Source organism: Cajanus cajan, chromosome 11, assembly GCF_000230855.2.
Source record: "Cajanus cajan strain Asha chromosome 11, NIPB_CcT2T_4, whole genome shotgun sequence".
Classification (NCBI taxonomy): domain Eukaryota; kingdom Viridiplantae; phylum Streptophyta; class Magnoliopsida; order Fabales; family Fabaceae; genus Cajanus; species Cajanus cajan.
The window spans coordinates 11,643,862-11,715,950 of NC_138527.1; the positions used below are offsets into that span (position 1 = coordinate 11,643,862).

The window sequence follows — 72,089 nt, forward strand, 5'->3', positions numbered from 1 at the left end:
AAGAAGGTTTACAAGCATACCACACATGCATATACTTCAACACTCAAGATAACCACTTTCTTGACCCCAAGAAAGCACCCCTTGTAGAAACCCATTACAAGAATCCTTACGACTTGAGAAACCCTCTCAAGATTTTACAAGTATTCACAAAGAATTAAGGAACGAATTCACCTGGAATTCAGAAGCAAATCTTAATCTTCCCCTTTCAAGAATGTGATGATGATGATGATCCTTTCTCAAAGTTTTTCACAAATATTTTTCTTCTTGGATTCACAAAGAAAACTCTCCAAGATTGTCACAAAGACTCCACAAAAATGCTTTTCTAAATTTGATTCTCAGTTCTAACTCTGTTCTGAAGTTTCAAAAAGTTCAAACTATTTATAAAAGTTTCAGACCCAGATAATCGATTATTTTAAAGAATAATCGATTATTTTGTTCTTCAGGTTTTCTGGAAACCAACCAAGAAAAATATAATCGATTATTTTGCGGGATAATCGATTATTCCAAAGAGTTATTTCTGGGATAATCGATTATTTTGCAAATAACCGATTATTGCAGCAAGGCATCCCATTTTTCCTGTTGCTGGAATAATCGATTATATTTAATGATAATCGATTATTTTGAGTTAGTTTTCAAAACTTCGTTTTAAGTCTCAAAATAACTTTTTAGTCCCTTTAACTCGTCATCATACACTCTCTAATCGGTTTAGATATAGATTTAGCTTATGCACACAGCACACACAACAAATAAACTCTTTCAAAACAATTTATATACTAATCCTTATTACATAGCACTTTCTTTGACTTTTTTTTTGTCTTCTAAGTTGTTGTTGTTTGTTGTTGTCCTTGACACACATTTTGTGATCATCAAAACTCTTTTAAGCTTCAGAGATAATCTTGATCTCATCAAGTTCAGGCTCCCCTAAGCTAAACAATCTCCCCTTTTTTGATGATGACAAACCATGACTCAAAACATGACAAACCAAGCTAGGCTTCAACCATTGTGCTTTCACTTTCAACATACAAAACCTGCAAAATCATACACACACAAGCACAATACCTACAAAACAACAACCATATACACACAACAACCTTTCTCCCCCTTTGGCATTATCAAAAACAAATCAAGCCATAACTGGTCACACCAGCCATATGCATAGTCCTTAAGTGCTTAGAATCATACGAAAGAAAATTTAACACATTATAGGTATTAGATCCAAACTTTGTGAACAACAACATCTCATCCAGAATTATTTGATTAGCAACAAGTATTTGATCAGTCAAAAAGTGCAAGTTACAAATCACAACTCAGAATTTTACACCCCAAAAACATCAACAAAAACAGGACATTATACCAGGAATCATCCATACTCAAAACAGAGCATTATAATCAGCAATCAACCATGACTTGGCTCATTAAAAACATCACAATATCAAAGTTAAAAACAGAGTATTAATACACATGCTCAAAACCAGAGCATTAGTACACCAGCCAACCAAATCAGCACTTGGTACCTCATTCAAATCAACATATCAGCAAAATAAACTTCAAATTTCATCAGAAACTTAATTGTTCAACAGATTAAAGCAAGTAAATTGTTCCAGAATTAAAGTAGTACAACCAAATTGAACTTAAAATCCAAAAACAGAATTTAAACATCCTAATTTAAACTAGTCAACAAAACAGAACAGAAATCATTCTTCATCTTCAGGTATCCCTAGGTGAGTCTTGAGTAGCTTCACCTCATGATCAAGATCATCAAACCTATCAAGAATACCAGAAAATAAAGACTCATGTCTTCTAAAAATTTCCATCATCGCATCAAGTTTATTTATCATGATTTGCTCAAAAGGTGAGAACGGCTTAGGCTCCGCTTCTGGCTCCCTGTCAGGTTCAGCTTCCACCTGTGGTGGCTGATCCTCATCATGTGACGAAACACCGTCTTCATCTGTCGCCGGCTCAGGGGTTGGTGGTACATCTCCTTTAAACACACATTTATCTTCCTGTTTAAGCATCCCCATGTGATGCAAGGAAGATTTTTCAATCTTATTCGAAGCATGGAGAACAATTTTCCTTTCCCCTGTTAAGTCCACCCTTGCATTCTCAAAGATTTTTGACAGAAACAAAGCATACGGAATCGGTCCATCTTCCTTTCGTCTTGCTTTCCACATACAATCATTAACGACTGATACCCAATCAATCTTGATTTTCTTTTTAATCACATGCATAAGTAAAATGTCATCTCTTAAAATTTGGGCATGGTTATGTAAACGAGGTTTCAACATCCAGGCAATGATAAGAGAAATTAAACGGGAATTCTTTTTCATACCTCCCGCTAGAAACTTGTCATAATTGGTATTCACCGGATTCCTCTGACAATCCCGGAAGGTCGTCAGTTCTTCAAAGTCCCCAAAATTGAAGGGTTAGGGTTTTTCACGTCCCGTGCCGCTCAGCCCCGTAGCTGCCTTCAATGTTGGCCCGTCCAGCTTAATCATTTTCCCCTTCACCACCGATTGCATGATACCCTCATTGCTTGTAGCAAAGCAGAGGAATAACCTGATCAGCTCAGGGTAATATGGTCCCTCCATTTCCTAAAACTTCCCGAGTTCTTGGTGCTCCAGTAGGGTTGGGAAACTAAAACCTTCATTTTTAAACCACTCCAGCTTAAGGGTCTTAGGAGGAATGATTCTCCGCCCCGCATACCACTCAAAATAATACTCTTGAGTCTTCTCATCCGGGAACCATTTTGAAATCAGTTGCCCTGAGGGTAGAGGGCGCTTGCTCCCCCTCACTTCAAGCTTCTTGGGTCTCTTTGATGAAGATGCCATGAGTGGGTCTTGGTGGAGAAGAAGAGAATGAGAGAGTTGAGAGGGTTAGGGTTTGTGGGTTTGAGAGAATGTGAGAAAATGAGAGAAAGAGAGGTTTTGAGAGGTTTTTCCCTAGCACCTTCTGAGTGGGAGAGGTTTTAAGAGTAATGGGTGGTTTTAAGGGATTGGGGCGTATATAACCGTTCAAATACTTCAGAAATATCAAAAGTCGCCCAGATAATTGATTATTTATACAAATAATCGATTATTTGTATCAGTAAAACCTTTTAAAAACTCTATCTGCTATAGATAATCGATTATTTTTAGAATAATCGATTATTCCAGAGAGTTGTTTTTCCTAACTTTGCCCAGATAATCGATTATTTCCCTAGATAATCGATTATTCCAGAGTCTCTTGAGATTCTTCATACTAGATAATCGATTATTGACCAAATAATCGATTATTACAGAGGCTCTTGGAATTCTTCATCTCCCAGATAATCGATTATTACCTAAATAATCGATTATTATAATGGGTTCACTTAAAATAATCAATTATATTTTAAGATAATCGATTATTCCAGAGAAGTTTTGCTTCTCAGAAATTTAACCTTTCAAATTACACCTTGTCTTATTGTTCCTTGAATACTCTCTTTTATGCTTCAATATCTCATACTCATTCCACACAGTCATCCAATCACTCTCAATTCAATCATGATTCATGGATTATTCCTAACTCAATTCTTAATTGGTTGAATCTTTCCCTTGGTAGAGGTTTCGTAAAAATGTCAGCTAATTGCTTGCTAGTCTCTACAAACTCTACAACACAGTCATTTCTTTGAACATGATCTCTCAAAAAGTGGTCTCTTATCTCAATATGTTTTTTCCTAGAGTGAAAAATTGGGTTTTTGGTCAAATTTATTGTACTTGTGTTGTCACACCTTAGAGGTATTTTATTTAGCTCAGTTCCATAGTCTCTTAATTGTTGCTTCATCCAAAGAATTTGAGCACAACAACTTCCAGCAGCTATATACTCAGCCTCAACTGTACTTAAAGCAACACAAGCTTGCTTTTTGCTATGCCATGAGACAAGTGCACTACCTAGTAGGTGACAAGTTCCACTTGTTCTTTTTCTATCTAGTCTACACCCAGCATAGTCTGAATCTGAGTAACCTATCAGACTTAGTGAGACTCCCTTTGGATACCACAAACCTACATTGGTTGTACCTTTCAAATATTTTAGAATTCTCTTTACACTCTTCATGTGAGATTCTTTTGGATTAGCCTGAAACCTTGCACAAAGGCACACAGCAAACATTATATCAGGCCTACTAGCTGTCAAATATAAGAGTGATCCAATGATACCTCTATATTTTGAACTATCAACTGCTATTCCTTTCTCATCTAAGTCAAGATTGCAATTGTTTGATATTGGTGTGGCAGCCTCCTTACACCCTTCCATACCAAATTTTTTCAGAAGTTCATTGCAATACTTGCTTTGACTTGTGAAAATTCCATCACTCATTTGTTTGATTTGCAACCCCAAAAAGAATGTAAGCTCCCCCATCATTGACATTTCAAATTCTCCTTGCATGGTTTTAGCAAATTCTTTGCATAGAGAGGTATTTGTAGATCCAAATACAATATCATCCACATAGATTTGTACATACATTGTATCATTTTTAAACTTCTTGACAAACAATGTATTATCCACCTTCCCTCTTACATAGTCATTTTCAATCAAAAATTTGCTCAACCTGTCATACTATGATCTTGGAGCTTGCTTCAAGCCATAGAGTGCCTTTTTGAGTTTGTACACATGATTAGTATTCTTAAAGTCCACAAAGCCTGGTGGTTGTTCAACATACACTTCCTCTTGTATCAACCCATTGAGGAAAGCACTTTTCACATCCATTTGATAAAGCTTGAAATTCATTATTGAAGAATAAGCAAGAAGTAATCTAATGGCCTCTATCCTTGCTACAGGGGGAAAAGTCTCATCATAATCAATTCCCTCTTCTTGATTATACCCCTTAGCCACTAGTCTTGCCTTATTTCTTATAATTATCCCAGATTCATCAAGCTTATTTCTAAAAACCCACTTGGTTCCTATAATTGGATAATCTTTTGGTAATGGCACTAAATCCCATACTTCATTTCTTTCAAACTGATTTAGTTCCTCTTGCATGGCCACTAACCAATGTTCATCTTTTAGTGCTTCATCAATGCTCTTAGGTTCAACTTGTGACACAAATGCCATAGTGTTGCAAATATTCTTAATGGCACTCCTAGTTGAAACTCCCTTACCAATATTTCCAATTATGTTATCCATTGATAAGTCCCTAGAAGTTTTCCATTCCTTAGGAAATTGTTCACTTGTTTCCTTTGTGTTTTCATGTGACTCACTCTCTTTAGGTTTATTATTAGTTTCACTTTCCAATAGAGGTTGATCAAGCAAATCAGTTAAGTCTTCAATTTCAGTTTGCCTTGTATCTTGTTTATTGATCTCATCAAATACAACATGGACAGATTCTTCAACAACTAGAGTTCTCTTGTTATAATTTCTATAAGCTTTGCTATTTGTAGAGTATCCTAGAAAGATTGCCTCATCAACCTTTGCATCAAGTTTTCCAAGTTGCTCTTTCCCATTGTTCAGCACAAAGCACTTACACCCAAACACTCTAAAATATGAAATGTTAGGCTTCCTTCCATTGTAAATTTCATAGGGTGTTTTCTTTAATATAGGCCGGATCAGAACTTTGATTAACACATGACATGTTGTGTTAATAGCATCAGCCCAAAAATATTTTGGCAATTTTGTTTCATTTAACATAGTTCTAGCTAGTTCTTCTAAATACCTATTTTTCCTCTCAACAACCCCATTTTGTTGAGGTGTCCTAGGTGCTGAGAAATTATGGCTTATACCATGTTCCTCACAGAATTTTTGAAACATTATGTTTTGAAACTCACCTCCATGGTCACTTCTTATGGAGGTAATGCTTGAACACTTTTCATTTTGAACAAGCTTGGAAAATTTTCTAAAGGCATTAAAAGCATCATTTTTGTTTGCAAGAAACATAACCCATGTGTATCTTGAGTAGTCATCAACAATCACTAAACCATAGTAGTTTCCACCTAAGCTCATGGTTCTTGAAGGACCAAACAAATCCATGTGAATTAATTGCAAAGGTCTAGTTGTGGAAATCTGATTTTTGCTTTTAAAGCTAGCCTTCACTTGCTTGCCCTTTTGACAAGCATCACATAGTTTGTCCTTACTAAACTTGAGTTTAGGTAAACCAACCAATAATTCCTTCCTACTCTGTTTATTCAAATGATCCATATGAATATGTGCAGCTCTCCTATGCCAAAGCCATATATTGTCTTCTTGGGTTATTAAGCACTTAGTGTTTGAAATTGCTATTGAGTGTTCTAAGTCAAGCATGTATATGTTTATCAATTCTTTTTCCTATGAAGCTGATTTCTTTAGTCTTTTTATCACATATCAAGCAACATGTATTATCAAATTCAATTTTAAAACCTTTGTCACTTAGTTGACTTATACTCAGCAAATTATGTTTCAATCCATCAACGAGCAATACATTCTCAATCAATGTTTGAGAGGAGGGATTACCAACATTTCCATGGCCAAGAATTCTCCCTTTGTTGTTGTCACCATAGGTAACATACCCTTCATTCTTCAATTTCAGACTTGAGAATTTTGAAGGATCCCCAGTCATATGCCTTGAGCAGCCACTATGAAGATACCATAGTAAGTTCTTGGCCCTCAAGCATTCCTACAACAAAGATTCAGAGAAAAAATTTAGGTACCCATGTGAAGGGTCCTTGTAGGTTAGTTCTCAGCCTTTGACATTTTTCAATCCAAACCATTTCTCCATTTGGAACTCCATACTTCCTAGAGTAGCAGTTCCTTATTGTGTGACCTCTTTTACAACAATAGAAACAAGTTGTTTGTTTAGAGAAGTTGCTTTTAAATTTTCTGAAATCTTGATTTTTCTTAAAAGCTTCTTTCTTTGACTTAAATGGCATGTTCATGCTTTGATTAAAACCAAGTCCACTCCTATCAAAAGTGTTTCTTTTTTTTCCCAAAAGAATGTTTAAATTTGCATTTCCATTTGTGAACTTTGCAAGAGTGGATTTTAAATCAGCATTCTCTTTTTCAAAAGTCTTGCAATTTTCACAAACATCTTTTGAGGAGGTGGAGTTTTCACAATGAGCTTCACTAAAGTTAAACATAGTTTGAAGATTTTCATGCTCATGTTTCAAATCCTCAAGCTCTTGTTCAGCTTTAATTAAAGCATTTTCATACCATTTCAACTTGTTTTTAAGCTTTGAATTCAAGGCATCTAATTTCACAGCCTCCTTATGAATTTGTATGAAAGCTTCTTGGAGTTGGTCATAGTCCGGATTAGATTCAAGGTCAGAGTCACTTACAATTGTGTCTTGGTCAGTTCCAGCCATCAAACACAAATTGTTCTCTTCACATTCGGATTCATCACTTGTTGTGCTTGAGTCATTATCTTCCCAAGCAATGTAGGCTCTCTTCCCTTTTCCATTTCTCTTGCTTTTCTTCTCCTCTTGTTGCTTCTTCAAGAGGTTTGGACACTCAGCTTTCATGTGTCCCGGTTTTCCACATTCAAAGCAATTGAAGGAGGATGAGCTTGCTTCCTCTTTCTTGTTTGTCTTTTTATTGAATTTGTAGGGGGAATTTTTCTTTCTCCTTATGAATTTTCTGAACTTCTTCACCAGCAAATTGAACTTCTCAGTTTCGGAATCATCAGAGCTTGATTCTTCACACACCTCTTTTCCTTTGGTAGATTTCAAAGCCTTCAATGACACTCCTTTGCCCTTCTTGTCCTGCTGTTCATTTTCTTCAAATATGTGCAGCTTTTGCTCATGCTCTTTTAGCTTCCCAAAGAGAGTAGCAAGTGTCAAGGAGGTCAAATCCTTTGATTCTTCTACGGCTGTCACCTTTGCTTGCCATGATCTGTCCAAGCATTGCAGCACTTTCAAATTCAGCTCTTCTTTCTCAAACTTCCTGCCAAGGTCAACAAGGTGATTTATCAAGTGTGTAAATCTCTTTTGAAAATCAGAAATAGATTCACCATTGTTCATTCTAAACAGCTCATATTCTCTAATGAGAGTGTGCTTTCTAGATCTCTTTACATCACTTGTTCCTTCATGAGTGACTTGCAAAGTATCCCACATTTCTTTAGCAGATTTGCATTGTGATATTCTAAAAAATTCATCAATAGACAATGCAGATGTAATGATGTTTTTGGCTCTTTTGTCATGTTGGGCTCTTTTCTTTTCCTCATCACACTACAAGAAAATGACGATTTTGCGACGGTTATATGACCTACATTGCGACGGTTATAACAGCCGCAAAGACAACATTGCGACGGTTTGGGAACCGTCGCAGAGTCGTCCGTCACCAGGCAATTTTGCGACGGTTATCAGAACCGTTGCACAAACCGTCGCAAAATTGGAATTGCGACCCTTTCATCAACTGTCGCACCAAATGCCTCTATATTAACATTGCGACCCTTTCATCAACTGTCGCACCAACTGCCTCTAAATTAATATTACAATCCTTTTTTTACCAGTCAAAAATTATAATTTTTTTTTATTTTAATAAATTTATTAATGTAACAATCCTCATATTTGGCCTTTCAAGGATTTTATTTCACGATATTTCACTGTTTAGCATGTTTTATCCTTACTTGTGCAATTTCTGGGAAACTTCCCAGAAGGTCACCCATCCTTGTACTACTCCAGGTCAAGCACGCTTAACTGTGAAGTTCTGATGAGTAAGCTACCGAAATGTATATGTATGTTGTCAGTATAACTTGTACAGATTAATTCATTTAAGTCATCCTCAAATATACAATCTCATATCTGTATTATAATAATAATATATAATAATTTTATATTACAAATAATAATAATAATAATAATAATAATATATTTAGTTATTCTTTATTTATATGTACTTACTTTTATAATTAACATCTACTTATTTCGATTTAAAATTATAATTTAAATTTTTTAAATTTTTTAATTTATAATGATAATATAATTTATAAAATTATAAATATTTATTTATTACATACTTATAAATTATTTTAATATTTTAAATAAATTATTAATTAATTTAATATATTTATTTACCTTAAATCAAACATATAAAATTCAAAAAAAAATGTATTTATCCTTGTTTTATTTTCTAATTATCAACTATTAATAAAATACTAACTTAAAATCTTATCTAATAATATATAATATTCTCATATCAAATTTAAAACCAAGTATTAGTTATACAAAAATATTAAGATCATATAGTAAATTGTCAATAAGATTTTAGTTAAATAATTTAAAATAATTAATGTTTTAATTATATTGTTAATTAGAAAATAATTTATTCCAAAACTAATTAATTTTTTTATATTAATTATTAGTAAAATTTAATAATTTTTAAATTAACAATTAATTGGATCAATGAAATTCAACACACACGATGAGTTATTGAGCGGAATAACTTTACCAAGAGTTATTTTGTAAATTATCTTAAATCAAACATATAAAATTCAAAAAATATATTTATCCTTGTTTTATTTTTTAATTATCAACCATTAATAAAATACTAACTTAAAATCTTATCTAATTATATCATAATATTTTCATATCAAATTTAAAACCAGTTCTTACATTTTCGACAAATATAAATTTTTCTAAAATATTTCATCAATAATATAGTTTTTCCTACAAAAATTTTCTCATCAAAAATATAAATTTTCTGACAGATTTAATTTTGTTTTTATAAGAAATCATCTTCGATTAATTTAAAATTTTGTATATATGATTTAACAGTAAAAGATTTTCAATTTAACGGTTAAATTTACAAAATTCACATTTAATATAAAGTTATTGAGTTGTGTAACACTTAGTAAAATTTACACTGATGTAATTATAAACCCCCTCATATATATATATATATATATATATATATTAAATGTGACTTTTACTAAGTATTACACCGCTCAATAACTTTATATTAAATGTGAATTTGGTAAATCCAACTGTTAGATTGAAAGTTCATATCTCTCAAAGATTATATATACAAAACTTTATATTAATCCAAGATGGTTTGATACTTCATTTTTATAAAACAAAATTGATGTCATATATTCATTTTAAAATACACTAAAATATAAACAATTTGATTACCTTCCAGTTGTTGTTCAATTTTAACAAAATTTGATATACACTTATAAAGTGATATGAACTTTCAATTTAACGGTTGGATTTACAAAATACACATTTAATATAAAGTTATTGAACAACATAATACTTAATAAAAGTTACATTGGTATAATTATAACCCTCTATATTATATATATATATATATATATATAGGGACGGATGTACATTTGGAATAGTGGGCACTTGCCCCACTACTATTTGACATATACATAATTTTTTATCTAAAAAAATAATATATTTTAAAAAATAAAAATTATATTCTAATAAAATAAAAATATAGATTCAGAAAAAATGTTTATTTATTTTATATCTATCAAATTTTTGAAAGAAATTAATTCTCATGTAATAAATTTTTTTTTCTTAATAATGAATTAATTTTTTAAAAAAGTTTAATTATAATATATATATATATGTCTTAATATTCACATATATAACGTAATATATTAAAATAAAAAGTTTTTTGATAAAATAAAATTTTTACTATGCATGTTTATCTTTTGTGTTTTTTCTTTATTGTATACGTTGATTGAAAAAATCAAAATAGTAAAATTATATATATTGATTAAAAAAATCAAACTAAGAAAAATCAGAAGATTTATGTTCCATTTAGAATTGTTATTATAAGATATATTTTAAAATAAATTATCATCTAAAAATATATATTAGATATTAAAAACATATTTATATCATAAATAAATTAAACTGGATTTTTATAAATTTTAACATATTTATTTTTATATTTTTAAAGAAAATATATATAAAATTGTTAATAAAATATAAGTTCGCTAAGATAATATACATAATACTTAAAAAAAACTTTTAAATTCTAATAAAAAAAATGCTGAAAATTTTGCGACGGTTTATGACTAACTGTCGCAATGTTACATTTGCGACGGTTATGATTAACTGTCGCAATGTTAAACTTGCGACGATTTATCATAAACCGTCGCAATGTTAAACAAATTTTGCGATAGTTTATGATAAACCGTCGCAATGTTAAACAAATTTTGCGACGGTTTACGATAAACCGTCGCAATGTTGAACAATTTTGCGACGGTTTTGAAAAACCGTCGTATGAAGGGTCGCAATATCAAAGCGACGACGGTTTCTAGATAACCGTCGCAATTTTTCCGTCGCAATTTATCATTTTTCTTGTAGTGTCACTCCACTCACTCCAATGTTTTTCTTTAATCTCATCACCATCTTTTTTCATAGGGACATAGGGTCCATTTTATATTGCATCCCATACAGCAATATCAATAGCTTCAATGAAAATTCTCGTCCTAATTTTCCAGTAGACATAGTTTCACCATTGAAAAAAGGAGGTCTATGAATAGACACACCCTCACCATAGGGTAGGTTGTTATTGGCCATTTTTGAAATCTTGAATAACTCTCAAGAACCTTACTCTAGATACCAATTGTTAGAAAAGAATGGCACAATCCAAGAGGGAGGTGAATTGGATTCTATGATAGTTAAAAAATTTCATAGTATTTAGGATCTTTATTTCACTTAAACTTTTCTAAGACTGAATTTTCAAATGAAGCTTCTTTAAAGACTTGTTATAGAAGAATGAATTCTATATGCTTTCTTGATTACAAAAATAATGAGGTTCAAATGTAATGCTTTAATTCAGTTTAAACCACCAATATTCACACACACATGCTAATCAAGAATCATCTTCTTTAATGTACAATCAAGATATTACTCAAAGTAAAAGATAAAGGTAGAAAAAGATTGCACAAGTCTTTTATCCTGGTTCAGCCACTCCACATGTGACGTACATCCAGTCCTCAATCAGAACCTGATCAAGATTTGTTACACTATCTTAATGAAGAAGGTTTACAAGCATACCACACATGCATATACTTCAACACTAAAGATAACCACTTTCTTGACCCCAAGAAAGAACCCCTTGTAGAAACCCACTACAAGAATCCTTACCACTTGAGAAACCCTCTCAAGATTTTACAAGTATTCACAAAGAATTAAGGAACGAATTCACCTGGAATTCAGAAGCAAATCTTAATCTTCCCCTTTCAAGAATATGATGATGATGATGATGATCCTTTCTCAAAGTTTTTCATAAACATTTTTCTTCTTGGATTCACAAAGAAAACTCTCCAAGATTGTCACAAAGACTCCACAAAAACGCTTTTCTAAATTTGATTCTCAATTCTAACTCTGTTCTGAAGTTTCAAAAAGTTCAAACTATTTATAAAAGTTTCAGACCCAGATAATTGATTATTTTAAAGAATAATCGATTATTTTGTTCTTCAGGTTTTCTGGAAACCAACCAAGAACAATATAATCAATTATTTTGCTGGATAATCGATTATTCCAAAGAGTTATTTCCGGGATAATCGATTATTTTGCAAATAATCGATTATTGCAGCAAGGCATCCCATTTTGCCTGTTGCTGGAATAATCGATTATATTTAATGATAATCGATTATTTTGAGTTAGTTTTCAAAACTTCGTTTTAAGTCTCAAAATAACTTTTTAGTCCCTTTAACTCATCATCATACACTCTCTAATCGATTTAGATATAGATTTAGCTTATGCACACAACACACACAACAAATAAACTCATTCAAAACAATTTATATACTAATCCTTATTACATAGCACTTTCTTTGACTTTGTTTTTGTCTTCTAAGTTGTTGTTGTTTGTTGTTGTCCTTGACACACATTTTGTGATCATCAAAACTCTTTTAAGCTTCAGAGATAATCTCGATCTCATCAAGTTCAGGCTCCCCTAAGCTCAACATCAAAGACATTGCAGTTCATATACCCTAAGGTTAGCAAATTAATTAATAGAGGCAATAATATTTAAATTTATCAACTTTGGAAATAATAGTTATTTGTTTCTCATTTTAGTGTAATAAGCAACAAGACTCGTTTGAATGTGGCTATTACATCATGTATTGGATGAGAGCCATAGTTTTTGCGGGTATTACTGATTCTTGGGTGCAGGTAATTCATATCAAAATTTATTTAAGTATATTTACCTTTACGATAATTAACATTGCATATTAATGACATTTAAATTAATGTTTCAAGTCTTTCAAGATCCATCTCCATTGCCCGAAGATGAGATCATCAAGATAAGAGAATAATGGGCAACTTTTTTTCTTCAAAGTATATAATAGTTAGATTTCTAAGTTTAGTTAGTTAGATATTATGTTTCTAGTTTGATAGCATTGACAAACATATGTTTTATAGCTTTTTTAGGATAATAGGATTTACATTGTCATAATTTATGCCTTTTAAGATTTATATATTATTTTCTTTTTGTCATTCAATTTTGAAATATAATTTGAATTTGTATTCTGGACTGCCTGGTTTAGGGTTAGGTTTTGTATTTTAGACTGTATGCAGGTTTTGGATATATCAAAAAATAATAAAAAAATTTAAAAAAAAATGCAAGAATTTATGTTGGACTACACCATAGCCGATGTAAATTTACGTCGGACCTAGCACTGGCCGACGTAAATTTACGTCGGACATGGTGTGTCCGACGTAAATTCTTGCGTGCATTTTTTAACATTTGAAACCCTATTTTACGTCGGTCATAGGACATGTCCGACGTAAATTTACATCGTCTGTCACAGCCGACGTAAATTTACGTCTCCCGCATTAACGTCGAAGTCGTTTTTGACGTAAAATCCTTAAAATATCTGACGTTAAAGACCCCTTTTGTACTAGTGAACATGTTTAGTTTCTAGAGAAGATGAAAGATGGATTTGGCATAAATAAATAAAAATAAATAAAAATAAAAATAAAAAAAAACTTGGACATGTCAATATGAAACATATTTCAAATTTAAGAATTTCTATGAGTTTTGGCTTTTAACTTAAAAAAAGTCTTTTTATGTTGACTATTTTTATAATCAACATAAATTGTTAAGAATTTTTATGTCACCAAGATCAATGAAGAGTCTATAACTGACATCAAATGTTTGTTTTTACTGCCATAAAAAGTATCTGTTACACGATTGTGAATTTGATGTCTTATAAACACAAATTAATAACCTCTTGTAAGGCTTTTTTCTCCCGTTGTTCTTTCTAAATCTGCCTATGGAAGAGAGTTAATTAATAGCCTTGGTTTTATTAGTTAAACATTAGCACCAATATCTCCTTGGCGAAAAATTATTGGTGTACTCAGACCAAAAAAGTTTGCACCATTTGTTGCATAGTGTGTCACTATAACAAACCAACAATGTTGGTTTGCGAATCTACTTGGTTACCACTTTGAAGTCTTGTATAAGTTGGATCTAGAAAACAAATTCACAAACACCTTATCACGATTACATGAGGATGGAGAATTCAAGACCTTTATCTTGTCTTTAGTTTGAGAACAAGGAAGGTAAATATAGGAGGAAGTCAAGTGGGATCAAGCCTTCGAGCTATCATAACTTACATGCATAAGCCTTTTTGTGTTTGTGACGTAGTCAATGTTACAAGGATTTAGTGTATTTACAGCCAAAGAAAAGTGGCTACAAGCATCTCTATTTGTAGAAATCCTATAATAACAATTGAATTATACAATTTTAACATGTGTACAATTAGTTATTATACTACATTATTATAATATATGTCACTCATCTTCAAAGATTCATTTTGATAACTACACGCTTTGCAATTGCTTTTTACATCACGTGTGTTTCTACATGCTTTTTCTCACAAAACCACTCCAATATTAAAAGCCCTTTCATAACATTTAATGTCTTACTCATCCAATAATTTAATAAAAAAGTAGTTCTAATTAACTTCTTTTACTTATCACTCTTGAAAATATCATTTACATTAAAATTAGGTTTTTCTTGTGTAGATGTTGTCCATCTTCACAATTAATAATGAACCACAATCTTAAAGAATTTATTCACTTAATGCACAAATCTCTCATTATATATCACGTTCCTTCCATTAGAGATTGAGATGACAAAATTAACAATTTTTTTTTTATCGTAAATGACTCCAAAATCACAAAGAGAGCAAGGTTATATTAAGATATGTCATAGAGAACTCTTTCAAAATCTTTGTGAAATATTATATTTACCGTAAAAAAATAATTTCTCAAATCTCTTATGATAAAGTTAATTGATCAAGAGGATATTGTAAAATCAACTCTTAAAAGAAAAAAAATATAAAGATTAAGACAAAAATTGGTCTAAAAGACCGAATCAACAAGTATAATTTTAAGTAAAATATCTTTTTAATAAAACTAAATTAATTTAAAAACAATTTTCTAAAATTTAATTAAATAAATGTCTTAACACCATTTGAAACATTCAGTCAAAATTTAAAACATTTTCACCTCAGCCGTCCTGTGTACGGGTTTTTGTTAAGTTGTTAGAATAGAAGATTGGCATGTAATAATCATGAAATTACATAGTGCCTCTTTGGAAGTGCAAAAATTAATCCAACTCTCACCAATATTGTAATTTGTAAGATGCCCAAAGTAGGCCAGTCTTATATTTAAGGTACATGGTAACCCTTCCAGCAACTAATTTGCATCTTGCAAATTGTTTATCACATGATCAACAAATAATGAACCAACTACATGTTTATATCCTTGTCAAAGAATTTGGGTTTCCCAATAACGATTAAAACAATAAAGAAAATTGTGGTACAAATCGAATGGGAAAAAATTGAGAGAAAGAAAATCAAGTATTGGTCATTGAAGAAGCAAGCTCTACTACACACGGGCAAAAAATGCATCGATGAGCTCAATTGTCTTCATAAGCAAAAGGGTGAACAATAGTTGATTTTGATTCCAAATCCGAAATACTAGAAGACAAAATGTACCAGACTACGACACACTGGTAATATGGCTCTTTCTCGTATCGATTTCTCTGCTTTTTTCAATCTCTTCCTCTAGTCCCTCTCATAAGCACCACAATACCAGAATACGAGAACCATTGTTTTCTTCTTTGCTCCAACTTTTAAATAAAAAATCACACTAAAGTGTAACAAAAAGTTCATTAGATTTTCCCCTCTTCGAATTCAACCAAATCAAACTTTTTTCCTCTGTTCGCCTTTTCAGTGATGCGTACAAACTTTTGCTTGGAGGAGACAAAAAGGTAATTATAAAAAAGCTGACGGCCAACTTTCTATAAACACAGTATTTAGTTTACATGGACAAAAATCCACCTAACATTTCAAACTAACTGTTATACTGCATCTTTGTTTCACTTAATCACTTTATGAATATTGTTAAACACCACGTTTCAAATTATTTAATAACACACCTAACATACCTTCTTGGGAAGGATGACCCAAGTTGTTTAAATTGTTGGATCATAATATCAAATAATGAAAGCAATGTTTTTTCTTTCTTTTAAAGCAATGTTAGTCCCCCCCTATTTCTTATAAATGTATATTAGATCAATTTCCACCCCACCAATAATTCAAGATACGAGATGATTCGGAATAATAATTCAATTGGCGCGTGGACTTGTTGCGAAGTTTCTCAAATGCTTGATATATTTATTATATATTTGTTTGTTTATGTGTACTGTGTACATATATTGAAATTTATAAATTTGATCTATATTTTAATATAAAAAAAAACGTAATTCAACTGTTAATTTATTAAAATTTAGTAAACATAGATCATTATTAAATTAATTAAATTTATCCAAGTTTTACCCCAAGTTTATTGCAATTAGAAATAGAGAAGGTTCTTCACTTCTTCTAAACCTGCTCATCTAAACAGTGCTTTTTTGAAACAAAGCAATTCGTCTCACTTGAAGAGGATTGGAAAAGTGAATTTAACTTATCTTCTGTCATGTCTCTACCTTTTTTCAGCAAGGGAAAAAAAACAAGACATAAATTAAAATTCGTATTTTTTCAGACGATGTTGTCGTGTCGCAAGTGGCAGAGAAACTGATGGACTATTCTATTGATTAGTGTTTTAGTTCATGAAAACCAACGGATAAGTTTTCTGATAACAATAATCCGGATCAGAATCCAAATACAATCTGCGTCTTTTTTTTTTATGAAATAAGAAAATATTAGTGATATGATGTGAACAAATAATCCCCAATTTGCTAAGGAATTGAAAGGAAAAATGCAAGAGAATCAATCAATAAAGAAAAAAGTTGCCAAATTCAAGCAAAAGGATCATCACCTAGAATGCAATGCAGACTGTGTGCACTGAAAAGGAAGATTATCTTTTACCACTTTTGATCTACCATCAAACTGAAGCAAAGTACTATTATTTGTTTCTGAGAAGTTTTCGAAAAGAAGGGAAAATAATTGCTTGGATATAGTTTTAGCTAGGTACGGCTGAAAAGCCATGCATCCCTGCTTCTCTTATAAGTGGCACTCTTTTGCAACTTCCTCATCTTAGAAAAAATTTAAAATTTAAAATTAAAGCACAGTACTAGCAATTCTTACTACTGAGATAATAGCCAGCAATACACAAAATCCTCACCAAAAGATTCACTCTAACTTTGAACTATTCTTAGCAGCTTCTATACAACACTTGCATAATCTTGGTGATGATCATTGGATCCTTGTTATAAAAAAAATAAACTATGTATTTTATATTTACCAAAATACCCCCGGTTTTCCCTCATTCTACAATAACCGTACATATTGCTAGATAGAATACGATGAGAAAAACGTGGGTATTTTAGTTGATGAGGTTCAACCAAAATACATACAAGTACTAAAACAACATAGGAACACAATTAATTTAAGAAGAAAAAAATATAAGTGGGAATTCTACTTGTTAGTGCGTTCGTGTTTGAACCAAATCTTCTAAAAAGTAGCTTCTCCAACAATTGAACGTGATTTGTATTATTTTTGATATTGTTGGGACTTGGGAAGATGGTGTTAATTGTGGAGAGGATCTGGGCAACTGGGCACTCTTCTCATGTTTTCATCAAATCCCTTTTGGGCCCCATTGATTGGGACAAAAGTGCTTCCACGGAAGTGCTTATGCAACGGATCCTCTTTGACCTTCTCATCCTCATAGCCATGGCTGAATTCCACTTTGGCCATTGCACTAGATGGGAATGCACGAATGGCCCCAACCTGGCACGTGTGCCAACACATCCACACGTGCAACACCGTGACACCCAGAAGCACCACTAGAGAGAGGTGAAGGAGCCTCTTGCTGCCAGAAAAGAACATGGCTCCAGGATTAGCCACATAAAATTTGAAACTTTTTTGCTTTTCACTTGATCCCAACACTCGTGAGTTTCACTCACACAAACTTATTCAAACTGTTGCCACTAGAAGAGTTTGAGTTTGTTGGCAGAGTGGGGTACGTTTGTGTCTCTCAGTTTGAAGTTGTTGTGTGTTGGGGGATTTTGATTGATATAAGAGAAAGTGAGGGTGAGTTTGAGAGGGCAAAAGGCAAAGAGAATTAATTGACGGCTAGCAATAGCAAATTTTGGAGAGAGAGGGAGAAGAGATGAGGCCTCAGTTCATCACACTGGCCCACGTGAAGGAAAACGCGCACTGCACGGTACTACCGTTATTTATATATTTTAATTTTCGCTAATTATTAGGTCCTTTCAATAACAAACAAATATTAATGCATTCAAATTTTGTACTTATTATTAAACATGGTGTATTATTCTTTGTTCTTGTTGGAAAATGAGTGCAAAATTCTTCGGTTGAAAGTCCTTGGTCATCGACTTCTCGCCTCCCAAGTACTAGGTGATTTGTGTTTAGAAATTGACTTTGATGTCTAAATTAGCAAGTATTTAAAGTAATTAAGTGTATTGTAGATGTTACGTAACTTATGAAAGTCTCATGTAAGTATATTTATAGGTAAAGAAATGTTCCCATTGAGGATCTTATCATTAAGCGCATTTAAGTTTAGGGTTTAGGGTTTCTTAAATAATCAAGTTCTTGGTTTCTTTAAAGCTTCATTAGTTCTTGAATTAAGCATTTATCATCATCATCAATTATAAACAAACACACACATGCCTATATCTATTACAATCAATACAATATCCATTTTCATAGGCTTAAGCAACATCTATACAATACATCATCAAAATTAAAACATTCTTCAGGAGTCTTCAAGATGCCCCATCATCTCAGCAATCTCCCCCTTTTTGGTTTTAATGAGCCAAATATCTAAATAAGATAAATGACATATCTTGAATAGATGCCTTGTGTTTGCTTGATGATCTATATGCAAAACTCATATAGAAAAGCTTCCAGCACAAACAAGTTAAGTAGCATATTAAACTCACAAATGTTATGCTTAACCATTCAAATTAACAAATCATTCATTCATATATATTAGCATATATCATTCAATTCATTTTAATATCATTCTTTTCTCATACATATATATCTTTTCTCCCCTTATTTGGCTTAACCAAACCAAAATTAATAGAGAGAAATAAGATTGCAATTTATAACACATAAAACATATATAAAATTGAATCCAAATAGAACCAATAAATTGTTCAAGGTAGGCAATATTAAAAATATTACAACCCAATAAATTGTCTAGAAATTAGAAAAACTTAACAAAATGAAAAATGAAGAATGCAGTGCCTATTCTTGTGGGTCATCATCAAGGTATGGAATATTCATGGCCTCTAGGGGCTTAGAGATAGTGATGGAAATCTAATCCCCAAGGATCCCTTTGGAAGAGGTAAGACCAAGAAGGGTGAAGGATAATCTAAGGAGTCTCCATTGTACATACTTGTATAGTTAATTTCTTGTACCTTGTATATAGTAGATACTTGTATAAGTGTATTTTTGCCTTTGTATTTGAGAGGCACTTTATTTCCTTTTAGTAACTATTGTATATTGTTTCTAGGGTAGGTTACTTTGGCACTTTGACTCCATTTAACCTAACCTAGAAATACACTCTTTTCTTAGTTTTCTAGTAGTAGGATTGGGAGTGGCATTAGCAAGCTAGAGAGTGCCATTAGCAAGCTAGAGAGTGTTACTAGCAATTTAGCCAAAAGGTGGTCCTAGGCTAAAATTTACATATTGGACTCATTTTACTCCTAATTTTTCACAGATTTGATTTAGCTAGGTTCCATTCACACTGGATGAACCTGACTAAACCAAATTATCAATTTCAAAACCGGTTGGAGTAAATTAAGTCCAAAGAGCCGCCCACCTAGATGTGTTCACACTTGTGTTCACACTTGGCCGAATAGCTTGGTGCTTCTCAAGCTTGGAAGCTTGAAGCACAAGCTTCTCCTTAGCTAGCTTACCAAGCTTACCAAGCAAGCTAAGTGAGAAGCTTGCACTTCAAGCCTCTTGACCTTGGACGGATTAGCTAGACCTTACCATGGTTCCTAGTGAACCATGGTTAAGGCTAGCTTGCTCTCTAAGCTTCCTACTCTTATATTTTTTGTTTTTCCTTCATTGTAAAACACTTTTGGATGTATTGAGATTTCATTTATGAAATATTGTTCAGATTTCTCTCTTTTAAAAGTCCCTAAACCTCTTTGATATTCATCCAATTCTCTTATCCCTTCACTAGAAGAGTGTGGCGAGAATTGAAGAGGCTTATCTCTTCATCAAGGAGTGGCGCCTCTTGGGAGAGTTCTCCACCAAACCTTGGTGGTTCTAAGGCCTCCTCCTCCATAGGAGACCTTAGCCAAGCTTAGGAAGGATCAAGGAGCCGAAGATCTAGGGAGGAACTTGAAGAGGATTCACATCAATCCGGATTCTCCAAACAAGTTTCCATCATTTGGTATCAAGAGCTAGGTCTCCTTGGTAAATTCGTTCTTGAGCTTTTGTCTTTCATTCTTGTTCGTCCAAAAACATATAAAAATGTGTCTATATTGTTCCTCCATGTATTTCCTTTTATTGTCTTGTGTTTGTGTCCCTTGAGTGGTTCTTGTGTCACAACTATAAATCTATAGAACACACTCACTTTGTCTTGCCTGTTTTTGGTTCATCTTCTAAATTCTTGTGAATCAATCTTTGTGTGTGCCTTAGGTATTCTTTGTATGTCTTTTTAAATGTTCTAGGATTTCTTTTATCTTCCTTTGGACTCCTATAAATTCGGACTAAAAAGAAACTCCTAAAAAGAAACAAGAATACAAGCATTTTTCATTTCTTAATCTACTAGTTTTGTCTCAGAGTCATGTGTAGTTGTTTTACTTGTCATTAAATCCTTGTTGTGCCTTTTTTATTTTTGAATCTAAATGTGTTAACCTCTGTTCATATATGGTGTCATTGCTGGCTGAACATTAATAATTCTTAGAGTGCTCATAAAATGATTCCAATGCATGTTATTAGACCTAACATGTTCTAGAGTCAATTTTTTGTGAACTTCAATTGCTATTTGTTTCTTAGCAATTTGTGACCAGCAATTCCTTGTGTGTCTTGTGCTTGTTTTGAAAAAAGAAAACAGAGTTAGAAGTGTATTGAAAACGAAAATCAAAGTGTACAAAAGATAAGAACAAACTAGTATCAAAACTAGTAACATTTTTGTTGAAAATTTTGACTAGTACACTTACACTTCTACTCTTCTTACTTCTCTTTTCTCCACCACTTGGAAACCTCTTTATTAATTGTGTGGCCTCTGTTTTAAAGTGCTTACTCTCTGTATTCAAAGAAAAGTAAGAAATAAAAGAAACAAAAATATAAGAAAAAGAAAAGAAAACAAAAGAGAAAAACCTAGAAAAAGCAAAGTGAAAACAAAACATTTTTTTAGTAGCACTTGGCCTTGAAATTTTGTGTATTTTCCTTGAGGTTTGCTTGCTGTCCAGTGGTTGGAAAAAGACTTTTAAACCATCAAAACATTAGCACAAATTTTGTTTTGGTTTTTGTAATCCATTCTAGTGTCATTCCTAGGGTTAATCTTTTGTGTGCTAGCTTTTGAAATTAGCCTTTATTTGTTGCTTTGTGTCTTCTTGGCTCTCTTTGTTTTGTCACATTAATTCCTACAAGAGTATAGCCTTTTCTAAATTGTGCTTTTCAGTTTTCATTTCTTGGCCTCTACTCTCTCTTGTTTGGTTGTTAAGCCTTGGTGAGACATAATACTTTTCAAGCCAACACACTTGGAAGGAAGGATTAATTGAGACATATTGGCTAATCTCAAAGGGGTCTACACTTGAAGGAGATTGAGGTACACATAACCTGAGTGAAACACCTCAGAAAGGCTCACTTGTTTGTTATTTTTGCAGCCAAGACTTGTTTTGATTTTTAGGTCAAAGTTAGAGACGGATTTTGGAAGCAAATTAGTGTCGGATTTGGAGAACTTGGTGACAGATTTGGAACACTTGGAGAAGGAGTGGTGGAGACCAATTTGGGATGTTTCACTTGACTCCAAGGCTGTCCAAGCTTACCTCCAAACACCCTTGGTGGAAGTTCTTCAAGCATCCGTGATTAATTTTGTTTCCATTGTTTGTAACTTCTTAACCCTACCTTGGGTTAACTTTTGGTTTCCTTTGTTAAAACACACCTACATTTAGGAATGGTTGTTTGGGAATTTGTTTAAGTCCCGCCACTTCCTAAATAGTATTAAATAAAGCTTCTTAAACACGTTTAGTACTTGTGGAAGGGTCCCCAAAGGCTTTAAGTGCCATTTGAGCTTCCATTAGGACACGCCTAGTTTTACTAGCTTTCATACTACGTTTAGACCTTGTGGAAGTGTCCCAAAAGACATCAAGTGTCACTTGGACTTCCACCCTAGGACCCTACGACTAGTATATGTTTTAATTGCTTTCCTTAAACTTGTTTAATTTCTAAGTTCGTTTAGAAGGCTTCCTTTGCCTACTAGGGGTTTCGTGCACACACACACAACTACTTAACTTGCTTGTGTGAAAATTTTGTTTTGTAAGAAAGGTATAAGGGGGTTTAGTAATTTCCACTTGAAAAGACTTGGTTATTAAGTGGCTCCTTGTAGCTCACCTCCCTTGATAGTGCAACTTGTATACTTAGACCTCCAAGTACTTAGTATTACACCAAAAAGAGAAACTCTTTTGTGAAAATCTTTATCACTCACTTGCAAAATTCTTTAAGACTTGTGAAAACCTTTTCTCTTGCAAAAATGAGTGATCATTCTCATGAGAGTAGTGTGCATGGTCATCATACTCCTAAGAGTCATAAAATCACTAAAGATGAGCTTAGAAAACTTAGGGAATATATTAGGAGAAAAGAAATAGAAAATGAAAAAAAATAATGAAACAATAAAAGAGTTGTTGAAAAAGCTTATGGTGGGGGGTGAGAATAGCAAACCCCATGGCAATGAGGGTCATGGGCCTACTAGGCCCAAAAGACATGATGGTGAAGGGCCTTCTAGGCCCCATAGACATAAATATGAGGAAACACCATGTGAGGGTGATCTATTAATTGCCCAAAGGTTATTAACTAACCAACTAAAAGAACAAGATCAATCACAAAAAGAGAACCTTTTTCATTCTAGATGCAAAATTTTCAAGAAAACATGTTCTCTCATTGTTGATAGTAGATCTTGTAACAATTTTGTAAGTCAAAGGTTGGTTAATAAACTTCACTTAACTACTATAGCCCATCCTAAATCTTATAAACTTCAATGGCTTAATGAGGATGAACCTATAGAAGTTAAGGAACAAGTAAGTGTGCCTTTCTCCATTGGAAAATACCAAGATGAAATTTTATGTGATGTCATTCCAATGGATGCAAGTCACATTCTACTTGGAAGGCCATGGCAACATGATAGAAAAGCCATTCATGATGGTGTTAGCAACAAAATTCGCCTAGTCCATCTAGGCAAAAAACATACTTTGACTCCTCTTACACCTTCCCAAGTGTTAGAGGATCAAATAGTCATGAAAAAGAAATTTGAGGAAGAAAAAAAAGGAAAAAATAGAAAAAAAACAAAACCTCTTAAGTCTTGAGAGGGAGGGAGAGAAGGTTATAGAGTTGGAAGGAAGTTTCCCTTCCAAAGAAGTTGTTCCTAGAAGTCAATTTTCAATAAATCATTCAATAAAACAATGTCTTCTAGTTGAACAACCTCTTTACCTTCTCAATAGTAAAAAGACACTACTCTTGGAAAAGAGTAAGGAGGATAGTGTCTCCTCCAAAAATCTTGTGATAAAGGAAAGTCACTTTTCTATTAAAAATGATTGCGAAAAGACTTTTCTTCTTCACCAAGATTTTAGCTCTTTTTCTATTGCTACCACGGACTTAGAGCTTAAGATCCACAACCTAAATAATTTTGAAAATAAAGGATCTCAAGTTCTTAGTCTAGTGAAGAAGAAGTGGACTTCACCTAGTTTTACTTCTTATGCTACTACTTTGGTGGTGCCCAAAGTAGACAGCCATTGTCTATTTAGGACTTCTCTTACTTTAGTTGTTCTAATAAAGCACCCAACCTTTGTTTTATATTGTTTACTAGATACATCTCATGGTGTCTTATTTTCTATTTTTGATCTTAAGGGAAGTTCAAACTTCTTTGAACTTAACTTTACTACTTCCCTTCAAGACCAAATTAGATTCTATGACTTTTCTAAACTCTTTACACCCTCTTCCCTGATGTATCTAACATATAATATGATCAAAGGTTGTCTAGGTAGTTTCCTTATTATATTCATTTTTTTTTCTTATAGAAGCCTAGGTTACTACATAGGGTATCTTAGGCAAGATATCTTAGTATATAGGACTACTTCATTAATTTCTTATAGTTTTAGCACTTTCACATTTTTAGGATTTAGTTTTACACTTAGACTACACTATAGTGAGGATCCTATTCTTATGCTTAGAGAACCCATCCTTCCTAGTCTAAGAACCCTTGTTAGGACTATAGAAGGGATTCCTCATAGGGTGCACTTTCCACATGTATTATATGCATATATCATTACTAATGCTTTGTTTCTTATTTTTGTAGGTGATGCTATCCTTGTGGAAGGACCACTGGATTTGAGGACAAATCCTTTCGAAGGGGGAGGGTATGATGGAAATCTAATCCCCAAGGATTCCTTTGGAAGAGGTAAGACCAAGAAGGGTGAAGGATAATCTAAGGAGTCTCCATTGTACATACTTGTATAGTTAATTTCTTGTACCTTGTATATAGTAGATACTTGTATAGGTGTATTTTTACCTTTGTATTTGAGAGGCACTTTATTTCCTTTTAGTAACTATTGTATATTGTTTCTAGGGTAGGTTACTTGGGCACTTTGACTCCATTTAACCTAACCTAGAAATACACTCTTTTCTTAGTTTTCTAGTAGTAGGATTGGGAGTGGCATTAGCAAGTTAGAGAGTGCCATTAGCAAGCTAGAGAGTGTTACTAGCAATTTAGCCAAAAGGTGGTCCTAGGCTAAAATTTACATATTGGACTCATTTTACTCCTAATTTTTCATAGATTTGATTTAGCTAGGTTCCATTCACATTGGATGAACCTAACTAAACCAAATTATCAATTTCAAAACCGGTTGGAGTAAATTAAGTCCAAAGAGCCGCCCACCTAGATGTGTTCACACTTGTGTTCACACTTGTGTTCACACTTGTGTTCACACTTGGCCGAATAGCTTGGTGCTTCTCAAGCTTGGAAGCTTGAAGCACAAGCTTCTCCTTAGCTAGCTTACCAAGCAAGCTAAGTGAGAAGCTTGCACTTCAAGCCTCTTGACCTTGGACGGATTAGCTAGACCTTACCATAGTTCCTAGTGAACCATGGTTAAGGCTAGCTTGCTCTCTAAGCTTCCTACTCCTATATTTTCGTTTTTGCTTCATTGTAAAACACTTTTGGATGTATTGAGATTTCATTTCTGAAATATTGTTCAGATTTCTCTCTTTTAAAAGTCCCTAAACCTCTTTGATATTCATCCAATTCTCTTATCCCTTCACTAGAAGAGTGTGGCAAGAATTGAAGAGGCTTATCTCTTCATCAAGGAGTGGCGCCTCTTGGGAGAGTTCTCCATCAAACCTTGGTGGTTCTAAGGCCTCCTCCTCCATAGGAGACCTTAGCCAAGCTTAGGAAGGATCAAGGAGCCGAAGATCTAGGGAGGAACTTGAAGAGGATTCACATCAATCCGGATTCTCCAAACAAGTTTCCATCAGATAGACTCAAAACGAGCCTTAAGCTCACTATAGTCACGCCTTTGAGTTTCCCTAATATCATCCAACTTGGCTAGCACTGATAATTCAAATGTAGATAATGGTTTAGCTTCCTCAGGTCCAGCTTCACGTTCAAGTTTAGCTTCTAATGGTTATTTTAAGTTTTCCTGAGTTACTTCATCCTTAGCCTTCCATCCTTCAGCAGTCTTGACCATCTTCATCATCTCAAGAGCACGATCCTTCACATCATGAGCTTCCCTTGTTGCTTCTCTTACTTCACTTAGCAAAGGTACATTGTAATGAGCAAGAACCTTGCTAATGAACATAGCATAAGGACATTTGTAGTCCATAAGTCTTCTAGTCTTCAGTATTGTGTCTTCTAACACATAAATCCACTTGACTTTAACTAGATTTTTTAGGGAAGCTACAAGAATCATGTCATCCTAACTGATTTGAGCATGATTATTCCCCCCAGCAGCCAAAACCCATGAAATGCAATAATGTAGCAGCCTATCTTCAGTAAATAGACCACTAGCATTATATGTTACCTTCTTATTGTTCCTTCTCTTTGTTGCCTTGTCTGCTTCCCAAGTAGAGATGTTTCTTAATATGATTTCAAACAACACATCTTTGTTAATCTCAAAACATTTTTCTTTCATACTAGCAAAACTTGGAATAATACTAATATTTTTCAACCCAACCACCTTATCATAAACATCCTCAGTTAAACTTTGAAACCTAACAATGGTGGTTCTTTCTTCTTCCCTAATTCCAGCCCTCATCATAAGCAACTCCATTTGTTGCCTATATTCCTCTACACTAAGGTTTCTTTGTTGGAGTATTTGGAGCTTGTCCATTAACTCCCTCTCAAAATAAGGAGGAATGTGCCTTCTCCTTAAAGAATTTCTAAGCTCATTCTAATATTGAATTGGAGGCTCATGATGAGTTCTTCTTTCCCTTTCAAGGGAAGTCCACAAATACATGGCATACCCTTGAAAGCTTAGGGTAGCCATTGGAACCCTTCTCTCTTCACTCACATTGTGACGAGTGAAGAGTTGTTCAACCTTCATCTCCCAATCAAAGTAATCATCCATATTATCCTTTCCATGAAAGGGAGGAAGGTCAACTCTTGGTTCTCTTAGAGAGCTTGATTCATGCCTAGGCCTATGTTGCCTAAGGGGTCTTTGATAGTATCCATCATCATGGTGACTACTATAAAACCCTTCACTTGGAGATGAGTGAGTGTGTGAATGATGGCTCTTGGGCTGTGAGTGTTCTTCAACATGTTTGCCTCTAAGAGGCTTAGAAGGCCCTTCACCATCATGCCTTTTGGGCCTAGAAGGCCCATGGTCATCATGGACCTTAGGTTTGCTAGATTCAACCCCCCACACCACAAGTTTGCTTAACAACTCTCTAATTGTTTCATTATTTTTTTTATTTTCTATTTCTTTTTTTCTAATATAATCCCTAAGTTCATCTTTAGTACTCCTATGAGTTCTAGGAGTATGATGACCATGCACACTACTATCATGAGAATGATCACTCATTTTTGGAAAGGAAACGGTTTTCACAAATTTTCAAAAGAATTTGCAAATTGAGTGATAAAGGTTTTCACAAAAGATTTTCTCTTTTTGGTGCAAGACTAAGTACTTGGAGGTCTAAGTATACAAGTTGCACTATCAAGGGAGGTGAGCTACAAGGAGTCACTTAATAACCAAGCCTTTTCAAGTGGAAATTACTAAACCCCCTTATACTTGTCTCACAAATCAATTTTTCACACAAGCAAGTCAAATATTTGTGTGTGTGCACGAAACCCCTAGTAGGCAAGGAAGCCTTCTTGTCGCCACCGGCCCGAAACGGGCTTTCGGCACTCGCGAAGGATGGTTGGACTCTTTTATTGTTTTGAAAAGTATGGATTGCTAGAATGACTTATTCTCAAACTGAGACCTCGTCAAACGAGCAATTTTATTAAAAGGCTCACCAATCCATGTTAATCCCAAGCGGGACCCTCCATGGATTAGCGGTTTTCATAAAAAGGAAGGGTTCGTGGAGTCGCCACCAATGTTTTACTCAAAACATTGGAAAAAGGGATAAGGCAATTGATTTTATAAATCAACTTCGGCCATTACAACTAGAGTTGGGTAAGGGAGTCGGTTACGCGTGGGGAAGGTGTTAGCACCCCACAGCGCCCCTTTCGGGTTCCCTATGACAGATTATTTCTAAAAATAATAGTGCGAAATTACTAAATTACCCCTATTTATTCTAAACAATTATAACTTAACTATCTACATGATGACAGTTAAATATACACACAGAAAGCAGTAAAAGGAAGGTCTTAAGAAGAAACCTTTGAAGCGTGCTTTTATATTCAAGTAAAACTGGGAAGCTTTTTGGCGTTCCCTCGCTCTACAAGCCCGCTCGCTCCCTCCTAGAAAATTTTAACTATGGAAATCCGGAGGATTTCCCTTCGACTCAGTTCGAGACTCAAGCAAAAAGCTCAGAACTCGAGAACTTTGTCGGATCAACTCTCCGAGTGATTTCTAGGCAGAGCACTGCTCAAAAAAACCCAGAATACTCAAGAAGAGGGTTAAAACTCAGTGTGAAAGTGTCAAATGACGTCAAATTGACGTCATATTTATAGGAATGAGGCGCAGTACGGCCCCTGGGGTCAATACGGGCGTATTGAAGTTTTTGAACTTCAATACGGCCGTATTGAATTCAGTACGGCCGTATTGAAGTTCAAAGACTTCAATACGGGCGTACTGAGTTCGCCGCGGCCGTATTGCAGTTCAAAATACTCAATACGGCCGTAGTGAACCTCTGGGAGGCCGTATTGGGCTTCATTCCTCCCACTTTTCTTATTTTAGCTATCCTAAGACCTCTAGACCTATAGAGAACCCTCCTTGGGCCTTCTGGAAGTCCTTCTGGCTGATCTTCCTTCAGTCTTCGAGAGTCTTCAAGCTTTATTTCCGACCCGGACAATTTTAGGGGTCTACAGCTGCCCCCCCTTTACTTAGTCGGACGGCCTTTTGGTGTACCGGCTGACAAGTAAAGGAGTTGACCCAATTGTCCGGGTGATGTGCCAACCTTCTGACTTATAGTGTCTTCCGGTGGGAAAATTGTTGAGTGGCCTCTCCAGGTTGAGTATTAGTCGTCGCCTCTCCAGGCTCATGCATACCTCGGTGCTCTCGACAACTGGGTAGCTGAGTACCGCCTCTCCAGGCTTGTGCATACCTCGGTGCTCTCGACAACTGGGTAGCTGAGTACTGCCTCTCCAGGCTTCTGCATACCTCGGTGCTCTCGACAACTGGGTAGCTGAGTATTGCCTCTCCAGGCTTTGCATACCTCGGTGCTCTCGACAACTGGGTAGCTGAGTACTGCCTCTCCAGGCTTGTGCATACCTCGGTGCTCTCGACAACTGGGTAGCTGAGTATTGCCTCTCCAGGCTTGTGCATACCTCGGTGCTCTCGACAACTGGGTAGCTAAGTATTGCCTCTTAGGCTTTGAGATGATTTTGTCTCCACAGTCCACGATGCTGCTTCGACGGTTTGATTTTGATTTTGGTGCCACTGAGGGCTGGATAACGCAGGGATCCGTCTAGGGGATGTGCAGTCATTCATAGGTTTTTGTGCCCCAACTTGCATTGCTTAGTTGGTACCCATGGGGAATTTCTGTTTCCTTGGGGTGTAGACACAAAGATGCTCTTTCTGAGATGAGCGGTGCCTTATGGTTGGCTGACGTCCTTTTGACGGTGGTGGAGTATCCCGGTTATCCTTATTCGGGCGACTCTTTTTGTTTTTCTGGTTTTGTTGCCTCTGTGTAGGCTATTATCCGCTGGGGATTTTGTCATTGATTTTGTCTCCACAGTCCACGATGCTGTTTTGACGGTTGTTTTTTATTTTGATGCCGCTGAGGGCTAGATAACGCAGGGATCCGTCTAGGGGATGTGCAGTTACTCATAGGTTCCTGTGTCCCAACTTTCCATTGCGTAGTTGGTACCCATTGGGGAATTTCTGATTCCTTAGGGTGCAGACACAAAGATGCTCTTTCTGATGTGAGCGATGCCTTATGATTGGCTGACGTCCTTTCGACGTTGGTGGAGTATCCCGGTTATCCTTATTCGGGTATCTCTTTTGATTTTCTGATTTTTGTAGCCTCTGTGTAGGCTGTTATCCGCTGGGGATTCTGGATGTTGATTTTGATTAGCCTCTTCTGTTTAGGCATATCATCTTGATGTTCAATGATTGGCTGAAAAGCCAAATTCCGCTTGGGGGATTGTTATTGATCTTTTGGATTTTTTTCTTTTTTGAAAGAGTGCCTCTGAGTAGGCGAATTATCTTGATGTTTGGTGTTCGGCTGAGTGCCGGATTCCGCTTGGGGAATGATTATTTGTCTTTTGTGATTTTTCTTGAGGGGGTGCCTCTGAGTAGGCGAGTGGGGATTTAAAGTTTATTTATCCCAGAGTATTATTTAGAAAGCCTCTTTAGGCTTAGCTTCACTCATTGCTTGAGTTGGAAAGCTACCTTCCACTGAGGAAGTTTAAGTCCTTTCGACTTGGATATTCTGTTTAGATGATCAAGCCTCCCTTGGGGAATTTTGCTGATCTTGGTTTGATAGCTTTCACTGGGGAATTTGGCCCGTGAGTGGAAGCTGAGATATCTCTGGGAGTATTATTTCGGCGAGCCTCTCCAGGCTCAATTATTCTGTACAGTTGGGGAGTATTATTTCAGCAAGCCTCTCCAGGCTCAATTATTTTAAGAGGGAGTATTGTTTCGGCAAGCCTCTCCAGGCTCAATTATTCTGAGAGAGTATTATTTCAGCAAGCCTCTCCAGGCTCAGTTATTCTGAAGGAGTATTATTTCGGCAAGCCTCTCCAGGCTCAATTATTCTGATGAGGGAGTATTATTTCGGCGAGCCTCTCCAGGCTCAATTATTCTGTACGAGTATTATTTCGGCAAGCCTCTCCAGGCTCAATTGTCTTTTGGAGAGTATTATTTTGGCAAGCCTCTCCAGGCTCAGTTATTCTGTATAATTTGTTGGATTTTCTGTATTTTGCCTTTTTGTTGATTTTGGCTTTTTCTGTGTTTTTGCCTTTTTTGTTGATTTTGGCTTTTTCTGTGTTTTTGCCTTTTTTGTTGATTTCGGCTTTTTCTGTACAGAAATGTCTCTGAGGAGTATTATTTTGGCAAGCCTCTTCAGGCTCAGTTATTCTGAGAGAGTATTATTTCGGCGAGCCTCTCCAGGCTCAATTATTCTGTGAGAGTATTATTTCGGCGAGCCTCTCCAGGCTCAATTATTCTGAGAGAGTATTATTTCGGCAAGCCTCTCCAGGCTCAGTTATTCTGAGAGTATTATTTCGGCGAGCCTCTCCAGGCTCAGTTATTCTGAGAGTATTATTTCGGCAAGCCTCTCCAGGCTCAGTTATTCTGTACGTTTTATTGATTTTCTGAATTTCTGCATTTTGTTTGCTGCTGTCATACACAAGCAATTTTTCTATTTTTCTATTTTATGCAATTGCCCCATGACGAGGTCTTTGAAAATTTCTTTGTGGCCAATACGGCCGTATCCATTTCAGTATACCCGTATTGAGTTGAAAATTTGTTCATAACCCTGTTTTTAGTACGGGTGTACTGAACATGATACGGGCGCATTGTTTTTTCTGAAGTTTATATTTTTTGTTTTTTTTTTCAATAAACAGAGAATAAGTGATCTTCCATTACACCTATCATCTGTATGCATGTATGCAGTATGATGCACCTAATTCTATTTGATTTACTTTTCAAAAGAATTAACCGATGCGTTTCTCTGTTTGGATTTTTGCCATTCCTCTAGACGGGCTGTGTGCTGCCGAATTCTGTAACCGAGGAATGATGCATGTTATATTGAGATTTGGTGTCATCAACCAAATGATTTTCCTTTCCTTTAGAAGATGTGTCAACCCTCCTATTGACTACTATATCTCCATGTTTCCACTAGATTATTCAAAAATCGTTTGGGACAAGAGAGAAAAGAAGGAAAGGATGTTTTTTTCGAAAGTTTGTGTTTTAGAGGGGATTATTTATTTTTGAAAAATGGATTTTGTAAGAATGGCTTGGCCAATGGTAGGCTTAAGTGTTTAGGCTTGTTTGATTAAACACTTATGAAGTTAAGCACGTCTTGGTTATTAGCATTTGTGATTTGACAACTTGGATAGCTTTTCTTGAGCCCCTTTGTTGAATTCAGTTGGTGGTACCATCATGGATTTATTCTATTTTTCGATTGCCCTAACTTTTGCCTAAAACACCCATTTGTGGAGTTTTAGCGGGCTTTTGTTTTTGTTCATTATTTTGTAACCCTAATTTTTGCCTAGGTCACCCTTTTGTGGGATTCCTAGCGGGTCTTTTGCTCTTATTTTTGCGCAGTTCCCTTTTTGGGTTTCCTGCCGAGCTTTTTGTTTTTTAGGATTTTTGTCCTGAATGGATTTCTTTTTATCCATGACGGCACTTATTGAGGCCAAGGAAAGGTGCTCCAAGTTGTCACACACACTTCCACACAAAATGATGTGGGTTTATTGATTATTAAGACGATTTTAACCTCATTTATGTTCATTCAAACAGGGTTAAATAATGCGGTCTAGAATTTTATTGCAAGCAAGAAAAGAAGCAATAAAGAATATTGAAGAATGATTTTATTATAATCATAGTGGAAACATGTGCCCTATCGAGGCTCGGGGGTCGGGCTGTCCCCGAGGAGTAATCTCTAATAGTCATCAGGTTTACACATCCCTATCGGAAGGAGGAGAACACTTGATGACGACGACTGGCCTTGACGTTTGTGAACCAGCCTTCCTAAAGATCTGGCTTAAAGAACGTCGAGAAGGATCTTGATTCCTCTTCGTTCTTTGATCTTTAACAGGGTTGTATCCTAACCCTTGTTTCCCCGGATTATCCTTAATGATGGGTAGCTCCGGAATTCCTTGGGAGTCCTTGCCAAGTCCTTGTCCCGGCAAGTATCCATTCTTGGTGAGCATATGAGCTACCTTCTTCATTTCTCGGGGAAACGTCTCAACATTGGCAATTTCCAATGCTTGGAAGGCGGTTTCCAAAGCTTCCTCTGCTGCATCCACATAAGGTATGGTGGATGGCTTGCTGATGAGTATGTCATCTTCAACTTGTACAGTCACCAGTTTGTCACCCACTATGAACTTGACTTTCTGGTGGAGCGTAGAGGGTACAGCTTTCGCATCATGAATCCAAGGTCGGCCGAGGAGACAGCTGTATGCGGGAGTAATGTCCATCACTTGGAATTCGACATTAAAGATAGTGGGTCCAATTTGGATTGGAAGATTTATCTCTCCCACCACTTCTCTTTTAGAACCATCGAAGGCTCGAACGATCATGTTGCTCGGGCGCATTTGGACTCCCTTGACTGCCAATTGCTTGAGCGTTCTTTTTGGCATCACATTCAAGGAAGATCCATTATCTACCAAGACTTTAGCGATGTGATACTCCTTGCACTTTACAGAGATGTGCAAGGGCTTGTTGTGATTAGGTCCCTCGGCGGGGATCTCTTCATCGGTGAAAGTGAGGTGATCATTAGCCGTGATGTGACTAACAATCCCCTCAAACTTGTCTTGGGAGATAGTGTGCGACACATATGCCTCGTTCAAGACTTTCAACAGAGCTTGCCGATGCGGTTCGGAGCTTAGGATCAACGACAACAGCGTAATCTTTGCTGGCGTCCTATGAAGTTGATCCACGATGGAGTACTCGCTCTGTCGGATAAACTTTAACAGCTTGTCTGTCTCCTCCTCGGATTCTTTTTCCTCGGTTTTCTCCTTTTCTTTTCCTTTATTCTTGGGAGCTTTATCCTGAAGATCTTCGGGAGTGTGGATCCTACCACTCCTAGTCATGCCCCCAAGTCCAGCGATGTTGGAGATATCGCTGTCGGCAGAAGAGTGGATGTCGTATATCCACGGCACAGCCTTATTTGATTCGTAGGGGAAAGGTCTTGGAGCAGTGATCCTTAATGGTGTTGGACCTTCCCCTTTATTCGTCTTGATTACCAACAACGGAGTTGATGTGCGCTCGCTTGGCGCGGTTGTTGGCTTATGCTTAATAACAAATGGCGTGCGATCTATCTTGAACATACGCATCGATTATTTCTTTCTTTTTATTAATGTTTATTAATGATTTATTGGGAGGGATGTATAAAATGCAAACCTAGATCCCTCCATGATTTTTGATAAGAATGCATGATATGAGATGATGGCGATGAATATGCATGCATTGTGTTTATTCAACTAAGCATTATCATGTTTTTAGGATGTCCCTAAGATGATGCATGATATTGCTTGGTTTGGATAAATGACCCTTTTTTTCTTTTTTGGGTATTTTTATTTTATATATTTTTTGTATTTTTTGGGTGAAAAGGGAAACTACCTATATGAATGTGATGAAGGTAGATGTTAACACCATGCAATGGAAGATTCTTATTCCTATTTATTCTTATTTTAAAAAGGAATGTTGTATGTTTAAAGAAATGCAATGTATGCTCAAACAATTTCACATAATCAATGCACAAACAATTCACTCATCCACGAACAGTCACGAGCGAATCACGAGGTAGGGGTATCCTGCAGAAAAGTGCATATTCAAGGTGGATCTAACTGTTCTCACCGGTCTGAGGCCCCCAAGGTGCCCCCATTATAGGGACCCAATTCCTCTCGTCGTAAGCCGATGGAAAGCTCCAACGCACTGTCGGACTCGAGTTCATGGTTATCACCTTGAGTGATGCTTTCCGACAACGGTCTACGGGCACCTATAGACCCATTCGACAACCGGCCGTACTAACATCCACTCCCTATGGCTTACCACTCATGCCCCCGGGTATAGAGGGAACTGTTGTGTGCAAAGGTTTGTGTGCAGTTTTTACTTCAAACAATTGCGTAAAATTAAACATACAACAGTTATTTAAAGCCAAATAAATAAACATGTTATCATACAAGCAAGGGGTAATAAAGTAATTTTAACTATTATTTGTTAAAATAATCTGTCACTAAATGGGACTGACTCTCGAGGCTTCCCCAGTGGAGTCGCCATCTGTCGCCACCGGCCCGAAACGGGCTTTCGGCACTCGCGAAGGATGGTTGGACTCTTTTATTGTTTTGAAAAGTATGGATTGCTAGAATGACTTATTCTCAAACTGAGACCTCGTCAAACGAGCAATTTTATTAAAAGGCTCACCAATCCATGTTAATCCCAAGCGGGACCCTCCATGGATTAGCGGTTTTCATAAAAAGGAAGGGTTCGTGGAGTCGCCACCAATGTTTTACTCAAAACATTGGAAAAAGGGATAAGGCAATTGATTTTATAAATCAACTTCGACCATTACAACTAGAGTTGGGTAAGGGAGTCGGTTACGCGTGGGGAAGGTGTTAGCACCCCACAGCGCCCCTTTCGGGTTCCCTATGACAGATTATTTCTAAAAATAATAGTGCGAAATTACTAAATTACCCCTATTTATTCTAAACAATTATAACTTAACTATCTACATGATGACAGTTAAATATACACACAGAAAGCAGTAAAAGGAAGGTCTTAAGAAGAAACCTTTGAAGCGTGCTTTTATATTCAAGTAAAACTGGGAAGCTTTTTGGCGTTCCCTCGCTCTACAAGCCCGCTCGCTCCCTCCTAGAAAATTTTAACTATGGAAATCCGGAGGATTTCCCTTCGACTCAGTTCGAGACTCAAGCAAAAAGCTCAGAACTCGAGAACTTTGTCGGATCAACTCTCCGAGTGATTTCTAGGCAGAGCACTGCTCAAAAAAAACCCAGAATACTCAAGAAGAGGGTTAAAACTCAGTGTGAAAGTGTCAAATGACGTCAAATTGACGTCATATTTATAGGAATGAGGCGCAGTACGGCCCCTGGGGTCAATACGGGCGTATTGAAGTTTTTGAACTTCAATACGGCCGTATTGAATTCAGTACGGCCGTATTGAAGTTCAAAGACTTCAATACGGGCGTACTGAGTTCGCCGCGGCCGTATTGCAGTTCAAAATACTCAATACGGCCGTAGTGAACCTCTGGGAGGCCGTATTGGGCTTCATTCCTCCCACTTTTCTTATTTTAGCTATCCTAAGACCTCTAGACCTATAGAGAACCCTCCTTGGGCCTTCTGGAAGTCCTTCTGGCTGATCTTCCTTCAGTCTTCGAGAGTCTTCAAGCTTTATTTCCGACCCGGACAATTTTAGGGGTCTACACTTCTAAACGAACTTTGGAATTAAACAAGTAAAGGAAAGCAAGTAAAGCATATACTAGTCGAATTTCCTAGGGTGGAAGTCCAAGTGACACTTAGAATCCCTTGGACCACTTCCACGAGTATTAAACGTTCCATGAAAGCAATAAAACTAGTCGTATCCTAGTAGAAGCCCAAATGGCACTTGAAGCCTTTTGGGGACACTTCCACAAGTGTTAAACAGTTTTGAAATCTTTATTTAGAACTATTTAGGAAGTGGTGGGATTTAAGAAAAATAATTTCCCAAACAACCACTCCTAAATGTGAGTTTGATTAAACAAAGAAAAGCTAAAAATTAACCCAAGGGTAGGGTTAAAGATTTACGAGAAAAAGACTGGAATACAATTCAAGAAATTGAAAATTTTCACCAAAAAAAATTGGTGACCAAATTTGGAGACAGCTTTGTGACTGATCTAGTGACTGATTTGGAGTCCCTGGTACTGTTAGCGCAATTTTGTCTCTAAAATCCATCTCTAAGGTGCAGTTTTGACTTACTAGAACAGTGCTCTTAGAATCCGTCTCTAATTCTGGTCACAAATTCAGTCTCAACTGGAACCAGAATCAGTTTTGTTGAAATCCGTCTCTAATGTTGTCTCTAAGTCCGTCTCTAAATCTACCACCTAAAACTTGGTTGCAAAATGAGAAAACAAGTGAGCCTTTCCAATGTGTTTCACTCAAGGATTTTATTACCTCAATCTTCCTCAAGTGGTGACCTCTTTGAGGTGAATCCAATATGTCTCAATTACCCTTCCTTTCCAAGTGTAATGGCTTGAAAAAGGATTAGCTTCACCAAGGCTTAACAACCATCAAGAGAATGTGGAGTCCAATAAAATCAAAACTAAAATGCACAATTAGAAGAGGCTAACTCAAGTAGGAATTTATTGTGACAAACTCAAAGAGAGCCAAGAAAGACACAAAGCAACAATTAAGGGTTATTTTCAACACTAGCACTCAAAGGAATAGTCCTAGGAATGGCTCTAGAATTGATTATAAAATAAAAACAAAAATTATGCTATTATTTTGAGTAATTATAAACGTTGTTCCAAACACTGGACAGCAAACAAACCTCAAGAAAAATCACACAAAAATTTCAAGGCCAAGTGCTCTTAATACCTCTTTGTTTTTCACTTTTCTTTTTCTAGCTTTTGCTTTTTTTTTCTTTTCTTTTTGTTGTCTTCTTGACTCTTTCTTTTATTTTTATTTTTAATACTGAATATGTGCAATTAAAAACAGAGGCCAAACAATTATAAATTGATTTCCAGGTGGTGGAGAAAAGAAGAGTAAGAAGTGTAAGTGTACAAGTCAAAAATCAATCACAATAGTTACTAGTTTTTGGTACTAGTTTGTTCTTCTTTTTGTACACCTTTTATTTTTGTTTTTAACAAACTTCTTACTCTGTTTTGTTTTTTCAAAATAAGCACAAAAAGACACAAGGAATTTCTAGCCTTAGATTGCTAAGAAACAAATAGCAATTGAGGTTCACAAAAAATTGACTCTAGAACATGTTAGGTCTAATAACATGCATTGAAATCATTTAATGAGCACATCTAAGAATCATATATGTCCAGCCAGCAATAACACCACACAAAACAGAGGTTAATGAATATAGATTCAGAAATAAAAAAAGGCACACAAGAGATTTAATGACAAGAAAAGCAACTACACATGACTCTAAGACAAAACTAGGAGATTAAGAAATGAAAAATGCTTGTATTCTTGTTTCTTTTTAGGAGTTTATTTTTTTTATACTGAATTATTATGAGTCCAATGGAAGATAAAAGCAATCCTAAAACATTAAAAAGAACATACAAAGAATACCTAAAGGCACACACAAAGATTGATTCATAAGAAGTAGTGCATGAATCAAAACAAGCAAGACAAGGTGAGTTGTTCTATAGATTTATTAATTGATACAAGAACAACCCAAGGCACACAAACTCAAGACAATAAAGGAAAACACATGTAGGTACAATTTTAGACACAATATAACAAGTTTTGACCGAAAAAATTGAGAGACAAAGCTTAAGAACGAATTTACCAAGAAGACCTAGCTCTTGATACCGAATGATGGAAAACTTGAAGTGGAACCGTATTTGATGTTGATTCCTTTTCAAGTTCCTCCATAGACCTTTGGCTCCTTGATTCTCCTTAAGCTTTCCAAAGCCTCCAATGGAAGAGAAGCTTTGGATTCCACCAATGCTTTGGTGTAGAACACATTTCAAGAGGCATCAATTCTTGGAGGAGATAAGCCTTTTCAATCCTCACCACACTCTTCTTTGAGAGGATAAGAGAATTGGATGAATATCAAAACGATTAAGACTTTTAGAAGAGAGAAATTGGCTGAACAATTTCGGAATTCACTCTATATTTCATCAAAAAAATGATTACAAAGGTAAGAAAAAGGTTTATATAGAGTGGGGGAAACTTATGGTGCAAGCTAGGATAACTATGGTTCAAGAGAGCCATGGTTAGCTTAGCTTGACCGGTCTAGTTGGTTTAGGAGGCTTGTGGAGCAAGCTTCTAACTTAGAATCTTGGTAAGAAAGCTAAGTTAAAAGCTTGTAGTACAAGCTTTCCAAGTCTGCAAGACAAACCAAGAAAATTGGCCAAAGCAATAAGCTAGGCGGCCCACTTGTTTTTCCCATATTTAATCCAATCCAAAAACTTGGAGTTGGTTTAGTTAGGTTCACCAAATGATGGTGAGACCTATCTAAATCAATTCCTTAAAAAATATTAAGCAAAACAAACCCAATATGTAAAATTTGGCCTAGGCACAATTTTGGCCCAAACTAGTTCCACCTACACACCTTGCTATTTGTCACCCCACTTCTACTACTGAAAAATATAAATAAATAAAAAGACCCTTAATTCAAGGTCAAATGGAGCAAAAGTATCCAAGTAACATACCCTAAATTCCTAAAGGATAACCTAAAATAAAATAATAAAAAAAAAAAGTGTATCACAAATACAAAGGCAAAATACACCTATACAAGCAACTACTATGTACAAGTATCATACAATGTATATACAATGGAGACTAAGAGACTAATAAGAGGAATCATACTCAATGCTCATGAAGAGAAAAGGTCTAAGAAGCACCTCCTCTTTAGAAGCCTCCTCCAGCCTCCTAACCATGGACCTAATTAAAGGCCCAATGGTCTTCAAGTGTGAGCATCCTTGGATCAACCTTCACCCTTCTTGGTCTTACCTCTTCCAAAATGATCCTTGGGGATTAGATTTCCATCACCATTGGTCGTAAGATTAGAATTTTTTGGGTTATGACAGACACCAAACAACATGTTTTGACTGAACAAAATCAACAAAGAAGCTTAAGGAAGTGTTTACCGAGGAGACCTAGCTCTTGATACCAAATAATGGAAACCTCTTGGAGAATCTGGATTAATGTTGGATTCTCCTCCAAGTTTCTCCCTAGACCTTTGGCTCATTTACTCTTCTCAAGCTTCTCCAAAGCCTTCTATGGTAGAAGAAGCTTCGGATTTCACCTTAGGCGGTGAGGAACAATCTTCAAGTGATGCCACTCCTTGGAAGAAGATGAAGCACTTCAATACTCACCACACTCTTGTATGAAGAGGATAAGAGAATTGGATAGAAATCAATGAGGTTTTATGACTTTTAAGAAGAGAGAATTCAGAGAAAATGTCTTAGCTATGCTCTCAAATATATCAACCAAAAGTGTTACAAAATGAAGGAAAGGTCTTATATGGAGAATAGGTAGCTTATGGTGCAAGCTAGTCTAACCATGGTTCAAGGAGAACTATGGTTAGCCTTCTTACACTTAAGGTAATCATCCCTAGTTACCTTCCTATAAGCTTGTGGGGCAAGCTAAGCTAGAAGCTTGTAGATCAAGCTAAGCTAGAAGCAAGTGTGTAGGAGAAGCCAAAGAGTGACTCAGCCAAGGAGGGAGCTAGGCGGCCATGACTTGCTTCCTTCACTTAATCCAATCCAAAAATGTTGGAATTGGTTTAGCTAGGTTCACCTAATGGTGATGAGACCTAGCTAAATCAATTCCTTGGGAAAAAAAGTGGAGGAAAACAAGCCTAATATGTCAATTTTGCTAGGCCCACCAAAGGTCCAATTACTATCTTCACCTACATACTTTACTATTTGTCACCCCACTTCTACTACTAAATGAGAAAATATATGACCCTTAATACAAGGTCAAATGGAGCAAAAGTCTCCAGTAACATACCCTAGAATCCTAAGGGTATGACCCATAACAAAAGAAAAAGGTGGCTTACAAATACAAAGGCAAAATACACCTATACAAGTAGTTACTATGTACAAGTACTATACAATGAAGACTAAGAGACTACTAAGAGGAACCATACTCAATATTGATATAAAGCATAGGTCTAAGAAGAACCTCCTCTAAAGAAGCCTCTTATAGTCTCCTAACCATGGACCTAGTTAAAGGCTCAATAGTCTTCCTATGCAAGATCTCGTCTAATAGTCCTCAATCACCACTTCCAAGGGAAGATAAACAAGAGATAAGGAACTTGTTAGAAGGAAGAATTCCTTGATAAAAGTTTTAAAGAGAAATTTCTCCAAGGAGAGAACTATGCTTTTGAAAAGAGAGTTTTGAAAGTCTAATTCTCATATATTCTCAAAAGTGTCATGTATATAGTAAGAGGAATGTATATATAGAGTAGCTTGTTGTGCAAGTTAAGCTAACCATTGTTACATGTAACTAAGGTTAGTTTAACTTGTACTGAAGATTACTAACTCTAGTTACAATTTTCAAATTTGAATTTCCCTCCTAAAAATGTTATTATCCTAGATCTAAAAGAGTCAATGAGATCATGATACATAGTAAGGTAAAAATGGTATGACTAGATGTCAACATCCTAAATCTTGAAGAGCAAATGAGAGCATCTCACATGGAAAGTTGCTAAAAGTGTAATTAGGTGTGATACATGTGACTTGTTGGAGGTTGAATAGCCATGAGTGTTAGTGGTCGACACAAAGTGGACATTCACTTCGAGGCCTTCAATGCTCCTGATACTCTCTCGTAGGCTAATCTAGCCCAATAAGAAAATATCTCATTACTAGTTACACCTCGTCCCTTAAAATACTAATTACTCTCATAAAAAGACAAACAAATAACTTTCTACACTAATTGACCCAGAAAGACATTGTCAAAAATAAGAAAACATTTTCATATACACAAAGAATATATAAACTAAAGAATTAACTTATAACTCAAAAGGAGCTTAGGCATTCTACCTTCATCACGAGCCTATTTCTCTTGTATCACTTTTGACATAGCCCTCGTAGTAGGACCTTTAGGGAGCAATATGTCATCAGAATGGGTTGAAGTTTGATTCTATGCAAGTTTTAGCAACTTTTGGAAATGCAAATATTGTTCCATGGGCCATCCATGGTATAGGTGGAAGCATGGCCTTTCTCTTTGCTCTCAAATGGGCTTCCTAACATCGCATATTTACAAAGAAAATCAATGTGTTGATAATTTAGTTGTTCAAGGATTAGTTAATCTTTTGGATTTTATATGGTTGGATACATTATCCACTTTTATTAGGGAATCTTTTGTTTTCGTAACCATATGGATTTACCTAGTTTTAGATTTTATTGATTTTAGGAATGTGTCTTGGTTTAATCCTTTCCTTATTGTATGTTTCTATTTTTTTTAGTAATATTGTTGGCGCTTCACAAATGATTGGTAGGCCTAGCAGTACCAACTTGGTTGAGATGACTATGTTTTATAGTGATGTGCTTCCTAACATCACATATTTACAAAGAAAATTGATGTGCTAAAAAATTAGTTGCTCATGGATTAGCTAATTGTTTGGATTCTATATGGTAGGATATATTATCCATTTTTATTAGGGAATATTTATTTTTGTAATCATATGGATTTACCTAGTTTTACATTTTGCTGATTTTAGGAATGTGTTTTAGTCTAATCCCTTTAGTTTTATTTTTTTTAATAATATTGTTGGGTCTTTACAAATAAATGGTAGGCCTAGTGATACCAACTTGGTTGAGATGTCTTGATGGAATCTCCAATGAAGAATGATAGTCGAATTCCTCATTGAAGCTCATTGAATCCACTTAATCCTTCTTTGATGATCTCCAATTGATTTTGACCCAAGAAGATGGATGGAAGAAGAGTGAATGGGCATGCCAAGTCTCCAAGGGAAGGAGAAGCAGGCAAGTACACTATTCTGCAAGGTTTCCTTGTTGGAAGTGCTTAAGGAGAATGATTCTCCAATGAGTCCTTTTAGAGAGAAAGGAGAGAATTCTGAATGAATAAAATACTCATGTACTCAAAAGTGATCGAATATAAAGGGAAAGGAACCATATATATATCTTGGTGGCTTCTAGGAGAAGTTAATCTAACCATGGGTCAAAAGTGAACTGTGGTTGCTTAACTAGCATGTGGCACGCCAAATTTGAATTCAAAATTCAAATTTGATGCGTGAACCAAGGCTCCCACATGTGTAACTAGATCTAGGAGTTTGAATTATGCATTTGCATGCCATGTTATGCACATTTGCATTTGAATTTGGTAGCCCATGTGCGTCTAACCACATGATAGGCCACATGGCTACCAATTCAAATTCGAATGTGTATCCATGATTCAAATTACTAATAACAACTCCTAAGGTCCATCAAAGAAAAAATATTTATTCTACTTAACCCAAGAAATACAAGGCCCATAAATCCTACTCTACATGGCCCAAAATACAAGGCCTTAAAAAATACAAGCTCAAACAAGACCCAAAATCCTATACTACTAGGGTTATAATACAAGGCCCAAAATAAAGAGGAGTATTGGGCTTTAAGTAATAGCCCAACTCAAACAAAGCTTGAATCCACTAACCACAACACAAGCTTAATCCTCCCGCATCTTCTTGCCATGACCTTAGTGGTGAGTCCCTTGGCTATGCATCTACCATCATGTCTATGTCTTATAGTGATACCTAGTGCACCATAACCTTTATTTAAAAAATATATAGTAGTGAGGAAAGAAGGGTAGAGGAAGAAGAGTGAATAAGAAAAATAGATTTTGAAAATAAAGATAATGTCAAGGAAAGAATAAATTACAAAGATATTTAGAAATTAAAAATATATATATATATATCATTTTTTTATTAAAAAAATATTAGAGTAAATAATTATTGATGATGATAATTTTATAAATAATTTTTTGTATTAATGAAATAAATAAAGGTCTAATTTTCCCTTCGTTCTTGATCCCCCTTCACTAGGCAACCATTAGTGGCCTACATAGCGTAAAAGTCTACAATTACATGACTATTACTCATAATATCCTGTAGTCAAAAGTCAATAACATGGTATCTTGCAGATTTGATTTAGGCCCAAACGTGCGGTTAAAGTGAAAGTAAGAGGTGCCGAACAACTGTTATTGGGCTCCAAATACGGGCTGATTTCATTACGTTTATAACATTTTTATTGTTATTTTTCTTCTCATAATTGATATGTTAGCAAAACAAATTATCATGATTCGCTTTTCTATCTTTTCTCTTTGCTTTGCTGATTTTTTTGGTTTGTATTTGTCACTATTTACCATCTTAAGATTTTAAAAAAATTCTTAAAAGAAAAGTTTAATTAATTAACTTGCTTATTTTAACAATCTTACTTAAAAAAGTACATTAGGCAAATAAAAATTGTTTTATTTAATAAAGAACGATAATGCAAATAAGATAAAGGTTAAAAACTTAATTTGGTTCCTTATAATATTTTTTTGTTTCAATTTAGTCCCACTTTAATTTTTGGTTTCAATTTGGTCCCTAATAATTTAAATTATTGCAATGTTGGACTTTCTTCCAAATTATTTAAACGAAATTAACTGTTGGCTACGTGGATGCCACATAGATGCATAAGTGGATGCCAAATTTTTTTAAAACATCTGAAACCAGAACGACCCATTCTAAAACCAGAACGGCCCATTCTGCTTGCACTCTTGGTGTGTTAATTTTGCACCTGGAACGGGCCGTTCCAGATGCAAAATTAACACACCAATAGTGCAAGCAGAACGGGTCATTCTGGTTTCAAAACGGGCCGTTCTAGTTCCAGAATGCCACACACAAACGGTCGATGATTATAGTTCACGCCTGTGATTCTAAATCACGGTTGTGAGTCGTGCAAGGAAAAAGACTCAAGGTACAAAGCATTTCAAACACTGGATTTGGTAATATTGTCAATGGAGATTGATAACTTCAATTGCTAAACATTTGGGCTATACAGTGTATCACTAAGGACAATGCAATGTATCACTAAGGACAATGGTGGCAGGTTTTATTTCATTGTTAGTCAAACTGAAGTGAACCACTTACTACCAAATCGATACTATATAGTCAAGGATGAAACAACATGGTATTTTCCCTTGAAGTCATTAATCGATGTACCTCAACAACAACAACCTGTTCTTGAGGAGGTACAACCTAAAGTAGAGGAAGAGGACACACAGGACCAACATTTTACCACACAAACACATGTACAGTAGATAATGCTGATATCCTGTCAATCTTTCAGTGTATGGATCATCGATTGCAAGAAATGGATGAACGCCAATAACACTAATTATATCGTGGATAAGATGTATTATTGACACCTTCAGTGTTATCTATATGATTTCCCTTCTCAATAATTTCTTTGAACTTTCTTAGTATATGTTATATTATGAATTTTTGTTTTCAGTCTCTGAACCATATTTCAGTCTTTAAATTTATGTTATGTTATGAATTTTTGTTTTCAATTTTTGAACCACATTGCTGCATTTTGTTGAACGTACGTATGTGGTTAGCGTTCTGGAACGGGCCGTTCTGAATCCAGAACGGCCCTTTCTAAAACCAGAACAGCCCGTTCTGCTTGCACTCGCTGTGTTAAATAATGCATCTGGAACGACCCATTCCAGGTGCAAAATTAACACACCAAGAGTGCAAGCAGAACGGACCGTTCTAATTTCAGAACGGACTGTTCTGGTTCCAGATGCATTAAAAAAATTTGGCATCCACCTATGCATCTACGTGACATCCACGTGGCCAACAATTAACTCCATTTAAATAATTTAGACAAAAGTCTAACATTGCAGTAATTTAAATTATTAAGAACCAAATTGAAACAAAAAATTAAAGTGAGACTAAATTAAAAAATAAAATATTATAAAAGACCAAATTAGTATTTTAACTTAAGATAAATATAGACAATGTTGGGCTAAAATTTGATATTTACAAAAATAGTGTACACGCTTCAATAAAATAATTAATTATACCTATTTCCATCATAAAATTATGGTAACAGTAATTATAGATAGTAAGAAACACTAGTACATTGTAGGTTAAAATATCAATAAATATAGATATTAGAAAGAAAGAAAAATCAATACTTCTCAATATGCTAAAAACAAACATTTCTGTACCCTAAAAAAAACATTTTCATAAATAACAAATGACCGAAGCAATAACTCCTTTGGTTGTGAAGAGCAAAAGTTAAGGCCCAAATTACTGTCCTAAATCTTCTTTCAAAAATAAGACCAATTTCGTTGGATTTGACTTGAAATAAATGTAGCCTCCAACTCAAGTCATCTTCAAATCCCAATTCTATTAGAGGGAAACATAGGATCAAACATTTTACAGACTTGGTCACTTCCAACATCATGTTTTTCAGAAACCCGATAACATGATGCGACCCTGTTTACCTAAACTTTGATATTTATAGATATAGCTATAACTTGCCTCTAACCAGTAAGTAGTAACATCCATAAGAACATTATAGACACCAATTAACTAAGAAAAACCAAACTGAAAATATCACCGCTTTACCAGTGATAATCATAGAGACATCCAATGAGATGAAGACTCATTGTTACCCTTTTCTCAGTCATAGCCCATCAGGCATATCCAGCCATTCCAACGGTGGAGCTAACACGATTTGCTTTATGAGAAACTGGTGTGGTCGTTGCCTTGGTGAAATACATGTAATAGTATAAGTTAAGAATCATGGTTGCAACGATGAAAATTGCTCCTGCAACGAAGACGCCTTTCCGCAAGGCTTCACAAGAGAAGTTATGAGCATAAATCACGGTCCGGTATTTGGTGTGGTATGCATTCTTGGTTGCACCTGCTATTAAGCATGCTTCTGCTACCAGGAAAGTGACCCTGGAAATGCATAAAATGTGTTTGAATAGGTGTTAGCTAAATTCATTTTGTAACACTGATTTATGTTTAAATGTTTTTAAACTAAAAGCAAGTCTCAAGTTTAGTGTAAAACTTGGTGTAAATTTTTTTAATCTAACTTGATTTTGTAACAAAGTGATTTATGTTTAAAGGTTTTTACTCTAAAAGCAAGTTTTTAAGTTTAGTTTGGTGTAAATTTTTTTAATCTAACATACTACTAGTCAAACTCGGATTTGGAGGCAAAATCAATTTTACCGAACAATAACCAAACATTTGTATCCTTACTAAAATCACAAAATTAATTATAATACTTCCCACACTAACAAATGAATCTTAATGATTCACTGGTGAAGAGCATAAATGATCTTACAGATCCACCACAATACAATAGTGTAGTGTTCAATGAGAAATAATTTTGTATGTTTTCAGCACTAGGAAGCTTTACATGAATAAAGACAAAAACAACTCATAGTGTAGAGTAAAATAATATTTCCAGGCTGGACCAAATTTATAGGCAAAGGGTAAGAGATTGTGTATGTTACAAAAACAATTAAACCAGCAGAAATGAGGCAAATCGCAAATATGAAATCTTCAATGATTATTTTTTCACTAGAGTTCTTACCACTATTTAAGCATATTCAATATCAATTGCCAAGACCAAATAGAAATTGTGTAATAATTTAGAATTCTTACCATGAAGAAAGAAAATATATAATGGACCACGCTCGATTTCCTCCAGGTGTTAAGGGCCTCCCAAAGCACATGCACCTAGTGACTCCCATTAGCAGTGATTCACCTGAAAGAAGAAACAGGAAAGCACCCACTCCATAACCAGTTGCAACATCTGAACTGTAGCTGCAATATGTTTCATTTGTTCCTTCAATTTTGATCATGGTCCCCTGTCATGCAAGACCAGAGAAAAAGGGGTCAAATCAACGAAAGAATAAGATTATTAATTATATCAAAGTGAATATGGCAAAAAACCTAAAATTACTAGAGTCTATGAAAGAAAGAAGAAACCGTGCACAGCAGGGAATAAAAGCTAAGACAGAATGAGAATTAGGGGAAAGAAGATCACAAATCTTGGCACTCTCTAATTGCCGAGGCTTGTTTCATTCGTTGCTTTTGCACTTGCTTCTTTATAATTCATAAAATAAGGACCTGCTATCACCTTGATACAGGTCTGTACTTTCTATTAATATACTGAATTCAGTTATGGTACCTATCAGACTATAGCTCACTACATTAATAACACTAACAGCAAAAATATTAACTGGAGAATATCAGACGTATATGCAGCAAAATACCATGTCTAGAATTCACGTTATGCAAGTGTGATGGTGCTTTATAGGGTCAAAACATGCACCATATCTGTGAATTTTATTGCTGGATATACTCTTCAAAATCGTTCTTTTATAGTTTTAACATATTATTTCCCTTTCACATGATTTTCAAGGTTATTTGAAACCCACGTGAATTTACAACAAACCAGGTAAAAAAAACAGCAAAGGGTGTACTGTGGAGATTGGAGCCACCAAAAAGATGTAAAAAAGGCTCTTACAGAATGCCTACTTGGAACAACTTACTGTTTTGAACATTTTACTCAGCCTAATAACATGTAACATAATGGTTGCAAACCTACACACACAGAAAAAGGGAGAAACTGATGGCAACCAAGTCCTTAGTGCCATCCCAGCCCAAGATGCTCAGCCCAAGAGAAACACAAGGAGGCCTATTTATCTGAATGACTTTGAGTAGCTATTGTGAATCACATTTAGAGGATTATTTTGTTACATTTCTTATGTGTCATTGATAGATATTACTGCAGGACTTTGTTAGGATTTCCATTCACTATTACTGCTTTTGCTTTTGGTTATTAGATTCCATTTTGTTGCTGTCATTTGCGAAGAGCCAATGGTTTGCAATTGTAATCCTTATAAATACCATTACAATAAATAAGAAAGGAAGGAGAATTCAGAATATATTTCTTTTTTTCATTAGTAGTATAAGGAGACTTCCATATCCTTGAATTTTAGCTCTATCAATTGGTCCGACCTGCCATGGCTGACTATAATACCCCGCAAATCTGCCATCGAACGTTTAGACGAAGCGATCCTTCACCTTACCCAGGGACACACCACCCTCGCCAACAATCACCTCGACCTCTCGCGTAAGGTAGATACTATCCTTGACCGCCTTGCTCACATCCAAACCAGACCTGCCTCCCCACCCAAAACACCTCATTCTCGACCTCCCATCAAACTCACAGTACGGCATTTTGATGGCCATGACCCTCTAGGATGGATCTTTAAGATCTCTTAATTCTTTGATTACCAGGGCACCCCCGAGGATGAACGTATCACTGTTGCCTCTTTTTATATGGATGGCCCAACTCTTAGCTGGTTTTAATGGATGTTCCGCAATTGCTTTATCATGTCGTGGCCATCCCTCCTTCAGGCTCTCAAGACTAGATTTGCTGCTTCATTCTACGGTGACCCTAGGGGTATGCTGTTCAAACTTTCTCAACATGCGTCCATGAATGAGTACCTAACTGAGTTCAAACGACTTGCCAACCACATCGTAGGACTCGCTCCTCCCTTCTTGTTAAGTTGCTTCATTTCCAAGCTATCCCCAAAGTTACGCTGGGAAGTTCAAGCCCTCCAACCCATTTCACTTCCTCAAACAGCTACCCTAGCCAAGTTATAGGAGGATAAGCTCAACAGCGGCAAATACGCATTCCGCAATCCCAACCACTCATCGTTGTCCACATCTTTGGCATCCTCCACGTCCAAGCTCCCTTTCAAGCATTTGACGCCAGAGGAGTTAGCATCTCATTGCGAGAAGGGCCTTTGTTACAATTGCAATGGAAAGTTTAGTGTTGGCCACTACTATAAGGGTCACACCCTTTTACTCATTGCTAATACAGACACATCCGACACCATTCCCAGCCTCGACCCACCAATTCCTGACCCCATAGAACCCATGCCACCTGACCCTTTCATTCCTCAAATCAGCCTGAACACCCTCTCTGGCCTTTCTACCCCGAAAACTTTCTGCATATTCGACCTCCTCAACCAACGTCATGTCACTATCTTGGTCGATGATGGCAACACCCATAATTTCATGCAACCTCGGGTTGCCAAGTTCTTTTTCCTTCCCACCATTTCAACCAACATGTTGCGCGTCATGGTCGCCAATTCAAATGCACCCAACTCTGCCCCCAAACAACCCTCTAGATTCAGGGGTACACATTTTCAACAGACCTTCATGTGCTTCCCATTAATGGTGTTGATATTGTGTTAGACGTCTAATGGCTCAAGAGCCTTGGACCTATTACAACCGACTACGCCTCTCTCACCATGCAATTTCATTGTTTGGGGAAACTCGCGGATCTCCATGTTGATGTGCCTGCTAAACCTACATATGTTTCGGCCCAACAACTAAAGCAACTCATGCAAACTCATGCCACTTCAACCCTATTCCACCTAACCATAACACCCAACCCACAACCCATTTCCTAATCACATAACACTGTTGTCTCAGAACTACTCACTAAACATGCAACCTTGTTCGAAACACCCACCCAAATACCCCCATGTCGCATCATCAACCATCAAATACACCTTCTACTTAACTCTGCCCCCATTAATGTGCGCCCTTATTGCTATCCTCACTTTTAGAAATCGGAGATCGAAAAATAGGTCGCCACTATGTTATCCTCCGACATGATTCAATTGAGCCGCAGTCCTTTCTCTCCTCCCGTATTTCTTGTCAAAAAAAAAAAAGATGGGAGTTGGCAATTTAGCGTCGACTACTGCCCTTTGAATGCCATCATGGTGCGCAGCAGGTTTTCGATGCCCACCATCAACAAGATGCTTGATGAGCTAGGCCATGCATCGTGGTTCTCTAAACTTGATTTGTGTCAAGGATTCCATCAAATTTGTATGGTCGAGGATGATATTGCCAAAACAACTTTCTACACTCACCACAGCCACTACAAATATTGTATAATGCCATTTGGTCTTTGCAATATCCCATCCACTTTCCAAGCCACCATGAACAAGCTTTTTAAACCATTTCTTCATAAATTTGTTACCGTTTTCTTTGATGACATTTTAGTTTTTTAGTGACTCATATGATGCTCACCTTCAACATTTGGATTGTGTTTTTCTCACTTTACTATAAGGTCAGTTCTTTCTCAAATACTCTAAATGTTTGTTTGCCCAACGCCAATTGGAGTACTTGGGTCATATTGTATCCCAACACGACGTTGAACTTGAACCATCCAAAATCTAGGCTATGGTGGATTGGCCAGTTCCTACGTCAGTCAAGGAATTGTGTGGCTTCCTTGGTTTGACTGGATTCTATCATAAATTTATTAAGGGTTACACCACTACTACTTCTCCTTTAAATGCTCTTTTGCACAGGGACTATTTCCAGTGGAATCCAGAAGCTTAATCTGCTTTTGAACACCTCAAACGAGCTTTGATAGAAGCTCATGTTCTTACTTTACCACACTTTAGCATTCCATTCACCCTCGAAACAAATGCTTCAGGTCAAGCCATGGGTGTTGTCCTTATGCAACAAGGTCATCCGGTGGCACTTTTTAGTAAACCATTTTGTCTAAGATTACAATGTGCTTCCACTTATGTCAGGGACTTCATGCTATCACCACAACTATTCGCAAATGGCACCAATATCTATTAGGCCATTCCTTTGTCATCTTGACCGATCATAAGAGCCTTAAAGACTTAAGGGTGATGATAGCAATCTAGTCCTTAGTGCCACCCCAGCCCAAGATGCTTGGCCCAAGAGAAACACAGGGAGGTCTATTTATCTAAATGACTTTGAGTAGCTATTGTGAATCACATTTTAGAAGAGTATTTTCTTGCATTCTTAGGTGTTATTGATAGATATTATTTCAGGAGTTTGTTAGGATTGCCATTCACTATTACTGCTTTTGCTTTTGGTTATTAGATTCCATTTTTTGTTGCCGTCATTTGTGGGGAGCCAATGATTGGCAATTAATCCTTATAAATACCATTACAATAAATAAGAATGGAAGGAGAATTCAAAATATATTTCTTTTTTTTCATTAGTAGTATAAGGAGACTTCCATATCCTCAAATTCTAGCTCTATCAGAAACACGGAGAAAATATATAGCACCAAAAATGAAAAAGATATATGCAAGCTCTTTGGAAGTCAACCAAAAAAGTTTTGGTACAGACACAAAACTGACGAGAGAAAAACTTCATTTCAATTAATTAATATATCATCCAAGAGGCAAAATAAACACATGAGCCTGATGCAATTGAGGGCCTAGTTGCAAAAGGATAATGCTTATTAGTAGAATATTTCAACAAAATGTAAACAATAGGACCAGCTGTAGAATTTTGCATTATGTTGTAATTGAATACACGAATTAAGTAGACTTAAGTCTCGTATTGTGGCATGATGAATTACATAAAATGAATTGAGCTCCTCTTGTAACCTAAAATCAACTTTATTTTAGATTCTTTTGGATAAATTTCTCCATAAACACCCGTAAGAGAAGAAAAACCAACTTCAATAATAGAAAGGAAAATTGAAATTAGCTTCTTCATAAGCTAGGTGTATGTATAAGCTAGTTCGTGAGTGATATATCATATTAGCTTCTCCAAAAAAAATAGTTTTTCTTAGTTTATTTATAAATAAAAACTAATTTCATTTTTACTTCCTATTTTTTTTCATATGAATGAAATAATTTATTAAAAAGGTTAAATAAATAAGTGGAGTGAGTTTAGGGGGATGCTCAATTTATTTTATTAACTTTTTTGTTTTTATTTTTCTTCTTGAAGGAGAAATTTATCCCAAAAGTGACTTAACCTAGTATTTTGCTTATCCGCAGTCCGCCTTTAGTTGAACAAATAAAGCACTCGAAATACAAACACAAAACTTAGACATAAAATTTAACATAGATCTATGTTAAATTGGCAAGTTATGCATGGAAATAATAACATATGAGTAAAAAGACAAACAAAAGCACATAAAGTTTATCAATGTAAATGAAATTGAAGTGTGGGTGAGACATAAAGAGAAGTGGCTCACAACGCTTCTTCTTCTCTCAGCGGCAATGGCGAAGCCAAATGCGACCAAGCTCAAAACGATGACCAAAAGGTGCACCAGAGTTGACCCTCTTCCCTCTGCCATCCCTTGCTGCTGCCAAACCCTTCTGAAAAAAATGGGTTTCTTGGTTGAGTTGAGCTTTAGAGTATAGAGTGAAGTACAGAGAGAGGAGAAAAAGTGTGACTTTTTTTGTTTTTTGTTTTTGTTTTTTTTGGGTTCGAGCAGTGAGAAAAGTGTGAACTAAAGTGACTGCTTACGCTGATTCGCGGTCTAATAATGTAAAGCGATGTTTGTTTCAATAAAGCTGTTGGGAAGAATGTTGGACCCACGCGCCAATGCAGAGAGTGTATCATACGAGCGATGATTTTAACGAAGGATCGGTGTGAGAGCGCAGTGAGGTACGCTGGTTGTAGTCACGCGCCTCGTTGTGTTATCATCTACGAGCCAACCATGATTTTCGGCTATTCAAATTCCTATTTGTTTGTTATTTTAAAAAATTAGATTTGGTTTTCCGATGTGCAATGTACTGTTTATTTTAATAGGTTGTGTCATATAATATTTAATTTTTTTATGATAGTTATTCTATAAATTAGTATCATGTTTATTATGTATAATATAAATAAATTTTTTAATAAATTATATATAAATAAATATTATATTTGAATACATATAAAATTTTTAAATATATAAATTATATTTTAAATTTAAGATAAATATTTGTATTGTAAGAAAAATATTTATTTTTAATTATTGATAATTATTTTAAAATAAAAACAACTTTAGATAAGAAGTTAAAATAAAATTCTTAGAAACCCTCTTCTTAAATAAATTCCTAAAGAATACTTTTATGTTAGATAAATGTTCATGTTTAATATATAGGAGTTTATAATATATGTATATATTATTTAAATATATAAATCATATTTAAAATTAGTATACATAAATATTTTTAAACATATAAATTATATTTTAAGTTTATGATAAAAATCAATTTAGATAAAAAGTTAAAAATAGATTTTTACAAACCCTCTCATTAAAGAGAAGTCCCTAAAAAGTCCTTATAAAAGGTAGAGGTTTGTATTTAATATATAAGGGTTGATATATTGTATAACTCATAAAAATTATGCTTAAAACTGATATGTTTACTTGTATAATGCATGGATTATTGATTTTAAATATATTTTATATAATAAAAATATAGTTTATGTTTTAAAGTATATTTTTATATTTAAAATTATTGTTGTTCTTACCAAGTCCTATAAGTGTCCCACATTAGCGGGATGATGTCTTCATTACTCCAATATCCGTGCGATGGGAGACACTTGCAAAGACATTTTAGTTCTCATGTTAGAAGGAAGTTTAGGTTAAGAATGAAATTAGGGTTGAATGTGTAGAGAAAAGAAAGACACTAGAAGGAGGTTAAATAGTGTTAATCAAAAACTCAACATTTTTTTTGAAACAATGAAGTAATATCCAAAGTCTTACGAGTGTAAACGAAGAGTTAAGAGAAAAGACACACAATATTTTTATATTGGTTCGTCTCAACTATTAAGACTACGTCCAGTTCTTGATCAATCTAATCAAGTTCCATTATCATTTACAAAGATACAAGTATTCTTTCACATGCCACTTTTGGCTCAATGTAATCATTCTTTGACTTGTCTTTTCAAGCAACTATCCAAGTATTCTTTGAACGCAAAGCCTCTCTAGACTTCAACAACCAAATATTCTTTTACAATCAAGCATCTTCAAGCTCAAAGGAAAGACACAAAGTTAAAGTTGGGAAAACTTTGTTGTTTCGTCTTAATATCAAGATGTGATACAAACAATTTAAGTACTAGGCTTTCTATAGAAAGAATGAGTATAAGATTTTTTACAAAATTAGTCTTTCTCTCTAAATCTTCAAGCTTCTTTATATAGGTGATTCATGAAGATGATCATTGCAAATCCTTAAGCATCTCTAACATATTCGCTTCATTTGTCTTCATTTTTGTTCCTCTTGTGGAAAGAAGTGATCGTTGGTGCATTAAATGTGTTTCACCAAATTGTCACTTTTTATCTTATCAATAAAACTACTTATCACCTTTGCGGGCTAATGACAATTCTCATGCATATGCAGAATATGCTGCTGAATTAGCTGTTGTCATGCCCCAGAAATCTGCTGCAGCAGCTACTACAACTCAGCCAATTGTAGCTGCTGATCCGACTGCAACTATGGTCAGCCATAATGATGACAATTCACTAGAAGGCATGCCCTCTTTAAAAGACCTCTCAACTGATCCAAACCAACTTTGCTCATATAAGGATCATAGCTCCAGTACCGCGGCTGATGTTGCAGCTGGTGCAACTGTGACTGTTGGTGCAACAACTAAATCAGTAGCTGCGATTGGAAATGTGAAGGCAGCAGCTAAGGTACGTCAAGCTGGTGCAATAGATCAATTTGTGGACTGTAATGTGGAAGCATTAGCCGAGTTAGATGTAGGAAGTAAGGTCGGTTCAGCTAAATCTGGTCATAAAAAAGGAAGGCTATCTGAACCAAGGAATGCAAGGGGTAAGCAAACTTATGCTGCAACAACTTTGGATGGTGTTGATGTACTCGACCAGGGGCAAGCAAACTTATGCTGAATATCAACTAAGGTCTAAAGCAAGGGCAGCCAAATTCGCTAAATTCTCTTATTGTATTTGGAGATTTAGGGAGTGCAAGTTTGCCTGATACGGTTTCGAAATATGCCACTTGATTGGCATTGTTTTGTAACTTTGTTTTCTTTTTCTTTCTCTGGTGGGTTTTGGTTTGGTCCCCCCACCTTGTACTTTTACTTTTTCTTACTAAATTTAGCACTTTTGATGTGAAGCATATGATTGATGGAGGGCGAGGTGCTAACCTAGTTAGGATCCCCCCCTTCATAGTGATGTTATACCATATATTAAATTATTTTGCATTATAGATAAAGTACTTTGTTTGAGAGACTTAATGTTTATGTAACCAATCATATATAACAATTCGTATAGTATGATTTGAAAAACTTTTCTCTTGAAAAACGACTAAGTTTGTCATCATTAAAACTTATACCCCGAGGGATTTAAGATCATCTTTTGATCTAACAGAATGGAACTTGATACTTCTTATATAAGTGGTTTATAATGTTGCCTGATTCTAGGAGATAATTTTGCATGATAATTGTTGATACGCTCCTCTGATTGCATGTGGTATTTAATGAACCATTGACGTTTCGTCCAATATTCTAGGAAATATGATATGAGGATACTTCATGTCAATTGTGTTTTGGATCTAATGTAGCGAGCTAATTGGGTTATTTGACTAGTCTAAGCACAATGTAAGCTTAGTTGGATTTGGCATAAACTCATATCAGTTCATCTAAGCTGGGAGGTACAATTGTTATTTTTATTTTATACTAATAAGAAATTAATTACATATCATTTATAAATTAATGTATACAATAATGAGGGTATATAATTAATGCATATGGTATTTGACAAAATTATTGAATAATGTTATTTTCTATACCAAACATTTGATAATGAAGATTCTCTTATGATAAAATTACATAAAATTGGTTATTTCACATACGTCCTCTATGAATATGTATTAATGTAACGGTTGATATTTTTAAATATATTAGTAAAATGCAAATTATATGTAACATCTCAAGTTTTTAGAATAAATTAATGGAATTTTAAATAATTAATTGGATTATTTTTATGAATGTTATTCAATTAAAGAAAATATTTCAAAATTGTTTATAATTATTTAAATTATAAGGAAGGGATTAGTCATTGTGATTAATTTGTTTTTACTGATGGGTTAAACTCAAGTTAAAAATATTCAATTAATGATTCATTGGTTCAACCTTTGACCCATTGACCCAATATTCTAACCAATTTGATGATTAATCCAGTTTTTAAAACATTAATGTTCACTTTTTTTCTAAAAAAAAATAAAGATAACACAACAAAAGAGGTTTTCATTGTTATTTTTTGTATGCAAAATATAAACTAGATTTCGTTGTATATTAACATACAAAGGAAATTACTTTTATTTTCTTAGCAAATTTGAAAGAGCAAAGAGGAAGAAGAAAAGAAGAAGACACACACTAAGTACATGAAGAAGAAAAAAGATAGTGAGTACTTGGATGAGGAAAAAAGAAAAGGCTGGAGATAGTGTTTTAAAACTCAAACTGGTGATCGACTTGGAAAAGGTATTAAGTTAATGGGTCACTGGTTGTACCAATTGATTATTGGTTTAACTACATGATTAATATATGATTAAATATTTAATTTTAAATAAAAGATATTGTAAAAATAATCTGAGTCATATATTCACGAATTTAGCACATTGGTTTAGTGGAAACCATGGTTTTAAATATGCAATAATGTATGAATTGGAATCTCAACTTAATCAAAATAGCTTTTAATTTCTTTTAAAATCTTAAGAGACTATCTAAAGGCATAGAAAGGTGGATTGGGAAAGCATGCATCAACCACCAATGACAAACCTGGGAAAACATGCATTGGTGGAACCATGAATCCAATTAGGTCACACCAACTTAAATTAGGTCAGTGACAGATTTGATCCAACAAAAGTTTATGTTGGTTCCAAAACAAGAAAGAAAGCAAACAAGAACATATCCTATGCAAGAACAAACCAAGAGAATGTAGAAACAAGAATATCCAACAAGAATGTAAACCCAAGAAAAATGCAATAGTAAAATGAAAGATTGAGAGAAGAGAAAACAAATTTATGTGATTCAGCCAATTTGGCCTACATCCACAAGATAGAGCAGATTCCACTATTTGAAAACAAGATCAAACCTTTACAACAAAGCAACCTTTTGCTCTTCTCAAATGTCCCTTAATCTTTCAAACTGATTTTCTTTTCCTCTATGTATCTTCTTCCTAACTCCTTATGCTCGCATTTAGCACTCTACTGTCACTTTTTTTTCTCTCTTTCTGTCACACTTAGGAAAGATTCAAGACACTAAGACTAAGTCTTATAAAATAGGACAAACTAAAAAACCCATTAGATAAATGGAGAGAGACTAGACCTACAAGACGATACAAATGAAAGTCTTTACAAAGCATACAGATGATACATTAGATTTTGAGTCATCATCAACAATTCTCCACCTTGACTATAAATCTACTGAAAAGAACCCTTTCACAAGAATTTTCCTACATGATTGTCTTCAATCGCAATCTTCTCAATCTGAATTTTTCCAAATTCAACCGCATCTTTGATAAAGTGAAGCCTTATATCAATGTGTTTTGTCTTATGAAAAACGATGATTTTCAAGGTGCATAACACTTTGGCTATCATAATAAACTATCACACATCTTTTTTGTGATATACCTAATTCACCAATCATCCTTTTTAACCATAAAGCCTCCTTCACTCCTTTAGTAGTCATTTGAGATGCATTTGGATCACATGTTTCTTGCCAAGCATGGCTGAACATGTGCACCTCCAAATACACTTTAAATGTCTCCTAAATGAAATTTAGATGCATGGTAGCCCTAGTTTCACGGAATTGCACATGGTGGTCATGGATTTGAATTCAAATTTTCATTTGAAATTTGAATTCTTGGCACCAAATGTGATTTGTGAAGTTGGTGCCACCTAGCTTGATTTCGATTCTATAAATACATGTTCCTTCACTCTTTGTAAACACTTTTGAATATTTTGAGAAATCTGAACTTTGCATTCAACCAATTCTCTCTCAAAAGTCCCTTGGAACCTTGCTTAGCCTTAAGAATTCCTAGAACTTCTAGGTGGACCCGTGAACAATCCTTTTCTCTCCTAGGCTAGAGTGCTTCCTTCCTTGGTTTGGATCCTTCCAAAACCGAATCTATTTTCATTTCTCCTCCAGAATTTCAATCAAGGACGAAGATCTTGTGAGGAGCAAGGCTAGGGAGAATCATCCATTCATCTTTCCTACCTAGTTCCATCATTTTTGGTATTAGAGCATGGTTGAAGCCCTTGAAGGTTAGGTGACTCTTTCACCGATTCAATTCTGGAAAATTTGATTTCAAATTGTCATTTGAGTTTCCTTGATTGGATCTAAGTTTTTGAAAAATATTTTGATGGATCCAAATGGTGTGATTGCATTTTGATTCAATCCGCAATCTCACTAGTGTCTAGGAATCTACTTGTGCCAATTTTTGAATTGTTTGAGTCTTCTTTTATTTTGCTTTAATTGATTCGGTCATTTGAGTCTAATTGCATGTGATTTTGATTTTTTTTGAATCTTTGAAGTTGTCTAGAGTCATGTGTAGTTCTTATTTTGTCAAAAAAATTCAAGATATGCTTAGTTGATCTTATTTGGAATTTGTTTGTTTGAATTTTCAAGTTTGGCCGAGACGTTCTTGTTTGGTGTTTTGGTGCTTGTCATTTTTTTTCATGTTTGAGTTCATGTCTATTACTAGATCATTAATGGATTCTTAGAGTTAGGTTTCCATTTAGTCTTGAATAGTTTTCAAATTCAATTTGCTTCCAAAAATCTCATCAATTTGCTTGAAATTGTTAAGTGAAATTCTTATTTCTAGCGCATTGATTCAATTGGATTCAAATTTTGGAAATATAGTGGCTGGAAAACAGAGGAAAAATAGAGAAATTGAGTTCAAAATACTTGAAAAAAAAAGGAAAAGGAATTACAAAAAATAATCCAAAACAAAACCCATTACTAGTGCACTAGAATTGGAAAATTTCACTTGAAGTTGCTTACATTGATAGATCCGGTTTCTATTATTATTTGCTGCGAGAATTTTGGTGTAAAAGGCAGCTTACCTCTCTGAATTTAAATCTCAATTGGATGAACAAAGTAAAAAAAAAAAAAAATCAAAGAAAGTTGGAAAAGATGAGAAGGATAACAAGAAAGACAAGAAACCAAAATTCATGAAGTATGGATCTAGCAACTTGTGTTAATCTTTGTATCTCCTTTACAAATATTTTTTGGTTTTCTTAATCCACTCTAGAACCATTCTAAGATCTTTCATTTTGAGTGCTAGCTTTCATTTGAGAGTCTTAATTTTTTAGATTTGGTGTCTTTATTAGCTATCTTTGAGTTTTGTCACAATTTATCTACTCATTTTGGTATAAGCTTGCTAATTTGATTTTGTTTTTGTCAAGTTTTCAATTCATAAAACCCAGTGTTGGAAGTGGTATTAAACTCTTGCAAGGAGATCAAACATTTCTCACCAAAGCTAGAAGGAAAGGATTGCTAACACTAAGCAAATGACTTAAAAAGAAATTTGACCAAAAATTATCCTAAACCTTCTAAAAATTCCCTTCACAAGAGTGATCACACCTTCCATCATTGTGAGAAGCCTATTTTCTGTGATTAGTTTGTTCAATTTTTCAGGTCAAGAAAAATAAAAAAGAAGTCCAGGTTAGAGATAGACTTAGAGACCAATTTTGGTTGCTGAAAATCTGTCACAAGAAATCCGTCTCTAATTCCATCACTAATTTGGTCACTAAATCTGTTTTAGGCTAGTTTGTTGTTTCTTGCAACTTCCTTTGTTTTAATTCATTTGTAATAGCTTGGAGGGAGTATTAAGAACCTGGTCAGGTATATCTAAGTCCCTATAGCTGTAGACACCCAATTTCGTCCGAGGGCATACAAACAACAAGATAGGACATTAGAGGGCCCAAAAGCCCAAATCAATTATTTTTAGTGGCCCAGAACGGGACGTTCCAAAATTAGAACGGGCCGTTCCCAATTCCAGAACGGGCCGTTCTTCATTTGGAACGGGCCTTTTTGAGGCTCTTAAAAGGCCTAAAAATTGTAGGTTGGAACGGGCCGTTCCAGACTAGAACGGCCGTTCCAAACCAATCAAAGGGCCTAAAAACTTGGTCTGGAACGGGCCGTTCCTAAACCAGAACGGGCCGTTCCAAGAGGTTTAAAAGGCCTAACAAACCTAGTTTGGAACGGGCCGTTCTGGGAAATAAATTTAGTGTTAATTTGTACCCCGGAACGGGCCGTTCTCATCTCAGAACAAGCCGTTCTAGTTTCCTAAACGGGCCGTTCTGATTTCAGAACGGGCTGTTCTAGGGTGCAAAATTAACACATAATGTTCAGATCCGGAACGGGTCGTTCCGAATCTAGAACGGGCCGTTCCGGCCCACATCTGATGCCTATAAATAGAAATCTCGGGCACAATTCTCAAGACCTCAAAAATTTTGTCCAAGACTCCTTAGAGCTCGAAATTTCTCTCTCTCTCTCTCCTATTGTTATTCTTGAGTTTTGTGAGGTATATTGTAGTGTGAAAGGTTGCCGCAAAGAACCTAAAATCTCCATAGTTGAAGATTTAATAAATCTTGCTACGAGGTATTACTCATCAATCTCTTGTTCTATCTTTCTCTTCTTTTATTATATATATTGCTATAATAAACATAATTATGTAGATATCTTAGGGTTCACCGTGTAATTTAATTTTCATGTAAATAATCATTAATAAATGGGATTAAATATTTAAAATATTAATTCTTATTACGTTATCTTCATCATAGGGTACCGATTTAGGGCGTTGTAGGGGTGTTTTATATCTTCCCTACACGTAACCGACCCCCGAACCCAATTCTGGTTATCAAGGCCATTATTGGACTTTTAAAAAACTTTTCTTTTTCCAATGTTTTGAGTAAAACATTGGTACTCCATGAACCTATTTTCAAAACCATTGATTAAGGATTAGTCTGACATCCAAGCATTCCTTAGTTAATGAGATTTTCAAAAGGATGTCTAAACCATAAGTCACAAGATCAGAAAGTTTTGGGTTGCGACAATAGCTCACTCACGTGTAGATCAAGTGGAAGTGGCTTGAAAATTTCATATGATTTCAAGCTTCCACTTAGGAAACCGACTAGCTTGTTAAATTCTTGTTCCTTGCTATTGTTTATTTTCTTTACTTGTTGTACCTTTGCAATTTCGACTAGTTTGTGTAGCTTATATCTTGTTCACGTTTAGATAGAATTCAAGAAAATTTTGTTTGAAGAAAATCATAAGCATTAAAGTTTTGTGAAAAGATTTTTGGAATTGAAGCTAACATAAAGGGGTTTAGTAACCTACCCTAGAAAATGAGTGTACTTCAAAATTAGGTTAAATGGAGTCAAAGTCTCCAAGTAACCTACCCTAGAAACAATATACAATGGTCTATAAAATGAAATAAAGTGCCTCACAAATACAAAGGCAAAAATAAGCCTATACAAGGAAACTATGTACAAGTTTATATACAACATATGAAAAGGTCTTCAACATCATCTCATTCCTCTTGGTTCTTTTAAAGTATCAGCTCTTGGATTCCTTGGCCTTGGCATATTTCCATCATCCCTTCCCTCTTCAAAAGGATTTGACCTCAAATCTCGAGAGTCTTCATGATGGTCATCCACACCTACAAATATATAATAACATTCATTAGAGGTGACATTGTCAATCCAAACATGTGAAAGGTATATCGTAAGAGGAATCCTTTCATAGAACCTAATAAAGATGTAACATTGTTAAAAAAAAATGTGGCTAATTTAGTAGCCCAGAACGGGCCGTTCCCAATCTGGAACGGGCTGTTCCAAGCTATTAAATTAACCTGTAAAACGTAGTCGGGAACGGGCCGTTCTGGAGGGAGAACGGGCCATTCCAAATTCCAAAACGGCTCGTTCTGGTTGGAGAATGGGTCGTTCTTGTTGGAGTACGGGGCGTTCTAGATGCAGAACGGGCCGTTCTGGATGAGTTCCAGAACGGGCCGTTCTGATTTCAAAACGGGTCGTTCTGCATGAGGTTTTTTGCACTTGATGAAGCAATACAGAACGGGCCATTCCGGTTTCGGTACAGGCCATTCTGGCCTTTCCAGAAAGTCTATAAATAGGGGTTGAGGGCCTTGAGGAGAACGTGAGTTTTTAGAGATAAGTTTTAGAGCGAAGGTCTCTGGGTCTGTGAGCTCTTTTCTCTCCCAAATTTATCTATATGATTCCTTTTCTCCTCTAGACCACTAATTCCTTCTGTCATTTCTTGAAATTTAGATTAGAAAGCTTAATTTGGGTGGATTGAAGTTCTGAGTTGAGCCTCGAAGGAAAATTATACTTTTGTTCAGTTTTTGGCTATCTGAGCCAATCTTCAGGTGAGGGAAGCTAGAATGTAGGTTGTTTAATTTCAGGAGAGTTAGGGAAGTTTTATGCGTGGTGTTATTTTGTTGAAATAGTTGAGTTGTTGAGTGCTTAAGTTGATTTATGCTGTTTATGTGTTAGTTGACATGATAGATGAATTTTAAATAGGTGATATATTGCTGCAGTTGTTTATAAAGTTGTTAAGTTGCATGAATTTGATATTGTAATGACTACAGTTGTTTAATTAAGTTGTTTGTATGTTGTAAGTTGTCTATTGTGGTTAAGATGTTTATTGTTGTAAGTTGCTGTAAAGTTGTATGTTGTCTATTGTTGAAAAGTTGTATGTTGTTTAAGTTGTTAAGTTGATTAAGTTGTGATGATGATCACTAGGACTAGGGGAGATGTTTTCGAAGTTGCTCATCCCATTGTGTGGATTGAGATAGTTGTGGTGCTCTGAGAGCCCAATTTGTTGAAAAACCCTCCTTGGGAAGTTGTCCCTTGGAGTGGATGTTGTATTGTTCTCCTCTAGGACTTAGTTGATCCCGTGTGTGGGCAAGGTCGAGGCACACGTGTACAAAGCGACCACTGTTGAGCTTAGGAGATCTTGAAGCCTAAAGGAGTTTTGATGATCACAACATAAGTGTACAACAACAACTTGGAAGCACATGTACAAAAACAACTTACAACTTGGAAGCACAAAAACAAAGTCAAAGAAAAGTCAAGAAAATGCTATGTAATGGAGAAATGTAACAGAGTTTAGAAATTAAGTTGTTTTGAATGAGTTTTTATATTGTGTGTGCTTAGTATGCTTTGTGCATAAGCAAATCTATATCTAAAGCTGAGTAGAGAGTATATGATGATGAGTGAAAAGGTTGGAAAGTTATTTTGAGACTTGTAGACCCCTAAAATTGTCCGGGTCGGAAATAAAGCTAGAAGGCTCTCAAAGACTGAAGGAAGATCAGCCAGAAGGACTCCTGGAAGGCCCTAGGAGGGTTCTCTGTAGGTCTAGAGGTCTTAGGATAGCAAAAATAAGAAAAGTGGGAGGAATGAAGCTCAATACGGCCTCCCAGAGGTTCACTACGGCCGTATTGAGTATTTTGAACTGCAATACGGCCGCGGCGAACTCAGTACGCCCGTATTGAAGTCTTTGAACTTCAATACGGCCGTACTGAATTCAATACGGCCGTATTGAAGTTTTTGAACTTCAATACGCCCGTATTGACCCCAGGGGCCGTACTGCGCCTCATTCCTATAAATATGACGTCAATTTGACGTCATTTGACACTTTTACACACAGTTTTAACCCTCTTCTTGAGTATTCTGGGTTTTTTTGAGCAGTGCTCTGCCTAGAAATCACTCGGAGAGTTGATCCGACGAAGTTTTTGAGTTCTGAGCATTTTGCTTGAGTCTCGAACTAAGTCGAAGGGAAATCCATCGGATTTCCAAGTCAAAAATTATTTTTTAGGAAGGAGTGAGCGGGCTTGTAGAGCGAGGGAACGCCAAAAAGCTTCCCAGTTTTACTTGATATATAAAAAGCACGCTTCAAGAGGTTTCTTTTCTAAAAATCCCTTCTTTTACTGCTTTCTGTGTGCATATTAAACTGTCATCATGTAGATAGTTAATTTATAATTGCTTAGAATAAATAGGGATAATTTAGTAATTTTGCACTATTATTTTTAGAAATAATCTGTCATAGGGAACCCGAAAGGGGCGTTGTGGGGTGCTAACACCTTCCCCACACGTAACCGACTCCCTTACCCGACTCTGGTTGTAATGGCCGAAGTCGATTTTTGAATCGATTGCCTTAAACTTCTTTTTCCAATGTTTTGAGTAAAACATTGGTGGCGACTCCATGAACCCTTCCTTTTTATGAAAACCGCTAATCCATGGAGGGTCCCGCTTGGGATTAACATGGATTGGTGAGCCTTTTAATAAAATTGCTCGTTTGACGAGGTCTCAGTTTGAGAATAAGTCATTCTAGCAATCCATATTTTTAAACAAATAAAAGAGTCCAACCATCCTTCGCGAGTGCCGAAAGCCCGTTTCGGGCCGGTGGCGACAGATGGCGACTCCACTGGGGAAGCCTCGAGAGTCAGTCCCATTTAGTGACAGATTATTTTTAACAAATAATAGTTAAAATTACTTTATTACCCCTCACTTGTATGATAACATGTTTATCTATTTGGCTTTAATAACTGTTGTATTTTTAAATTTACGCAATTGTTTGAAATAAAAACTGCACACAAACCTTTGCACACAACAGTTCCCTCTATACCCGGGGGCATGAGTGATTAACCATAGGGAGTGGATGTTAGTATGGCCGGTTGTCGAATGGGTCTATAGGTGCCCGTAGACCGTTGTCGGAAAACATCACTCAAGGTGATAACCATGAACTTGAGTCCGACGGTGCGTTGGAGCTTTCCATCGACCTACGATGAGAGGAATTGGGTCCCTATAATGGGGGCACCTTGGGGGCCTCAGACCGGTGAGAACAGTTAGAACGACCTTGAATATGCACCTTTCTGCAGGAAACCCCTACCTCGTGATTCGCTCGTGACTGTTCGTGGATGAGTGAATTGTTTGTGCATTGTTTATGTGAAATTGTTTGAGCATACATTGCATTTCTTTAAACATACAACATTCCTATTCTTTTAAAATAAAAATAAATAGGAATAAGGATCTTCCATTGCATGGTGTTAACATCTACCTTCATTGCATTCATATAGGTAGTTTCCCTTTTCACCCAAAAAATACAAAAAAGATACAAATTAAATATCCAAAAGAAAAATGATATTTACCCAAAACCAAGCAATATCATGCATCATCTTAGGGACATCCCGAAAACATGATAATGCTTAGTTCAATAAACACAATGCATGCATATTCAACATCATCATCTCATATCATGCATATAGATCATGGAGGGATCTAGGAGTCATTCATTTCATACATCCCTCCTAGTAATTCATTAATAAACATTAATAAAAAGAAAGAAATAATCGATGCGTATGTTCAAAATGGATCGCACGCCATTTGTTATTAAGTGTAAGCCAACAACCGCGCCAAGCGAGCGCACGTCAACTCCGTTGTTGGTAATCAAGACAGACGAAGGGAAAGGTCCAACGCCATTAAGGATCATCGCTCCAAGGCCTTTTCCCTACGAATCAAATAAGGCTGTGCCATGGATATACGACATCCATTCTTCTGTCGACAGCGATATTTCCAACATCGCTGGACTTGGGGGCATGACTAGGAGTGGCAGGATCTACACTCCCGAAGATCTTCATGATAAAGCCCCCAAGAATAAAGAAAAAGAAGAAAAGAAAACCGAGGAAAAAGAATCCGAGGAGGAGACAGACGAGCTGTTAAAATATATCTGACAGAGCGAGTACTCCATCGTGGATCAACTTCATAAGACGCCAGCAAAGATTACGCTGTTGTCTTTGATCCTAAGCTCCGAACCGCATCGGCAAGCTCTGTTAAAAGTCTTGAACGAGGCATATGTGTCGCACACTATCTCCCAAGACAAGTTTGAGGGGATTGTTAGTCACATCACGGCTAGTGATCACCTCACCTTCACCGATGAAGAGATCCCCGCTGAGGGACCAAATCACAACAAGCCCTTGCACACCTCTGTAAAGTGCAAGGAGTATCACATCGTTAAAGTCTTGGTAGATAATGGATCTTCCTTGAATGTGATGCCAAAAAGAACGCTCAAGCAATTGGCAATCAAGGGAGTCCAAATGCGCCCGAGCAACATGATCGTTCGAGCTTTCGACGGTTCTAAAAGAGAAGTAGTGGGAGAAATCAATCTTCCAATCCAAATTGGACCCACTATCTTCAACGTCGAATTTCAAGTGATGGACATTACTCCGGCATACAGCTGTCTCCTTGGCCGACCTTGGATTCATGATGCGAAAGCTGTACCCTCTACGCTCCACCAGAAAGTCAAGTTCATAGTGGGTGACAAACTGGTGACCGTACAAGCTGAAGATGACATACTCATCAGTAAGCCATCCACCATACCTTATGTGGATGCAGCAGAGGAAGCTTTGGAAACCGCCTTCCAAGCATTGGAAATTGCCAATGTTGAGACGTTTCCCCGAGAAATGAAGAAAGTAGCCCATATGCTCACTAAGAACGGATACTTGCCAGGACAAGGATTAGGCAAGGACTCCCAAGGAATCCCGGAGCTACCCATTATCAAGGACAATCCGGGGAAACAAGGGTTAGGATACAACCCTGTTAATGATCAAAGGACGAAGAGGAATCAAGATCCTTCTCGACGTTCTTTAAGCCAGATCTTTAAGAAGGCTGGTTCACAAACGTCAAGGCCAGCTGTCGTCATCAAGTGTTCTTTTCCTTCTAATAGGGATGTATAAACCTGATGACTATTAGAGATCACTCCTCGGGGACAGCCCGACCCCCGAGCCTCGATAGGGCACATGTTTCCACTATGATTATAATAAAATCATTCATTATTATTTCTTATTGCTTCTTTTCTCGCTTGCAATAAAATTCTAGACCGCGTTATTTAACCCTGTTTGAATAAACATGAATGAGGTTAAAATCGTCTTAAAAAAATAAACCCACATCATTTTGCGTGGAAGTGTGCACGACAACTTGGAGCACCTTTTCTTGGCTTCAATAAGTGCCATCATGGATAAAAAGAAATCCTAAAAAATATAAAAAAAACTCGGCAGGAAACCCAAAAAGGGGGCTGCGCAAAATAAGAGCAAAAGACCCGCTAGGAATCCCACAAAAGGGTGACCTAGGCAAAAATTAGGGTTACAAAATAATAAACAAAAAGAAAAAGCCCGCTAAGACACCACAAATGGGTGTTTTAGGCAAAAGTAAGGGCCATCAAAAAGAAAAAGAATAATAATAAATCCATGATGGTACCATCAATCGAATTCAACAAGGGGGGCTCAAGAAAAGCTATCCAAGTTGTCAAAGCACAATCATTAATAACAAAGATGTGCTTAACTTCATAAGTGTTTAATCAAACTAACCTAAACACTTGAGCCTACCATTGGCCAGCCATTCTTTCAAAATCCATTTTTCGAAAATAAAATAATCCCCTCTAAAACACAAACTTTTGAAAACATATATCCTTTCCTTCTCTTCTCCCTTGTCCCAAAGATTTTTGAATAATCTAAGTGGAAACATGGAGATATAGTGGTCAATAGGAGGGTTGATACATCTTCTAAAGGAAGGGAGAATCATTTGGTTGATAACACCAAAAATCAAATACGCATCGTTCCTCGGTTACAGAAATCGGCAAAGCACAGTCTGTCTGGAGGAATGGCAAGATCCAAACAAAGAACGCATCGATTAATTCTTTTGAAAAACTGAATCAAATAGAATTAGGTGCATCTCATTTGCATACATGCATACAGATGATAGGTGTACTAGAAGATCACTTATTCTCTGTTTATATTTAAAAAAAAAAAAAAAAAAAAAAAAATCAAAAATCAAAAATCAAAAATCAAAAATCAGAAAAATCCAATACGCCCGTATTGGTATTAATACGGTCGTATTGGAGTTAACGTTAAGTACAACGTTTCAACTCCAATACGGGCGTATTAAAATCCAGTACGCCCGTACTGAACCCCAATACGGTCGTATTGAATCCAATACGGTCCATATTGATTGTAAACTTTGTACATCAATGGAAAGGCCAATACGGCCGTATTGAATCCAATACGGGCCGTATTGGCGGAATTTTGCCTATAAATAAGACCTCCCCTCCCTCATTTTGCATACCTTTCTTCATTCTCCACATTCCTTGCTTGTGAGTGCATTCCTACAAAGATTATCAGAAATGGCAGAATCTTCTCGCAAAAGGCAGAGAGCCCCGGCCAGACGTGTAATGACAGATCGACACCGGGACCGGCTACAGCTTATAGAGACGTTCACCATCGAGCCGTCAAGGGTGCTCGACTTTGAGCTTCTCCGAGCAGTGGGCTTGGAGAATGATGTCAGGAGCTACTTCGACGCCATAGGATGGGGATTTCTCCTTAATCCACCATCCCAGCTATATTTGACGGCCACGAAGGAGTTCTTGGCTACAGTCGGCGTCACGGAGTCGACTAACAGCTATGGGGAGGATGTTTGCGCGGTGGATTTCTGGATGAATGAAGGATACCGCTCGCTGACGTTGGACGAGTTCAACGTCCAGGCAGGGTTTTTCAGCCGCACTGATCAGCTGGCATTCCGAGATGCCATATGCGAGTGGCCTGATCAGTGGACTCCGGTTGAGATGTGGAGTTTGCTCACTGGCCGACGGGATTATCATTCAGGGGTGAAGGGCTCCCGGCTCCCGACTGCTCTTAGGATCTGTCACAAGATCCTCACCAGTACTATTCATGGCAGGTCCAAGAGTCCGGAGTCGATTACACGGCCGGATCTGCTGGCCTTATATTGCATGGCCACCGGCCGGAAAGCCAATCCTGGATATTTCTTCCTCGAGCACGTGAAGAAGCTTGGGGTACGAGAGGGAGGAGAGTCCAGACAGGGGTACATCTTGGTTGCCCCACTCCTCTCACAACTGGCGGAGACATGGGGATGTCCCGATGGTGCAGAGCCAGGGGCATTGGTGCCGAAGCTGATTGGTGCCTCCACCCTGATTAACATGAAGATCATCGCTAGATCGCCAGGAGGGGGGTTTGTGCGAGTAGATGGCCTCGAGACCTTCGACGACCTCCTCAACAACCTCGACTTTGAGGGAGGCGACGCCCCGCAGCCAGAGGCTAGCACATCACGGTCGGACAGGGGATACTTTGACGCCCGCTTCGACACACTGCAGCAAAGCATTGACACGCGATTCGATGCTTTTCAGCAGAGCATCGACACGCGATTCGATGCTTTTCAGCATAGTGTCGGTACATGGCAGCAGAGTACCGATACTCGACTAGACAGCTTGGTGCAGGGGTTCGACAACCTCTCAGTCTGGCTCCATAGCCACTACCCCACTCCTCCTCAGGATCCGCCGGCCGATGAGTGAAGACCGGATTGCTTCCTTTAATTTTTATGTATTTAGTTTGTTTGGGCTGTGTCCCATCTTTTGATTTCTTTTGATTTCTCTCGTACAAACTTATTTTCTATTTAATGAAAATTTCCACTGTTTGATTTTAAATTCTCTAGCAATTTAAATTCTGTACAGCAAAAGCCAAAAACATAAAAAAGGAAAAATACAGAAAAAGCCAAATCAGAAGAAAAGGCAAAATACAGAAAAAGCCGTAAATGAAAAAAGGCAAGGATATAGAAAATCCAACAAACAGATTGCACAGAATAACTGAGCCTGGAGAGGCTTGCCAAAATAATACTCCCGCAGAATAACCGAGCCTGGAGAGGCTTGCCGAAACAATACTCATCAGTTTGTACAGAATAACTGAGCCTGGAGAGGCTTGCCGAAACAATACTCCTCAGTAAACAAAATAATTGAGCCTGGAGAGGCTCGCAGAAATAATACTCCCCAGAGGGAACCTCAACTCATGCTCTTGGATTCAAAATCCCCAGCAAGAGCTATCAAGCAAGATTGTCAAAATCTCCAATGGAAGTATGATCATCCAAGCAGTATATTCAAGTCAAAGGACTTTAAAACTTCTTCAGTGGAAGATAACTCTCCGACTCAAGCGTTGAGTGAGACTAAGCCTGCAGAGGCTTCCTAAATAATACTCTGGGATACACAAGGTCCCCAAATCCCCAATCGCCTACTCAAGAGGCATCCCTACAAAAGGAGAAAAATAAAAAAAAAAATCTCAATAAATATTCCCCAAGCGGAATGCGGCATCCAGCCAAGCACCGAACATCAAGATTATCTGCCTAACAGAAGAGGCCAGTCAAGAAATGAATGACAGAATTCCCTAGTGGATAACAGCCTACATAGAGGCTACAAAATCAGAAAATTGAAAAGAGTCACCCGAATAAGGACAACCGGGATACTCCACCAACGTCAAAGGACGTCAGCCAAACATAAGGCATCGCTCAACTCAAAGAGAGAGCATCTGTGTCCACACCCCAAGGATTCAGAAATTCCCCATGGGTACCAACAATGCAATGCAAGTTGGGGCACAGGAACCTATGAATGACTGCACATCCCCTAGACGGATCCCTGCGTTATCCAGCCCTCAGCGGCACAAAATCAGAAAAAACTGTCGAAGCAGCATAGTGGACTGTGGAGACAAAAATCATCTCAAATCCCTGGAGAGGGTAAACTCACATTGCCGAAGTGATCAGAAGACACGGACGCAGTCCCTGGAGAGGGCAAACTCAGCTGCCGATGTTAAGACGCAGTCCCTGGAGAGGGTAAACTCACCTGCCGATGTTAAGACGCAGACCCTGGAGAGGGCAAACTCAACTGCCAAATGTTAAGCGGCAGAGCCTGGAGAGGCGGTACTCAATCATCAGGGTGATGTTAACACACTGGTGTCTAGCTTCCGGCTCGGGCGTCGAGTGAGGCTAGGTCTGGAGAGACGGTACTCAACCATCAGCGTCATCAGAGGTGCGTTGGTGTTCAACTTCCGGCTCGGGCGGCGAGTGAGGTTGGGCCTGGAGAGGCAATACTTAATCATCAGTGTGATGTTAACACATTGGTGTCTAGCTTCCGGCTCGGGCGTCGAGTGAGGCTAGGTCTGGAGAGACGGTACTCAATCACCAGCGTCGCCAGAGGCACGTCGGTGTTCAACTTCCGGCTCGGGCGTCGAGTGAAGTTGACCCTGGAGAGGGTAAACTCAGCTACCGAGGATGTCAGAAGCGCCGAGGTATGCACTCACCTGGAGAGGCTACTCAACAATTTTCCACCGGAAGACATTACAAGTCAGAAGGTCGGCACATCACCCGGACAATTGGATCAACTCCTTTACTTGTCAGCCGGTACACCAAAAGGCCGTCCGACTAAGTAAAGGGGGGGCAGCTGTAGACCCCTAAAATTGTCCGGGTCGGAAATAAAGCTAGAAGGCTCTCAAAGACTGAAGGAAGATCAGCCAGAAGGACTCCTGGAAGGCCCTAGGAGGGTTCTCTGTAGGTCTAGAGGTCTTAGGATAGCAAAAATAAGAAAAGTGGGAGGAATGAAGCTCAATACGGCCTCCCAGAGGTTCACTACGGCCGTATTGAGTATTTTGAACTGCAATACGGCCGCGGCGAACTCAGTACGCCCGTATTGAAGTCTTTGAACTTCAATACGGCCGTACTGAATTCAATACGGCCGTATTGAAGTTCAAAAACTTCAATACGCCCGTATTGACCCCAGGGGCCGTACTGCGCCTCATTCCTATAAATATGACGTCAATTTGACGTCATTTGACACTTTTACACACAGTTTTAACCCTCTTCTTGAGTATT

General features: G+C 36.4%; 1 protein-coding gene across 1 annotated transcript; it reads right to left on the reverse strand.

The window, feature by feature from the left end:
* Positions 1 to 45,927: 45,927 nt before the first annotated feature.
* Positions 45,928 to 52,867, reverse strand: LOC109810142 (sodium/hydrogen exchanger (DUF1218)). Its single transcript, XM_020373531.3, has 3 exons — positions 52,616 to 52,867; positions 47,221 to 47,426; positions 45,928 to 46,509 (listed from the first exon to the last, which is right to left on the reverse strand). The coding sequence occupies exons 1-3, from the start codon at positions 52,715 to 52,717 to the stop codon at positions 46,242 to 46,244; spliced, it is 576 nt and encodes a 191-aa protein (XP_020229120.1). The 5' UTR covers positions 52,718 to 52,867; the 3' UTR covers positions 45,928 to 46,241.
* Positions 52,868 to 72,089: the final 19,222 nt, after the last annotated feature.

Bases quoted from the DNA above. Each gene is read 5' to 3' on its own strand.
- LOC109810142 (XM_020373531.3), bottom strand. From the start codon at position 52,717: ATGGCAGAGGGAAGAGGGTCAACTCTGGTGCACCTTTTGGTCATCGTT. The intron at 47,427-52,615 runs GTGAGCCACTTC...CTTGCATGACAG, and splicing joins CTGAGAGAAGAAGAAGCGTT to GGGACCATGATCAAAATTGA. The intron at 46,510-47,220 runs GTAAGAATTCTA...ATGCATTTCCAG, and splicing joins ATATATTTTCTTTCTTCATG to GGTCACTTTCCTGGTAGCAG.